Below are 65,235 nucleotides of genomic sequence, written 5' to 3'. Positions count from 1 at the left end.
GAAAAATGTTTATTATAAAAGATGCATTATGAATTTAGAGTCATGGTTGTGTAATACTTTCACTAAACCCGAAAATATGAGGTGAAATAGATTTGAGATTAAGAATAAATAAACTATTTTAATTTGTTACTTGAAGTTATTTTTAACTTAAAATTATGATATTAAATTATATTGCCAAATATATTTAATTTATTTAATGACTTAAATTAAGTTATTAAGTCATTTTTTAGTATTTTCTAATATTTGTATAACAATATGGTTAAGAGAAATTAGAAATAATGAAGTCATACAAGAAAAAATTTATATAGTGGACATTTGTTAATATTTAATTAAATAATTTTCATATACTCTATTAATTCTATTTTTATTTATAAATTTTTAATATTAAAATTAAAATATAAAATAAAATTCATGATATTTATGTCCATTCATATTTTATATAACAACATAATGATATTTTATTTTTAGAATTTATACATCTAATCCTAATTTTATAGAATTTTTATTTTTATTTTTAAAAAACCTAATACTTTCCATTAAAACCAATCATATAATTTTACAACCCTCTTACATTTTCAACATAAAAGAAATTGCAGTATAATCTTAAATGTTACTTTCCTAATTATTATTCAATATTTCCACGTATTAAAAAAACAATAATTTAGGCCATATATATATATATATATATATATATATAATTTTTATTAATACTCAATTTCAATTATTATTAAAATTTCCCCCTAATTTCAATCGTCAAACCTTTATTCTAGCATTCTCCAAAAAGGAAATTAAAGGTAATTTTTTTTTTTTTTGCTCCAAAATGTAGCTTTTTGGAATAGAAAGTCCCATAAAAATTGGAGATTTTATGGGATCACATGCTCAAATGTTTTTCAAGATTTCAGAATATCATGTCTCAAATCTTAAATCAATACTAAAATTTCTATAGAGAACGTGGATTTCTAGTGCCTAATTAGACCAAATTTTTATGATTTTATGCACCCCACTTTAATATCAACAATACCCAAAAAAAAAAAAAAAAAAACGAAATTATTGAAAAAAATTAATAAAATTTAAGCATTAGGCAACATATTTCTTTTCTATTATTGCCCCAAAACACTTTAAAATCCTAATCAACCTTCAATAAAATACCATAATATAATTTTCCCTCTCCTATTTGCTTGCTCAAACCCCTTGTTAATTATTAACCCTCCGTTTGTTTCTTGAGAAAATGGAGGGAAAAAAATATTTGAAAATCCATGAGAGAGTGGATTGTGATACGATGACTTGGCCCCCCAAAGTCAAACCTTACACCCACAAAAAGTAATGCTGAATTAAGGGTGGGGTAGGAATATATTTGTCAAATATTTAGAAAGTGAATATTCGATTTGATTTTCCTTCCATACAATTATATTCTGATTTCTTTTTAGCCATTAGCCTCTATAAAGAAGAAAGAGTTCTCATAAAGCAAATTATAAAGCAAATTACAGAAATTCTCCATTAACGGCCAAGGTACTTTCCTCTCTATCTCTCTCTCTCTCTCCCCCAAATTCCTTGCCTCTTCTTTTTCCTTATTGCATTACTTCATGTTCAAACAAGTATTACTTCTTTTTTACTTTTATAATTCTTTTACATATATATAATCTTGAATCGACTTCTCAATTTCTTGTCTGCATTTGTTAAAGTTAAATCATATATCCATTTCAAAATTCTTTCTTTTATCGTTCTTGAAAGGAAGAGAAAAATGATGGTTTCGAAAATATAATATCATTCCGGCAACAGAAAACTCTGCGGCAAATGCTGCATTGACATGACCACCCATGGCAACAAGACCAAGTGCCCTTAAACCCCCCTTCCCCCCCTCCCTACGTCTCTTCCAACTGGTCGCCTTTCTTCTCTTGTCTTCCTTCAACTCTGTCTAAATGCTTTCTCGTGTGTTTTCACCAGTGTTTTTCATGGTATATATGTTTGAGCTTCAGTATATATATAAAACCGAAATTATATTTTTGATATCCATATTGCATGATGAAAAAAAGTTGAGTATACCCTATAATGCTGCATTCATTAAAGAAAGGCAGAGGCGTTGTGGTTATTTATTGCACTGCAGTGTAGCAGTGTAGTGGTTAAAGCTTCTAAGTTTGTGGAGGTATTATTTTATGGGGTTGGTTGAGTCAGAAGAAATATTAAAAAAAAAAAAAGATTGCTAAAGTTTTGAAGAGAAGAAAATCTAAGGAAAACGTTTTTTGTATTAAAAATGTTTGAATTTTTTTTTAAAAACATGTAAAACATAGAGTAAATCATGTTGGGAGGATACTTTAGTTTTGTTGTTTCATTCTAATTTTTTTTTTAACATATTTGTTTACAGGCTTCGGTGGGAAATTTGAGAAGAATTCTTCCTTGGCAGGACACAGGATGGGTCGGTCGAGGTTGCCATTGGAGCTCATTCCTAAGGAAAAGTCTCGAAAAATTACCTTCCAAAAGAGAACGATGGGATTGAAGAAGAAAACATATGAAATATCAACTCTTTGTGGGGTTGATGCATGTGTAATCATCTATAATTGGACGTCAGATGATCGCCCTATGGAACCGATATTTTGGCCTTCAAATCCTGAGGAGGTGAAATCCATTATCAATAGGTACAAAGAACATAGCAAGGAGGAAAGAGGGTTGAAAACCCTAGATTTATCAGGTTTTTTCGAGGAAAGGACTAAGAAGATCCAGAAAGAGATTTCAAAATTAGGCCACCAAGGTGCGGACCAGACTAAATACCCCACATGGGACGACCGACTAAATGATCTATCAGCAGATCAACTTAGGGAACTCGTGAATGCATTGGGCAACAAGCTTGAAGTCATCAAGTCTAGGGTTGAGTTATTGAAGATGAGTCAAGCTATGTTAGAAGGGCCTGCATTGGTAAACCCTAGTTATCCTAATAATGCAATGCCATCAACACAGAGCTTGCATGTTCCCTATCTGGGCGCGATTGACTCAATGCCGTTAGTACCAAACCCTATGACTCCTATGATGAACCCAAGAATGACTAAGGTGATGATGGCAATGATGACAAACAACAACACTAATAGTTCTCAATTCAGTGGCCCATCCAACTTCACTAACAACACTCAGTATACTCCGCCATTGCAACACCCATTTTACTATGATCCCACGTCAGGACTTTTGGAGAATATAGTGTACAGCAATCCTGGACCTTCATCGTGCTACTACCCGCCTGCCATGCTGCCACCAATACTTCCATACATCCAGAATCAAATGATGACAAATGTTCCTCAAATAGCCAGAGATTATGATATGAATGAATTGGATGTAAATGATAACAAGCAAGGTATTAGATATGGATGATGGTAGGATTGTCCATTTTTGCATATGTACCTAGGGTTTTGTTCTTGGTCGTGGGATTTATGTTATTTTTAACCTTTTGATATTGCCACGTTTCCTTTGTTTCCAATAAAAAAACATTAATGCTATGTTTGGTTTGGAAAAATGTTAAGAAAAGGAAAAAAAGTCATGTGAAAAATTATTTTTTTTAGTTTGGGTGATATAGAAAATATGAATGAAAAAAAATAAAAAGGAAAATATCATAATATTTTTTCTACTATTTTCCATAAAAAATAATGAGAAAAATAGAAGGGAAAAGTGGAAAATAAGTGAAAATTAGAAGGGAAAAGTTGGGGGGAATTTTATCGGACTCATAGATACCACCTCCTTTCCCCCCAAACTCCGGTCCCACACCACCAAATTTTGTGTTAATCCAAATTTTGTTTCTTTTTTCATATACGGGTATGAGGTCGCATAGGAGGTTGTTAAGGAGCATGATATATATAGTGAACACGTGAAGAATGTTAAAGAGCATAATATTCATATTAAACCCAAGTCCAATAAGCTAAGTTTAATTTTTAGGAAAATTGGCAATTTAACAACAACGAGAGAAGAGGAAAGATACATTTTTTTCTATGATAATAATTAGATTTGGACAATTGGGGTTGAATAATTTAATTTAGAACAAAATATGGTTTTAATTTGATTCACTAATCTTCACATTTTTTTTTTTTTTGAAACAAAAATTTCCGTTGACAACATAATATCAAATTAATTAGACTTTTAGAATTCATTTTGGTGTTCTTTTTTGGATAAAAAAATTATTCTATTTCTAAAAATATAAGTCTATATAATAACTTTAAAAAGTTTATTTAGATCATATTTCTTTTCAAAAAAAATATTATAATTTAATTAAAATAATAATATTCCATAACTAATCTATTTAATAAATTCTCCATGTATTTATATATAATGTTGTTATTATAGTTATATCAATTCTTTTTTTTTTTTTTTTTTTTTGCAATAGTTGAATGCATATTTATCTTAATAAATAATAAGTGCCATTTTTTTATAATTATTTTAAGTAAAAGTGGCTTATCACTCACTAATTTTAAAATATATGGAAAAAAAATTCAAATTTTATAAATCAATTTTATCTTCATCCATTTAAAAATATTTTAAAATACATACATTTTTTATAAGTTAGATAATTATTTTATTACTTAATGGTAATTAAAAAACTAATCTCCCTTTTAATTGAAACCTGATTTATGATTCTTTTTCTCTTTATGGAAACAAACATATTAGGAATATTAAACAAATAATAAATTTAAAAATAAAATACTTAAAAATTAAATACAATTAAAACAAAAAATCTTAATTTTTTTTTTCTGTAAAAAAATTTAAATATTGACTCCATTGTATTTTCACTCTTTTTCTATATCTATATTTTCAACTAGCATAAATTACGAGCCAAGTGAAAGTCAATATTTTATTTTTATATTTTTAAATTTTAAGTTTTTTTAGTTTTAATTTAATTTTATATTTCAAAATTTGCTTATTTTATTGTTGATATCAACAAAAAATTTTTTTATTCAATTTTATTAAAAAAGAAAAAAAAAGGATTCATTTAATATAAAGTATAAAATTATTATTCATTAGAAAATTATAAATGATTTTATTTATCAGTTGAGAATATTAAATAATTTTTTCATAATGATTTTTACCTCGGATTATAAAAATTTATAATACATTTATTTGTAAATTACTTTTCTTAATTTAAAATGATAAATTAATTTTTTAATAATTTTATTTAATATTATAAAGTAAAAAGTTCATTTTAGAAAATAATGATTTGACTTATAAAAAGTGTAAATGTATTTAAAAAAAATTAAATCAATGAAAATAAAACTATTATAAAATTTGGGATTTTTTTCATATATTTTAAAATTATTGCGGCAAAACCACTTTTACCGTTTATATTTGTATTTCATGTATTTTTTTCTATTTCATATTAAAAGAACCCTTCAAAAAAAATTATAAATATTTTGTCGTCCTTTTTTAAATCACAAATTTAATTTTTAATGAAAAATATTTTACAAAATAAGACATATAAAACAATAATAAAAATAAATAAATAAATAAATATATTATAGATATGTATCTTAATTTAAGATTAAGATATGTCATGTAGATGAAATATAAAATAGATGGTAGATAATATATTTGTCACTTATTATAACTTATATTTGATTGAACATAAAATGGTAAGTGATGAAATAATTTTTCCTATTTTATTGTCAATCAAGATCTTATAAAAAGTAATTTAGGCGTAAATTTAACATACGATAAGGTTGATTATAAGTTATAATAAGTAATAAGATAATTTATCCTATTTTATTAGCAACCAAACACGATCTTATGAAAGGTCGCTTACAAGGAAAATCGTGACACACGATAAAAGCATAGTGCACAAGATGAAAGATTGAGTTAATGAAATTTGATATAAGATCAAGAGGTGTTTTAAATTCACGATTGCTATATTTTTGTTTTGTAAAAAAATATTATAGAGGATACTATTTTAGTTCATATATCTCTATAATTAGATTTCTTATAAAATAAATAAAGTATTATAAATATAAATATAAATTATATATTGAAAAAGTTATGGGATGAAAGTGAACTCGTGATTTATAATGTAACTTGTAGATATTCCTGAAAAAATTATGCGCTTTGTGATTTTGATTCATTTTGATTATTTTTTTACCTAATTATCATAAATTGAATAAATAAAATTAATTGTATTTTATTTTTTAATATTTAATAATTAATTAATTAATTATTTTATAATAGATATATTAATTAAATTTATGTATTTTGCGAACACGTATTCAAAAGTCACTTCAGAATAACGTAGATACGCAACGTATACTGTCATGGACACGTGCATTGCACGTGTCCCTTCTCACGAAATATCCACCGGGAAATTCCAACCTCCAAAACGATCGTCATCTTCTTCACTCCTCAATGGCGACAGCTCTACTCCTCCACCACATTCCCTTCAATCCCCAAAGCCCTAACCCTAACCCTAACTCCCTTAAATCCCACTATCCTCGTTCCTCCACAATCACCTGCTCCACCACCACCTCCGAAGCTCTCTCCGCCAAGCGCCATCTCCTCAACCTCATTTCCGACCAAGAACGAGGCCTCAAAACCCTAAATTATCCGAGCAAGCGTTCTGAAATCGTGGAAGCCATTGACGCCATGGCCGTTCTGGGCCAGGATACGGTCACCACCGGTGATTCTCTCTCTGCCACGTGGCGGTTGCTCTGGACTACAGAGAAGGAGCAGCTATTCATTATCGAAAAGGCGCCCCTTTTCGGTACACAGGCGGGTGATGTTTTGCAGGTTATAGATGTTGAGAAACGCGTTCTTAACAATGTCATTACGTTTCCGCCTTCCGGGGTTTTCTTTGTTAGATCAACCATTGAGATTGCTTCGTCGAAGAGAGTGAATTTTAGGTATGTGTTTGTGTCTCATAGTTATGGCATCATATCTCGTTTGGTTACTGAGAAAATGGTGGAAAAGAAAGGAAGATAAAATCTTGGGTATATTGTATTCTCTTTGCTTGATGAAAAAAATTAGAAAAAGGGAAGGAGAAATTTTTTTTTGAGTCTCGTGCGATTTTCTTTGGTTGCTCAGAAAGTGGGAAAAAAAAAGGAAGAAAGAAACAAAGTCTCGAGTCTTCTTCTTCTTCTTCTTCTTCTTCTTCTTTTTTTTTTTTTTTTTTTTTGTGTGTGTTCGATGGGTGAGAAAATAGAGGGGGAAAAAAACTTGGGTCTTATGTTCTGTTTGGTCGATGGAAAAAAAAAAAGGGGAAAAAAGAGGAACAAGGCCAAATTTTTTTTGAGGCTTGGGTTTTCTCTTTTGTAGCCGCAGAGAATAGAGGGGAATAAAGACGACAAAATATATGTTCTGGTTGGTTGCCCAGAAAGTGGAGGGAGATGAAGAAAACAAAATTTTCATTCTTATATGTTCTCCTTTGTTTGATGGGTGAGAAAATGGATGAAGAAAAAGGAGATAAAGGAAAAAAAAGTTGAACATTCAAAATATTGAATTATTTTCTATTCCTTCAGCTTCTTGTTAACCAAACATATCCTTATTACATATATTTCTTTTCTCTTTTCTTCTTTTCCCCTTTTGGCTTTAGCTTGATTTTGATATTGTTTCGCATTAGATTTACAAGCGCGGTTCTACGTGGAAAGGATTGGGAATTTCCATTGCCGCCATTTGGCCAGGGTTGGTGAGTGTTCAATTTTGTGATTGATATAGTGGCATTGAATACTGTTGGTGTTTAGTAATTTATGAAGTAGGGTATGATTCTATTTATCCTTGTAGGCTACAAGCAACATGTCTAAGAATAACATAATTATGGTATATTGGTATTTTTGTCTGTTGAACCCTTCAGCCTCTCATTGTCCTATTTGAGCAATTTGATGTTCTAATGCTACTCATTTTATTTTCAGACTAAGGTGAAGTGTGTCCACTGTAACATTTAAGCAATTTGATGCTCTTTTGCCTTTGGTTTTAGAGACTGTATGTTGGACGATGGCTTCTCAATTGTCATTGATCAGGTTAAATTTGGACCCTGAGGCAGTATGTTGTAGACCAGTTATCTTTGGCTTTCTCTCATCTCACGTGGTTGTCTCATCTTCTGTCTATTTGGTGCTACCTCTGACTTCTTATGAATGGACTCACTTCTAGCTCTCTGTTATTGTCTTACCACTTATCAGCTAATGTGTTGTATGAACAGTGATGTCAAAAAACATAATGAATTGGAGATGGAGGATCACTACACAGCTAGCAAGCTGATTTAAGAAATTTTCTGATGTTATTTATTTAGTTGTTATTATTATTACAATAGCAAAGAAAATTTAATTTCAAAAAGTGCCAAGAAAAGAGGGTGCAGCCCAAGCAAGCTAGAAGTAGTATGCAAAGCACATAAAGAAAAGACAAAAGCAACACCCTTAGTAGGGAAAAGAATTCTTCAATCTAGATCTATAGAGCAATAGAAAGATTTAATATAAATGTCTCGTCTTTAGCACATCTCTGCACCAGACTATCCTCTTGTTCCCTTAATATTGCCACCTTGTTAAGTTGTTTTAGGAAAAATTTTGCACTTTCTATTTGCCAATCATGCAAATACCTTAAGAAACACCGGTTTCAATGCCCATTTTCAACAATCTCCTCTGAAACATCAAGAATCCAAGCATCCCTAGTAGCGGCTATAGATGCCAAAAAGGAAAGGACACACTCAATGTGGGGCTATCACACCATACATTATGCCAAAACTTTATCCTTCTAGCATTTTCCACTAAAAAGTTTGTTCTTGGGAAAAGGTTGAAACTCCAACTATCCTCTTCCTTATTGCTTTTCACAGCTCCAGCCTGAAACTCTCCTTTCTCTTGCTAGAGCATCAACCATTCACCCTCCTCAAATTTACCTAGGATAACAAATTTCCAAGGTCTATCATCATCTATCACATTTCCAAAGCCTAACATTGTCTATCACTAACCTCTTAGGCTCTAACACCATTTTCCTTGTAGGTCCATGGACCATCTGAGCAGAGAGAAATTTTATACTTAGTGTCCTTTCTTTTTATCAAAGCTAACAATCAATCACTCCATCCAATGAAGTTTCTTCTCCAGCATACCACCCTCCATAGAAAGTCATGTTAAACCTTGTTGAGCCTCAATTGCACCACTCTAGGAAAAACAAAGAGGAGCATGTAATAAATAGGCGAGCTAGATAGAATTTTCTTCAGTAGCATTCCCCTCCCCTCTATGTATATTGCTCTTTCTAAGAAACAAGTCTTTATAGTATCACTCCCTCCTCCACATCCCACATTATTTTAGATTTGAATGGAGTACCCAATTGGAGGCTTAGATAAGTAGAAGATGCCTTGCTTACTCTACACCTTAAAAGTGTGACCAATTCCTCAACATCTGAAACTTCACCTGTCAAAATTAAATCACTGTTTTCCAAATTAATGTTCAAACTCGAAACTCTCTCAAACTACAAAGAATCCACATGAAATACATAAACAGATAAAAGATAGCCTAGAAAAGAGCAAGCACCATCAACAAAAATTAGATAGAAAATCTCCATTGCTTCACCACCCAACCTCCCAATTTAAACCTGAAACGAACTGTTCCTCCACCATTTTGTCTATAGAACAATTTAGGGCCTTAACTAACCAACATGAATGGGGTTCCATTCATGAAGGGGGGTCTTATTGCCTTGAGCCCCTCGAGTGGTTAAGAAAAGCCAACAGGTGTTCCATTCACTGACATTGTGAATCACACTATTGAGATACAAAATTTTATCCATTAAATCCACTTTTTTCACAAAGCATATCCTACCCATCATTGAAAGAAGGAAATTTCAATTAATATGATTGTAGATTTTTTTATTTTGTAAATAGTTATACTTAATTAAATCCAAAAATGGAGTGTCGATATACATAGCCAGGTGTTTGGAATTATTCATTCATCAATATGTAGTTCTAAAGATGGTTTTTAGTTGTTGTCATCATTGTTGATTGGTTTTTTTCTCTTTCTTTTCAGCCTTTGTTCTATTTTATTTTATTTTTAATTTTCATTCTTAAATTTTTGAGGCAGTAAGTGGACATGCTGGCTTGTTTTGTTTTGTTTTTATTTTCGTTTTTCTATGATTGGATTTGAGGACATTTTGCTTCTATAGGTTTGAATCTGTGTACCTTGATGATGATATTCGAGTTGTGAAGGATATAAGGGGAGACTATTTGGTTGTTGATCGTGCTCCTTATGCTTGGAAGGAATGAAGAGCAGGAGCTTTTGCTATACTTCACGGTTTCTATAATTGGAATATATTGTGAGTGTACTTCGTTCAAAACCAATTATTTAATTGAACAACTTGAACAAACTTTATCTAGAGTTATGTTTTTTATGAGCTTTCTGTAAGATTTCACCTTGTGATCTAATTGCATCACCCTGATATGCGTCTTCCTCTTTGGTACTTGAAAGATGCTTACAGTCTCTTTGTCAAAAACCTTCTTTCTGTGAACAACAGACTGCCAACTCAAAATGGATATGTATGCACATGTCCATGATATCTGAGGATATAATGTGTGGGGTTTTCAATAATTATATCTTATGAGTGACAGTCCTTGATTCTAAATGTACCACTATCTTGTTTTGAGCAGTCCACTTTGTTGCATTCACTAGCACACCATGGGTGAGCCACTAACTATATATCCATTCTATGTAAAATTTTCAGCATCTTGGCTATTATGGGTGCTTAATCATATGAGTAACCATCATTATTGATATGTGACTACCGCAAAAGAAAAAGGAAAATTTGAAAGCATACCTTTACAGAAAAAAGTGAGGAAGATAGTTCCCATTATTTGCTTCCATTCTTCTATTCATGCTATAGTTTTGCATCCTTCTCTTTGGGTGATGTTCTGGTTGTTGCATACCTTCCCTCCCCATCCATTCTCTGTTTGGAGGCCTGCTCATTAATTCTGGATTCACCATTGGTGGGGAATCATGCCTCTAATTTTCTCTTCCGTAGCTTGTTCTGTTCTGCAATCTTTAACTTTAATTAACCAATGGGCTAATTTATTCCCTACCTTCTTTTTCCTAAAAAAATTAATTTTAGATGGAACCTCAATGGCAGGACATCTTTGACCTTTCTTTTTACACCTTAGCAAAGAATATTCTTCAACACTAACATCCCTGAGGGTATGGTCCTGTGCGGTGGAATTTCACTGGCAAACTTCTCTCTCTCTCCCTTTGGTTCTTTGTTTCTGTTCTCAAGAAACCTCTAGCTTTTCTTAGCACATGATTTTGAAGTCTAGAGCTGCTCCCAAATTTAAGGCCTTGGATTGTTGCTTGTTGCTCTTAAGAGAGCCAGCACCAGTGACTTCTTGCAGAAGAGAGGGAGCTATTAAATCTGTTTCTCTTGGCTTGTATATTAGCTAGCAGTTAGTTGTTGACTCTTATCCATGATTATTTGATTGCCTTATTTTACAGGATCAATCCTTAGGAAGGCCTGAATTTGCTGCAATCTGCCTCTAATTTTTCGAGTTGTGGGGTATCCTTTTTATGCTTTTGGGGTAGGATGGGAAAGGTGCTTTGAAGTATAGGTTGCACGACTTTTTTTGGTCCATTTAGGAGGAGAGTTGGTAATAGAACCTTTAATGGTGTTTTGGACTTGGAGTGGAGCATTTGGTATATGGTAAATTTCCTTGGGTTCCCTTTGGGCTTTGTTAACAACTAATTTGTAGAGGAATTTTTCTTTCTGATATCCTTATAAATTTGGTAGCAGTAGCTTCTTACCTCAGGAGTCAGACATCTTTCCTTATTTCTTGGTCATGGCCCCCTGTTTTGAAGGTGAATTAACTCTTCATGCTTGTTATTTGGGCAATCTTGACCCTAGGTTGTGATATTGGGCCCTCATGAATCATACAACATCCGACTTGTGTGTAGAAGGCAAATAGGTAAGGGCAATGCTGTTAGAGATGAAATCCGACTCTTCCTCAAGCCTTTTTAAGGAATGGATTCTAGAGATATGACCAACATTATTGAAGGAGGAAACTTGCAAATGTTATCAGTTCAATGGTTAAGAGAAGACTTATCCTTGGTGTTTTCATCATCTTTTCAAGGACTTATGGATCTTTCCTCATATATTGAGAACTCCTTCCTGTGGATTAATAGGGATCAAAATTCAGAGGTGGATATGCTTGCTAGAAGGTGGCCATTTCTTTAGAATACTTGTAGGCACTTCTATGCTGGAATGTAAGGTAGCTATATATGGTTTTGGTGTTTATAGTGGTGGCAATAGGAAGTTTGTGTCATGTCAAAGTAAGATTATCCTAAAGTATACTCAAACTAAATATGATCTGCATAATGACCATATCAAGGTCTTATAATATAAACACAACCTCTTTATTAGACAGATAACATGACATTAACTATCAAATTGTTCAATAAATAGATTTGTTTCGATCAAGTTGAAGTTGACAAGCATAACTTGCTAACTTGTGTGCTAAAAAAAAGGGGGGGATTCAAAATGGGTAAATGAGTCTATGACTGTAAGTCCCTATGTTGAACATGATTGGTTTGATAAACATGTTATGTGGGCTGGACGATGTAATTAGGTTCAACCTAAATCCACCATGTTTATGTTACTTTCAAGTTTGGTTGATCATGTTAATAATTTTCACCTCCAGTCACTATTTTGCATCTCTTCCTCTTTTTTTCATTGATTCCTCCCATTTTGTGGTTTTCCTTCTTCTTCTTCTTCCTATGCTGGCATTAATTTCTATAGAATTACTCCTTACTCATGAAGGCACTGGTTTTTGTAGCACATGGTTACACCATCTTAAAAATCCAAGATCGATATAGGCAGCACTGACATCCTCAGCTAACTCAACCCTATTGATGGAACAAATTGAATCTATTTATTATTGCTACTGTTGGACTGATTTGGTTGTTTATCCAAGTAATATGACCATCTAGAAGTGGAAGGCTAAAAGGAAGAGAAATTCCTCATCCTTGCTCTTGCCGTCCTCTTACTTGTTATCTGGTTCTTTAAACAAAGCATGTCAAAGTTTTTTTTTTTTTTTTTGATAAGTAAAAAGTATTGTATTAAAAAAGTATACACGATGTATACATATACAAAAAACCAATAGGGGCGAGAACGCACAGAAAACGACCTCACCCTATGTAGAGCCTAACCAATCCACAAAATCTAACAAAAAAGTGACACTATCCCCCCCCCATATACACTCTAACCCAATCCCAAAAGATGTACAAAAAAAAACTTTTGATTGTTTGTTTTGAACTTTCCCTATCCTCAAAGACTCCTATTCCTTTCTTTCCAAATAGACCAAAAAATGCAAAGCGGGGCAACTTTCCAAGTCTTTTTCCTCTTTTTGTCAGCCGAGTGACTATTCCAACTTAAGAGCACCCCTCTCACAGACGAATGCATCACCCATTGAACTTGAAAAAGAGCAAAGACCAGCTGCCACAGTAAGCTTGCTTTCATACAATGCAACAAAATATGATCTCTCATTTCCTCAGCTACTGTACACGTGTACCATTTGTTTGGCAACCTCCAACCCCTCCTTCTAAGTTAGTCCTGAGCCAATATTCTAGCCCAAGTTGCCTCCCAAACAAAAAAACTAGCTCTTATAGGGCCTAAGAGTTCCACACTGTATTGTGTGGGAAAGACTTAGAGCTCCTACTTGCCAAAGAGAAGTAATAAGATTGAATAGAAAAAATTCCATTCTTAGTCCCTATCCATACCATGTCGTCAATAGTACCTGAAACAATAGAGTAGTTATGTAACCTCCCAAACATAGAATCAACATCCTCCAACTCCCAATCATTGAAATGTCTAATAAACCTTGGACTCCAACTACCCCCATCCCAAACATCTTCTACCTAAGCATCCTTAGAGATAGCGATAGAATAAAGGCCCAAAAACGCGTCCCTTAGAGGTGTTTCCTCACACCGCTTATCACCTTAGAACTTCATCCTGATCCCCGAACCAACCTTAAGCCTTGTATTAGCTTTGAAAACATTCCATTAATTTCTAATCGCCTTCCAAACTCCTAAACCAAACCTTCCTTTCACCTCCTCTGTGCAACACGCCCCCTCTTGCACCCCATACTTACCAATTATTACCTGTTTCCAAAGAGTATCCCTTTCCTTCACAAATCTCCAAGACCATTTCCCCAACAGGGCCTTATTAAAGAGAGGAAGACTTCTAAAACCCAAACCCCCTTTTTGTTTCTCCATACAAAAAATCGACCGCTTCACCAAATGAGGCTTATTTACCAAACCCCCTCCTCCCCAAAGGAAGTCTCTTTGAATTTTTTCCAATCTAGCCGCCACTCTAATAGGGATAACAAAGAGGGATATCAAATAAATAGGCAAGCTAGAAGTGCTCTTAATCAATGTCTGCCTTCCACATTTCAAGATATATTGTCTCTTCCACAAAGCAATTTTTTTTTTTTAACCTTTCCTCTACCCCTTCCCAAATCCTACTGGTCTTGTAAGGAACACCTAAGGGGAGGCCCAGGTAATTGGCTGGAAGAGTGCCCACCTTGCAACCTGAGACCTCGTCATACTCCACATTTTGGACATCTCCAACATAAATCAACTCACTTTTCTCCATATTTATCTTGAGACCGGAACATGCCTCAAACCACAAAAACACCCAACTCAAGTACTCTAGACTTTCCTTGCCTGCATCACAAAAAACGAGGGTATCATCTGCAAAGAACAAATAGGAGACCTCTACTCCCATCTCATACATTTCCTTAACTTAGAACCCCTAAAAAAAGCCATCCTCTTTTGCTCTATAAATCAAACCAGAAAGAATCTCCATCACTATAATAAACAAATAAGGAGACAAAGGGTCTTCTTGTCTCAACCCTTAAGAATTGCTTAAAAAACCAGAAGGAGTGTCATTGGTCAATATAGAGAAGCGAACCTTTGAGATACACCATCTAATCCAATCCAATCACTTGGAGCCAAAGCCCATTTTCTCCATAATTGCAATTACACAGTTCCAATTTACATGGTCATACGCCTTTTCTATGTCCAACTTGCAAAGAAATCCACTCAAATTATCTTTAAGTCTAGAATCAATGACCTCATTGGCTATCAAAACTGCATTCAGGATTTGCCTCCCCCACACAAAAGCATGTTGAAAATCCGAGACCAAAGAGCCCACCAACTTTTTGAGTCTATTTGTTAGGACTTTGGCCAACAATTTGTACAAGCCCCCAACCAAGCTAATAGGCCCGAAATCCTTGAACTCTTCAGTTCCCCCTTTTTAGGCACCAAGACTACAAAAGTAGCATTTAAGCTTCTCTTAAAGCATCCCATCTTGTAGAAGTCTCTAAAGAAACTCATGACCTCACTTTTAACAACATCCCAATAGTCTTGCCAAAAAGCCAAAGTAAAACCATTCGAACCTGGGGCTTTATCACCACATAAACTAGACAAAGTTGAAAAAACCTCTCATTTAGAAAAAGGAAGCTCCAAATCTACTGAAACCGCCGGCGACAAAGAATTAGACACCAGTCCCTCTATACTCGGCCACCATTCCCCTGTCTAAGATAGTAACGGATGAAAACCATTTGCCCTCCCTCTTTAATGTTGTTCTCCCCCTCTAGTAAAGCACATTTTATCCTTAACTTCTCCAGGAAATTCCTCCGTCTACGAGAGTCAGCCATTTTGTGAAAAAATCTAGTATTTTTATCCCCTTCTTTCAGCCACAACTTTCTTGATTTCTGCCTCCATAAAATTTCCTCCAATAATGCCCAATTTTAAACTCATCTGTCACCATCCTTTTAAGCTCTAATTCCTCCACTGTGAGGGTTTTAACTTTTTCCATTGCATCCCACTGTCCTAACTGCAACAAAGCCTCCAGTTTTTTGGTAGACACAATCCAAAAAATCTCCCTTTTCTGCACTTTAAGATCTTGCTTCAATCTTTTGAGCTTAACCACCAAGATATGGTTGTGAGTCCCTTGGACTCTATAGCCCTCCCACCAATTCCTCAAGAGATCTTTAAACCCGTCCACCTTTAACCACATATTTTCAAATTTGAATGGAATCTCTCCATTTCTTATCCCTTCACCATCCAACATTATTGGTGAATGATCAGAGGTTGGATTAGGCAAGATTTTTTGAACCAAACCACTGAACTAGTATTCTCAATCATAAGAAACTAGAAAACGATCCAGCTTAGAGGCAAAACTGTTGTTTAGACCACCGCACCATGTATACTTGCCACCAGATAGGGGAAGGTCCTTAAGGCATAACTCGTCAATAACCTCTGAGAAACGTCTTGTGGTAGCTGAGAGTCTCATACAACCCCTAATTTTCTTTGGAAATCTCACCACATTGAAATCTCCCCCAATACATGATTACTACTCAAAAAGTGCTATTTTGTAGCTTGTAATTAACTCTTTTAAACACTTTTGAGTAGTAGTTATTGTCTTTTAACCCAATTAACATGTTAAGGTCCCTTTGCAATCAATTCTAATCAAATTGTGTTAAGTTTTGGTGTTTTGATAGCTTTTTGATCACCAAAGCAATCCAAGATTGAGGAGAGTTATTTGGAATCCATGGCAAAGCAATGGAAAGCTCAGAAACATGAAGAATCGAATCTTTGAAGTCCTTTGCCATAAGCAAATCCGGAATGCAAGGAGAGAAGCAAAGAGGAGAAAACAGAGTGAAGAAAATAGAGGACAGCAGCTGCATTTTTCTTTCGCACTTTTGGAGCACTTCCCGAAGTCCATTTTCTACATGATATATACCATTTCAAAGCTCAGGAAGTCAAGAATCCAATGCTTCAAACCGTGTGCAATTTGGAGTCAAAATGAGGAAGTTACAGCCGTTGGAAGCCGATCACTCCAAGCTGAAGGAAGGATTCAGCAAAGTGTTGCGAAATCACCCTTTTGTTGTGGAATGATTTCGCAGCCTTTTTGCACAGTGCTGAAGAATTCCTGTTGAAGCTTCACGACGCGATGGAAGCCAAACACCACAAGATGAAAGCCAACTTTGCAGCAGTGCGAAATCAGCTGGTTGCTATGAAGAAATTTCGCAGCCCTTGTGGTTCATCTGCGAAATTTCGCAGACCTCATTTTTCACCTGCGAAATGGTCCTTAGTGTTTCCTGATATTTGTGACCGACAATGTGAGATATTTTTCATTAGATTTTTGTTGTTTAAATCCCCAAACTCTTCTTGTAACCCACCTATCATAGGATTCCTTAGCTTTTAAGTTAGGAATTTGGCTAAATATCCATGTAATAGCAATCAATGTAATTTTGATATAAATAGAGCCCGAGGAGCCTGTTCTGAGGGTGATGAACCTTTTGTAAAAGTTTCAAAGGAAGTAAAATACAGAGCACTTGCTCTGTTTTTCCTATATATTCTTGTTTTCTCTTTAGTTTTCATTTCTAGCCAACCAAACTCTGAGGATTTTTCCTCAGAGGATGAGTGGCTAGGTTCTTTGTCTCTTGGAGTGAAGAAAGCTAGGTAAGTTTCCACATGCATAAATTGGAAGTTTTGTTGTTTTAGTTTTTAATGAAAAGAAAGTGTGACCCGTTAATGGTTTTTATCTTTTTAGTTAACTTAAAATGCCTTTAAATCACCTGGGCCAACACTTGGTAAGACAAGTGATTTCCGTCCATAGAGATGCACTAGTTTACCCCTTGCGAGCCTCTGGGAGGTGACTTGAAGGTAGGATTTTCTAGAATAGCCAACACTTAGTAAGCTTTTGGACTCCAAGGAGACATCCATTAGTTATCTCTTGCGAGCTTTTGACGGGTAATCCAAGGTTAAGGATCACCTTGAATGGCAAGTGTTAGGTGAGAGGCACGAGCCATTGCAAGTTGCATCAGTGAGAGGGATTTAGTGTTTGAACCCATTAATGGGAAGCATCTGTACAACACTGGTTGGAGAAGGAACTATATGTTAATTCTCTAATGCGAGGAAAAGAAACAAGTGACCGGAACTCTCCTTTTTGTATGATGAATCTGAGCCTAGTGATCTAAACTCCAAGAAACACTTTTCTTTGTAAGTAAAATCAGTTACTATTTTTGGTTAGTTTAAAACCGAACCTTTTTCATTCAAACATCTTTTTGTTTTCTTTTAAAGCTAACCTTGAAATGAAAAGGCATCAATTCAGCTTTGAATTAATATCATTTGTGAAGTGAAAACCCATCCCAGTGAACGATCCTAGAGCCACTATGCTATAGTAGCTTTGTCTTTGCTACCCTAGTATATGGTGTAATAGGTTATAAATTTTGTTGATTAATCCCTCAATCAAGGAGCACCAGTTGGACACGAATCAGCTGAGACACCAATTAGGCATGAATCAATACACCAAGGATCCCTTCAGAGACCTCTTATAGCACTAAGCTCAACCCAAAAATCTTCCCTTTCCTCAGCTAGCACAGGACCATAAACCGTGGAAAACATCCACTCAAATACACCTTCACAATTTCTAAAACGACATGACATTGAAAAAGCACCTATCTCCATCTTCAAAAGCTCTAACACCCGCTTATCCCAAAAAACCACAATTCCCCCTACTTGGCCCTTAGCATCCACTACCCCCCATTCCAAAAATCTATCCACAACCAAGCTCCTCACCATTCTAACTATTATCTGTTGCACCTTCATTTCTTGAAGACAAACAAAAGATCGGCCAAGTACATATGAATCAAGGATTTGATCACACTACGCTTATTCCCCTCATTTATCCCTCTAACATTCCATGAAATAATCCAAAGCTTCATTGGCACACCCTAACCAAATCCCCATAGATTATTCCTCCCCTTTTCCCACCACTCGAAACAGTCTTATGGTTAACAGATTCCAACTTTTAAAGGTTCCTCTCCAACTTAGATCCACTTGCTTTGGCCTTTTTGGTCCCTTGCCTTGTTGTCTTCCCTTTAATTCTCAATTCCAATTTTTCCAAAAGGCCTAAAATTTCATCTTCAAATCCGTCCACTAGAAGTCCTAATACTTTGCTAAAAGCCACTAATTTTCTGAAACTTCCTTAGGAACATGGAGAATCCCACCGCATCTCCACTGGGACTCTACTCTTTCCCATAACATCAACCTCTTCCTCCTCCCCCATCGACAACCTCGACTCCGTACCCACCCAAGTTGGCTGAAGATGTACCCATGACCCATCTTTCAAAATCAAGGATAGGGAATCATTCCCAACCTTTTCCTCCAACATCTGATCCACTCTATCCGTTGTCGCCAAATCTCCCCAATAGATCAATCTTAGATCATGATGATCCTCCTCGAAAGCCCCATGAAGAGGAGTACAAGAAAGAGTCCCTCCCCCCGAGTCGGGAAAAGAAATAGACAACATACCTTGGAAATGCACCATCTCCGGCAATAGAGTTTCATCCGTAGGAAATAGATCCTCCCCCAACTACCTCCTTCCATGCTCTTTGACTAGAGACCCCTCCCACCTAGGACAAAAAAGATCTCCATTGAGAGAAAGAGAAAAGGGTTGGGTCTTAATCCCTCCCTTCTCCACTACATCAGAAGGCGTTGGGCCTGGAAGGCTCTAGTGGGCCAAATTAGAAGACTACACATGGGCTCTTTTAACTCCAAGGCCCTATTAACAGCAGGAAGGCCTAGCCATTCTTCTTTGGGTCGGGCCTCCTCACCAATGGGTTAGACCACTTCTCCATTGCGCTCCAAAGTCCAAGAAGGGTTAAAATTTACTCCCGCACGCCTTTGTAAAGCTGCTCCAGCTACTGACGATTGACCTTTCTCCCACACAAGACCTACCATCACGTGCTCCTATACTTCTCACTGCAACCTTCCCACCAAAGGAGCTAGAGAGGCTGCTCCTTCTACAGGCCTTGTCCTACTAGAAGGCGACAACTCCTAAGTTGGGTTTGGTCCTGCGATCCCGATGCGATTAGTCGTGCATGAAACATAACCCTTCTTCTCCCAAACCTCCTGTCTCTGAGCACAGGGGACCATCGGAACTACCCAAGGAGGAGTCTCCCACCATAGATTAATTGAAAAACAAAGATCTCCTACCACCACCTATAACTTCCCTAGTACCTTTTTTCCATTGTCTTGATTAGCACTCTTGCCCACTGTAAATTTCTGCCCCCCATTGTCTCCTCGTCCACCCACAGATAGCCTCCGCAAGCATCACCCACTTGTCTAAAGAAATCCCTATGCCACAAGCAAAGCGGAAGCCCCACAATCCTCACCAATGGGAACTTGGTTGAGAACTCTTACTAAGACATCCTACAGTAGGACTCCATCTTTCCAGCTTTAGAGGTCTCTACTTGAAACCATCCAAACCTTCTTGCAACTCCCTTTCCGCCTCCCTTGCTAACTCGAATTCAAACAAAATCCAGGACCCACCCAAAGGGAATAACGACAGACTCCCTTTCAACCTCTGATGATATCTAGTCCAATCCTTTAGAGAGGACAGCAACGGGCCCTCCTCTAAGACATCCCCCCACTTTCCCACCAAACATCGATTAAGAAACTGCAATTTGTTGAAAGAGTTTACTCCCCCATACTGCAACCACACCTCTTCACTCACACTCCCTTGTTTAAACGAGGTAATGGCCTCCAAAGACCCTTGCCCCTGCCCATGTTCCCCCTTAAAGGCATCAATCCTACCCTCCTTGGGCTTTATTTATTCCAGTCTCTCAACTTTTGAGCAAGAACAAACCATCCCCCCGGCAACCGTTTCCCCTCTGGGAAAATCAACACAAACCTATTCGCCTCTGCTGAAAACGCCAAACACAGCAGATACCTTCCTGCCTCATTGCTGTGCAGCTGAAGCTTATAGGTCCTTCCTTCCTCCACCCAAGAATTTTTGAACTCCTTCAAGTTCTCCTTTTGGCAGCATTCTTCCACACCTTCTAGGAGTAAGGATAAACCCCTCTCTCCAAATCTAATCCAAGAAGAGAATTTCCGACCCCTCTCTGTAATTACCCCAGTCCACTTCCCTTTAGACAGCTCCACCGAAATCTCAAAGGACTTGGACTCAATCCCAAACCAAGCCCTTCCTCTGACCTTCATGGAGAGAGCTTCCTTAATAATATTCTTTCAAAGTGGACTTGTCAAAGTTTTCTGAAAATGGCCAATTTATTATCTTAGTTTAATTGTAGACAATGAGGGATACATAGGGAAATAGGTTTCTATAGAATTCCTTCATGGTTTATGTTACTGGAATATATAGATCAAATTAAAAGGATCTTTTAATATGAATATGAGCATGTGAGAAAAAATCCAGGAGTGTATGGATTTGCCATGGTTTGTGGAGCCAACTTTTAGCCATCAACAGTATATTGAAAGTTTTGAGTGTAGGTGAGATGATGATTTAAGGTTAATGAATGGCAAAACAAGGGTAAAATTGAATATGAGCATATGAAAGAAAAACCATGAGTCTATCCCTTTTAGATGATAAAATAAACATCTTATGATGCTTCCCTTATGTCCATAAAATAAATAAGAGTTCATCTTTTAGACTGTTATAAGGTTCTACAAAAAGGGGACTGAGAAAGAACACAAGGAAATCTTGATCGGATTTGAACATTCATGGAGAGTAGGGTATAAGCAAAGTGTTTTGGCTGACAAAGCCTACTCTTGAACAGTTAATTAGAGTAGATGTTTGCTTATGTTTTAATGCTTGAATTGAAAAGTTACTTTGTTCTGTCAAATGTCTCCATAAAGGTTCAATAACATATGTGCACACATGCGCACCTGGAACATTTTCTTTTATGGGGTTCATCAACATTTTGTTATTATGGTGTCAGATTGTTTTTTTTCTTTATTGTATCAGGTTGGCTAATATGAAGGATTTTCTCTCTGAGTGGAGAAATAATCAAAATTATTCCCCTTCTCTGCAGGTTTGAATCTGTATACCTAGATAGTGGTTTTCGAGTAGCAAAGGACATCTGGGAAGATTTTTTAGTTGTTGAACGGGCACCTTATGAATGGGAAGAGTGAGCTGCATTAACGAAGTAAAATGGACCTCTTTTGCATAGTGCTTCTATTTTTTCCATTATTACTTTTTATGTTTCAGAAACTTGGTCAGTGGTACTGTTTCCCTTGTTGATCAATTAACACCACTCTTGTGTGTTTCTTCCCTGGATTGCTTTGTTAGCTAAAGACCCCACTTTCCCTTTTCTTGGGTTTCAGGTTTTCTTTTGGATTGCAGAGCTCCTGGACATTAACTCTAGAAGCATGAGGTTGGAACTTATTCCTCAGCCATAAATTGTTTTTCTTCTCTGTACAGTTCCTTTGAATTGTTTTATCAACTAATACATATTGTACATTACAACATATGTAATTAATACAATGTTATCACATTGTTTATTTTTGGTCCAATGGATGCATTTGCTATCAAGGAAAGTATCATTACAGGCATCTACAAAGAACAAGATGCTGGGAACAAGATGCATATACAAAGAACATTGATATAGCAACTCTTCCTGGATTTCCGTGTTGAAACAATGCATCTAGGATTCTCTCTCTCTCTCGCTGTTCCCCACAAACAACACACCAATGCACGTTGTCAGCCTCCCCCACACCCCACCAAACCCCTATACACCACAAAACCACCACCACCACAATCAAAAGAAAAAAAGTCACCCCCAAAAAGGAAGTTACTCATTAACCAGTGCGTTTGTGTGTTGTTTCATATGGTGACTTTCATGATAGAATCACACTATGAACAAGTTGGAAGAGTTGGAAAGTCAATTAAACGGAAGCACAATGTCATTTGGCTCTTTGCCAAATTTCATTGATTGTTTGTTGTCTAATTATATAAGGCTAAGAGTACTTGGCAATTTGCTAGCTGCTCAACTCGGTTTTGTATAGATATCTTCATATCTCATCTCACAGAGTTTTTCCTAATCCTATTCTTGCAGTTCTGGCTTATGTTTATATGTTCCATGGAATTAGTTCCTGCTATGGACTGGATGGATGACCACCAAAGAATCTGAATGAGAAGATGGAATTGCATTCCTTTGGTCCAGAGTAGATCATCTCAGCATATTGTGTTTTCTGAAATAAGAACAGTATATGACCTTCCAAAGGTATTTACACATCATGGTATTTTTCACATGCATTTAGTTGTCATGTCTTATCCATATTTAACTTCAGTGCTATCTTGTACCTATTCATCTCTGCTACAAATTTTGGTTCTTCAGCTTGGGGACCACTACGTGTCCATCACGGGTTTGCAGTTTTTCTGTTCATCAGATAGATGCCTATTGTGTTAATTTATACCTCTGTTTCAGTAGTGTCCTTTAGCCTTCTTAGTTCGTTTATCTCTGTGTCATTTGCATGCCAAAAGGGGATAAAAACCCCAATGTTCTCTGAGATGTTCATTTACTCTACAGACCATAATCAGTTATTCTAGTTCCTCATATGTTTAGGTGAAAACTTAAATGGAATCCCATTGTTGTTGAGTTCTGGAGCTCCTTACAGCCCCATATGTCTACTGCATCTGTACCACAGATGTATCCATAGTATCATAGTAAAAAGGACTATAGTCCCTGAGATTGGGAATGGCCCTGAGGTTGGGAATAGCCCTGAAGTTGGGCAATGTCCCTGGAAATAGTCTTGGAAGAATAGAGAGAGAAGATGAATACTGTCTTTGAAAAGTTTTCCAAAAAGAAATAATAGCTATTCACTTATTCTTTCAATAAGTGAACTCTTAAAAGAGGTAGGGTGAAAATCCAGTGGAGATATCTCACCCGGATCAATCTGGGAAAACACAGTTGGTTAGATTCTGGTAAAAAGACCAAATGAGGATAGGTCTGGAAATAGTACAGGAAAGTGTAGGGGGTGGAATGCCCCAGCTTTCAGTCTGAAGAAAGAGCCCCCACACAGTTGGTAAGAATCACGTGTCATGACCCCATATTTGGATATTGATGGAATTGCATGGAAACAATGCAGGAAGTCACTGAAACCCCACTTTCACATCCATCCAATACACTTGTATATTAGATTTCCGCACTTTCTGGGTCCTACTCCTACGCAATACCCACCATTTTCTCTTATGTGATAAATCGGTGCTTGCTGTATACAACAGGCAATTTCTGTACGGAACCCACATGCACTGAAACGTGTAGGCAAAATAAAAGGAAATGGATACAAGAATAAAGTAGTTTTCTGTGGTCTCTGTGCTGCCGTATCATGGAGTGTGTGTCTGTGATGAAGAAAGTTGACAAATAGTGAAAATCACTTCCTCTTGGCCTGGGTGGTGGGGGCCCCTTTGGGACCTTTTGGGATTTTGTATGGGACTTTTTTTCTTGTCTTTTTCTTTTTTCTTTTTTCTTTTTTCCATTGTTTTCCTTTAATTTTCCGAGCTGCCAAATTTGAAACTGAAGGATGAATTGCGAATTTTGAGCCCAAATGACTATTTTTTTTTCTTTCTTTTTCTTACTTTAAACTCATTTTATGAATCAAACAATTTGAATCTATTTGTGATGACCCAAAATCTGAAAACAAGCCTGTTTGAAGAAGTAGTCTTGTTTTTGCCCATTCTCTCTATGTTGGTAGGGTGGCCCAAGAATCCTGATACCCTTTAAAGTGAATTCTTTAGTAATAATAATGGGAACATCTTTTTATATTTTTATCATAGGGGATTATTTAAATTCATAAAAAATAAATAAAATCTTCCTAGGAATAACTTTCCATATTCTTGTCTGCAGCTACAGAATATTCTTGCTTCAATTTTCTTTGATAGACACCTTCATGTGTTAAAAAAAGAAAAGCAACTCTTCTGATAGGCCTTAAACAGCATCAATATATTCTCATTAAAATATTTTTCACATCATTCTTTAGTATATAAGATTAGGAAAACATCACGTCCTAAAAAGATGATAATGATTTTGGTCCCCTTTGGAAGAGGAAATCTTAGGAATAATCTGGAATATATGTGTGGGGTGTCATCTTAAGAGTTAAATATTCAAGTGAGAACTGGGAAAAACAGAACAAAAAAGAAAAAAGAAAAGAAAAAAGAAAAAAGAAAAAGAAAAAAAGGGTAAGGGTAGAGAGAGAATGGGAAAATGGTAAAGTGGAAGAGATCTTGGGTGGTCCCAACGATCCAGGGTTTGGGGGTCAATAAATTTTTTCGATAAAAGAAAAGTATGAAGTGGGAAAAGGGGATGTTGATCTTTTGGGAAACACTTGCGTGTGTTTGACCTACACAAAAGTTGCGGTCTCCTCTACCTATCCGGAATTTGGAATTTTTTTTTTTTTTTTAAAAATTTATTTGAGATGTGAAATATGAAGTTGTATTTTGAATAGTGAATTTCAGTCTAAGTGTTGATAATTTTAAATTTAAAAATTTACAGTAAAATTATTTTTTGAAAATATAATTCCTTATTAATCTTTCAAAAAATGTTTATAAATAGGTTTTTAATTCTCTAATTAAAAAAAAAAAGAAGGTATTTTTCCTTACCTCCAGCCTCCTTATATTTTCTGTCTGGATGAATTCTTATGCCATATTCGGTTTAAGGAAATATTAAAAAATATATATTTATATTTAATTTTACTATAAAAAATAATTAATTAGAAACTTATGTATTATTAAATTATATATTTTTTATATAAAAGAATTAAATTAAATAAAATGAGTTTGAAGTGGTATATAAAAATAATTTTTTATTTTATTTATTTATATATATATATATATATTTTTCTATTTTTTTATTTTTACATTTTCCTTCAATTTTTTCCAAACTAAACACAATATTTAAGTTTCAATAACCTTGTTTTCTTAGGCCTAATAAATTAATTTTGGTAACAACCCACTTAAATTTAATTTGATTTATGTTGGTATATTTATTGAAACCTTCTTACATAAAAGTTATTATTATTTTTTATTTTAAAAATAGAAAATAGAAAGTTTGTTTAAATGAATATTAAATTAAGGTTACATATTATATATATATATATATATATATATATATATATATATAATAATAATTTCACAATAATTAGAAAAGAATTTTCAATTTTCAAATTTCCACTGGGCATGGCTATTTTTGCATCTTAAAAATTATTTATGATATAGTTTTGAGAAATTTTGTTAGAATTTGAATGATGAGGTAATGGGACAATTAATTTCAATTATGTGAGAGAGTATTAAATGGTCCCAACATTTAAAGTGAAAAGAAATGAAATCAAGATTGGAACTATTTTTGGAAAAAAAGTTATTTTAGATTTTAGTGGTAGAAAATAGTAAAAAAAGTGAAGGGCAGGGGCCCAGCCCCCTGTGTCACATTCAAATTAGTTGTCCTATGGTTTGGAAAATCAAAATTGACGGCTTCTGGTCCTACAATATCTTTGAATTAAATCTTTACAATTAATTCAATTCGGTGACATTATTTATTTATTTATTTTTAGGGAGAAATTGTTAGAATTATGAGTATTTTCAATTTTTTTTTCCATGATTTATGCTTCTGACAATGATTGAAGCATTTCATGATTTGATACTAATTTATGAGAGGCTGACATATACTTGGGCCCTCACTTTTAAGTTTTTTCTTTCTCTTTTTTTCTTTTTTGCCTTTTTTTTTTCCTGATTTTTGTCATGTGGAAGAAAAAGAAAATGGGTGAAGTGTTTTTTTTTTTTAAAATAAAAAAAATAAAAAATAGATATATGATGTGGGTTTAGAAAGTTTAAAAGTATTTAGAGTACGGTGATTTTAGAAAGCGTTTTTAATATTTTTAATACTTGAAAAAAATTATTATTCAAGTGTTAGAAAAACTAGAAATATTTTATAAAATCATTATTAAATACATTCTTAATATTTTGAATTTTTTAAATGAAAGGGTAAGAAAAGTAAAATAGAAAGGAGAAATAAAAATAAAAATAGATTTAAATTTTATTTAATTTTAATTATATTTAATTTAATTTTCATATTTTTTGTATTAAAATCAAATATGAAATATTATTTTTTTATTACTTTTTTTTTCTTTCTTAATACTTTTGTTGAAACAAAACTAATATAAGTGTTAGTTTTTTTAATAAAAAAATAAAAAATGGTGATAACTTTAATGCAAGAAATATAGACTTAAATATTACTTTTAAAATTTTATAATTTAATATTGAAACCTTATTATTTTAAATAATTAAAAAAATCATTATCATTCAATTATAATCCTCTAAAACTTCTTATATCTTGTATAAAAATTATTATTATTTTATATTTTAAAGTATAAAAAATAGAAAGTGTACTTCAATGAACTTTGATGTCCCACATCGAATAGAGAAAAAAGTTTCTAACACTATATAAATATGAATTTCTTTCAATCTTATAAATGTATTTTTAAGTTGTAAAGACTTTTTTGAACTTAAAATGAATAATATTTACGTGGTATCAAAACTAACCTCGTGTAGGGATTTGATTAATATTTTCCATAAAAATGTTACATGCACTAAAAATATTCTTATCATAACCACCTCTATTTTTAGTTATTTATAGATATTTGGAATAATTAGATGAATTATTATTAATCTTACGTATAAATTGTAAATTATATTTCTCTTTTTAATCTTTTAAGGGAATATCTTATAAAGATTTCCTTGCCGGTGGGAATTGATTGGCAAAATTCTAGTTTGGTGGGTTTCTAATTCCGCGGGTAAATACCAATGGGCCAATATTATTTATAAATGATAAAAAAAGGGATAAAATCGTCTTAACATCAACGGTAAATTCTATGTAATATTAAAAATTATAAAATTGTATAATGCATCATTATTATTATTATTAATTTCGCAAAAGCAGTTCTAATAAATTATACAATAAATTGCAAAACCCTCCATTTTCACTCTCATTGCCTTTATAATTTTTACTCATTTTTTTTTAAATTTTAATCAATTGTACAATATTACGATCCGAGATAGAATAAATTATTTATTGTTGTTTTTACATAATAGTGAAGCCTGTTATTTAATCAAAATGTCAAGAAAAATGATTTTTTATAATAAGTTTATTATAAAGAAAAAATCAAAAGAAAATAAATAAATTTGAAATAACATATAAAAATTAATTTTTTTTCTTTTTTTTTAGAAAAAAAAATAGAAATATAATAATTTATGATTTCTTTTTTAAAGTAATTACGGGGAACTTGGTGGTACTACTCATTTTTCAATTCTATAATGGGCTAGGTCTTATAGATGACTAAAATATCTAACTAAAAGGGAGGGACAACTTCCAGACAAGGGCATCTACTATGTGACGTATCTCCTAAACCTACACTTCTAGCCCTCCTCAAAAACATGCCCGATGTCTTTATATTTTATGATGACTATTATGGTTAGTTTTGACTATTTATGACTTTTGCCTCCAAGGCTCCAACTATATAACTATTGGATTGAAGCTTTGATGCTTTCTACCACCTTCCCTACCATAAAGGTTGATTTCTAGAAGGAGATAAGAGCAAGTAACTCTAAGGAGACCTTTCCACCCATTAACTAAAATTAGTGTAGGAATAAGTTGAATTTGTCAAAATCCAGACTCCATATCAAATTTTGAGAAAATTAAGTTTTATGAGTTTATTCTAATTGACACAGATTTTATAGAAATTTCTCACTTTCAGAATAAAAGTTTTACAAAAATTTGTTATTCAAAATGCAAAATTTTCAAAGTGCTTACTCACAAAATGTGGGGTCAGTCTCCTGCTTTGGATGCATCAACCAAGGGTGTGTCATATTTCTCCTTTCATTTCCTTCTAAATTTTAAATCCACTATGCCCATTTGAAGTCTAAGGAGTGAAGTATCTTTGCATGAAGTAAATTTAAATCACCCATATGATTCTACGACCTCGTTTCCCTCCTTCTTTGCTCGAGTTGAGGCTCGTCGAGATAAGAAATGATTTTGAACTTGTTGTCATTGCGGTTTCTCATTGCTTAAAACGTCATGGAATATGTTACAAAATGTGGCTTCCCATGACTCGATCTTGGTCTACTAAAAAAGTAAGACTTTGAAGGTTGTATTAAGTACATAACGACTCACGTAGGTACTCTAAATTCAATACCTATTTAATGCTTTCATTTGCTTTTGGTCAATGACTAAATTTTCAAGGCATCAATACTTGCCAACCATTTGATGCATTATACCATAAACCTCATGAAAAACATGTAGAATTTATACTCTCGCCATATGCTACAATGGTAGTCTGCCTGGTTGGGGACCCGATGCCTTTCGAACACAAACATTCATTGCACACACGTTGATGTAAAACATGGGAGAAGAAGTAAAAGAACCTAGCATGTAGTAATTGTTTTTTAAAACAAATTTTTATTTTTAGAAAATAAAAAAAGCAATTCAAAAACAAGTTTGATATAGTTTAAATAGGAAATGGTATTTTCAAAACTTGTTCTATAAAAGTTGTTGAAATTTTTTTTCTTAATTGAAAATTCAGCAACGATCGTAAATACTAATCAAAGTTGTTCAATTGAAACTGCAAAACGTAATTCACATTCATATGAATATTCACTAGAAGAAAAAAATAATTAATTAAAATTTAAAAGATTGTTTTGAGATTTTAATTTTGTAACAAAATTTTATTATGGAAAATAATTAAAAAGGATTTTTTAGGATGTGGATTTGAATTTCTCTTGAGGATATGATCAATGATTCACCTTCATTCCAATTTGTGGTAGGGTGTATTAATTGTACTTTTATAGAAATACTAATGAGTTTAACAATTACTATAAAAAGCTCACCAATAAATGATTATTAGAATCCTCTTTAAGATGGTTCATTCCAACCCCATCCCCATCCCCAAGTCACTTCACTTCAAAGATGAAGAATCAAATTATTCTCATTAGAAAAAATTCCCTACCAAACACAAAATGTAATTAGAAAAAAAAAAAAATTAAAAAATGTATTCTTTTTTGCCCCATTCATGGAACAAGCGAAAGATATGGTTATGAGTTAAAGGAGGCCCAAACAGATCCTCTCTCTCTCTCATGTGGAGGTGGGAATTCTTAAACATAAAGCTGATTATTTAAAGTGCCATGACCCCACATCATGCTTATCAGCTTCATTCCCTACTGTCCTTCCCATTCACACACTATCTCCCACCTCCCAACCAATCCTCAACCTCTGATTAGAGGACCGCCTTCCAATCATGGGGTAATCAAATCCTTCCAAATTTTGATGGGCTTGATTTGTCGAGGTCTGATGACTCGATTGACTTGCTTTTCTGATGGACGGTGCAGATCTTTAGTTTGCACGCATGGATAGCACTGTATCATATTCCCCAAACCCCCCTCTAATCTTAATTATAGTGCAGCAGACATTGATTAAAGGTAAACTAAATTGTACAGTACCTTCCATGGGTAAAATCCCCGGAATGCCCTCATATAACGCTTTAATTACAAGTGCGGCCTACCACGAAACGACAAAAATGGTACGAAGTTGACCGATTTTTCCCTTTTAAAGACTCCATTACTTTCACCTTTTTTAACACTTTACTCTCCCCTAGGCGCCCAACCCCCCTCTCATCGTCAGCGAGTGCAGTCACGCCCCACCTCCCATTCCCACACGGAGTACACGCTCCTCGGGGCGCGTGGGAAGGCAACCTCGACCTTCCAAAATTTATCCGGATGAAAAAACCGGAGGAGGACAAGGGGAGGGGGAAATTAGGCAAGGGAGGGGTAGGGGTAAAATGGTCATATCACAATTAAAAAAATTCAACCGAGTTCCAAAATTTTAAGGTTCACATCTCTTTTTCCCTAACTGAAAACGACTGCAAGCAACCTGTGGTCTACCTGTAGTGTATATCTCTTATTATTAATAATATTTATTTATAAATAAATAAATAAATATTTATAAATATAAATATGAGTTATGAAATTTATACACACCGACTCAAACCACACATCTTATTTAATTGATAGCGCTTGGAGTCTCACTCCTCTCCTTGTCCGTTTGAGTTGTTTGGAGGTTTCAGCCATGGTGGATTTTCAAACTGCTACTGTATGTTGCATGTGCGGCGACGTCGGATTCTCCGATAAGCTTTTCCGGTGTCACAAATGCCGGAACCGCTTCCAACATTCGTATGGATTGATAATTCCTTCATCCTCTTATCATCATATGCATTTTCGCATACATCATGATCATGTAATGGGCTCGTATGTAGCTGGTGGTGGATGGATGAATTGTATTCATGGGTGATCACAGGTGGGATTGGTATTTCATATATATTGAAAGAAACACCAACCCAACAACACAACAACCACCGCCATCATCATCATCATGGGTGCCATAATGATATTTTACAAGGAACATCATCCCGACATCCTGGGATGTCTGCTACATACAGGCTACAGGCTAGAGCAGTCCATGATCGTCTTTTATTGTTAGGGGGTATTATTTTATGGGAATTGAATTATGGTTGAATTTGTGTTGATTTTGGCAGGTATTGCAGCAACTACTACAGCGAATCATCGGAGCGGATGGAAGTGTGTGATTGGTGCCAAACGGAAGAAAGAAGCGCAACAAGGCACGGGAGCTCATCGAAGAAATCGGTTGGGGGGCTGGAGGCAGGAGTGACGAGCAGATCCGAGTACTCCGGGGACAAAATCAAGCAGCATGATCGGGAGGAGAGCGGGGAGAAGGGGAAGAACCCTAGCGGGGCGCCGTCGCCCAGGCCCACCACTCGAAGGTACAAGCTTCTCAAGGATGTAATGTGTTAATAGACCATGTCACAAAGAGGGTTGTGTTCATACTAGTAATGTTAACAGTAAGTTGTCTTGTGTTTCGTTTTTATCGATCAAAGCTCTGGGTTTTTAAGCAAGTTGTTGAATAATAATATTAATAATAAAACTTTTCTCAATCTCAAGTTTTTAATTTCTTTTGTCTTATTTCCATGTTGGGTCTTCTAACATACAATTGATTTGAACATATAGACTAATACTCTAGAGTTTAGAGATAGAGATTTGCATGAAATAGTGAGAAAGTACAATAATATTAATAATATAATTTATAGGTAGGATTGTAGGAAAAGGGCGGGGTAGATAATTTAAGGTAGAGTTGGTGGTTGTAATTTGTGAAAAAGGAAAATTTTTAAAACTAAAAGAATAACAAAGGTACAGATTTTGGTGGGGGTAGTTTCAGGGGTTGAGGGAAGAAGTTTGCTTGATATGGTAGGTTTTAGTGTAGGGTTTGTCTCTGTCACAGCAGGGTTCCATGGGTGTGGGTGGGGGTGGGGGTGGGGGTGGAGGGGGAGTTGCACACTTGCACCCTCGTCGCTGTGAATTGAGTCTCTTCTCTTAAGGAGAATTGAATGCAGCTGGGGGGTGGCTTTTGGCCAAAGGGTTCATGGTACCTAAAGCTGCTCACTTTTTCAGATTCATTGAAGGTATTTATTGAGACTATCACTACCCCCGCCCCCTTCAGCCCCTCTCTCTTGTTATTTTCGAGTAAAATGACAGTGAAAATTCACTAAAAACTTAAGTTCTTTTTTCTTTTCTTTTCTTTTTCAGAGAAATTAAATTTATCTCTCAAGTGTGTCTCTTTGATCAAGTGCATTGAACAAGAGATGAGTGCTGAAGTGGCTCCTTCTAGGCCATTCATTTAAGTCATGAGCTCTTCATTTTCTATTTTGTTTTTATTTTATTTATTTTATTATTATTATTATTATTTTGGTTTTTATTTCTCCTACATGCCTGTACTATTGACCTCTAGTTTGTGAAATATCTTAAAAGTACACCAGCTGAGAAGGTCTCCTCCACTGTATCTGCTTGGGCCATTTATGAGAAACCAACAAAAAACCTTTCTCATGAGGAGATTTTCTCGAATTGACAATCTATCCATCATTCTTATCTTTTAATATCCAATTTTTTTCTTTCTTCTCCCTTTCTTGAAACTAGGAGTACGCAATGAGTAATACATCGGATTATAATACAGTAGTATGCTATGTAATTTTTATAAAATTAAAAACCGGTATTATATTTATAAGCCTGATCTAAAATTAATGGTTGAATATTCTTGTTTTCTCTTTCTTCTTCTTCTCTTCATGTGAAGCTGATTTGATGATGAAGGCAAGTGAACATGTATAAATAAAAACATTATGACCCCATATATAGGAGTGTCCATGTGTCTACCCTTTTCTTTGTTTCCAAACCATCATCAAGAGACACTCACATGGTTGCTTGGCTTGACACCCTCCCACCTTTCATTATCTAACTTACAAGCAACTTAGAAACGTAGGATCTAGCACTGATTAACATGCAATAATGCCATTTTCATGTGATCTTCATCTTTCTTTTTTCTTTTTTTCTTTCTAATTTACTTATATTTTTCTTCTTGATCCTCATCATTTGTACTTGTAAGCAAGTTAATTGTACTTTCACACTGAACAACGCAATACTACCTCCACATAGTTTTTTCCTTCATTCATGACTAGGTTGAATGTCAACTTTCACGACACTAAAAGAGATGATGTTATTGAAAAGTGGATGATCCACAATAACTCAATTGCTTAGATGCATTTCCCATTTTTTATTTTTAAAATAGAAAATTATATAAAAAATAAAAATTAAACATTTTATACCAAAAATATAAATTTACAATATATCTTTAGAAATTTTTATACTTTAATTGTTTTAAATGCTCCTTAAAATTATTACTTTTTTGATAAAAGTCAATTTTTTGTAATCTGTGCCTTAAGATATAATTATATTTTTATTTGTATCGTATACCAAGAATTTTAGGGATTGGATCATTTTTCATAAGTAGTATATTTATAAGTATGATTAAGTCTTATAGAAAACATATATTGATGTATAGAATAGGGACTTTGAAGTTTGAATCGGCAAAATTCAAGGAGAATAATTAGTACTTTCATTAATTTTTTAATTAATTACTTAAATTTAGGTGATGTTTATTTTTTGGTTGAATAAAAAAAATCAAAATATTTAATTTTGTTTATTCAGTTAAAAGTAACTTGTGAATGTTAATCCACATCATTAAAGTCAATTCGTTATCAATTGGTTTATTTTAATTATATTGGTTGACATCAATAGATTATCTTTACTTGAATAGAAAAGTCAAATATTTTATTCAGTCAAAAAATAAATATCAGATTGAAATAAGATGTGTCAAATAAGCATATTTTCTATATTTTTATATGGTTTAACTAAATAAAGGGTGCATTAGAGCCAACCTTACATCCCCAATTGCTTTTTTTTTTTTTTTCTTAATTTCTTCTTTTTTTAGTCTATCTCTTTCTTAATTTTCTTTCAATAAATTTATTTCACCGTTAATTTTGGGAAAAGTAACGTGGAAATAGGCCACTGAAATCGTTGCAGCAGCCACCAAATAGCTAGGATTTCAATTGTAGGAAGGCCTCCATAATTGAACAAAAGTTTGTTAAGTTACAAGGAATTTCCACAGAGACATCATAGAATGTGGGGGCACTTTGATTAATTAAAGGATTAAATGGCTCCTATTTTGTAGGTTGCACTCCTTAACTTGTGGTCTTAATATGTGACACGTGTGTCTCTTCTTCTTCCGACACTTGGATATTGCCATGAAATTTTAATCAACCTAAGCTCTTAAGTAAATTGGTAATGTAACATAATTAATATAAGGTTGATATAAGATAGGGTATAACACCTAAACTATAAGACTATCGTGAAAGTGTTTATTTCGTTATGATGAAAAATTAATCTCATAATATGTACATGAGTTGGTGTATGCACGAATTTTGTGAAAGTCCTGCAAAATCAATAACATTATTAAAAAATATATATAAACAAAAAAGAAATATTAAAATTAATAATCGTAAAGTACAATCTCTAGATTACTATTCTTTAAAAATAATATTTTTTTCTCTAAATTTTTCTTTAAAAGATGATGACAAAAACATTTTCTTGATTTTAAAGATCAATCAAAGGTTTGGAGTGACTTCTTTATGAATAAATTCATTGAATGGTAAAGAGCATATATGTAGTACTTTTGAGATTTTTTGGACTTAGTAAGGAAATTTTGTAAAACTTTTTCTTTTTTCTATGAAACGTTTTTTCTCATGTGAAGTTGTTTTGCCGATCCATTCCAATTTCCCTTCATCCAAGGAAGTTGTCATTATTAATAAGTGAAGTTAGATAATTAAATTTGGAGCCTCCTACGATTTAATTGTTTAATCCCAAAAATTTTCAATAAAAGAATACTTATTTTTAATTATCTCTAGACTTTAACTAGAATATCTAATTTTATTTGAAAATTTGTCAACAAGATAATATCTATTTTTTTAATCATATTTTAACTTCAATTGAAAGATTTGATTTTATTTATAACACTAAATTTGGTAACTTTTCACCTTTTAAATACATAACACGCGTGTGTAACCTATGTCTGACCTATCACTTGTCTAACCTAAATTTTATTGAATCGAAAAGTCACAATTTGAAGGCTAGTTTAATGATAATTTAATTTTGATGTCTTGGTACATAATCTTTTTAATGTCATTTATGTACGACAATAATGAAATGGTTGTTATATATATATATATATATATATATATATATATATGTAAAACTAATGTCTAGTTTCCAATTGGTACGTAGTCTTGATTTTATTGTAATGGTCCCAACCCCACGGTTCCCAAAATGAGAGGTAAGGGGTTGAGGTCCTGGAAAAAGCCTACTACCAAATAAAAGAAGGTATCTTTATCTGTGGGGTAAACCCTCAAAAAAAAAAAAAAAAAAAAAAAAAAAAAAAAGTAGTCGCAAAAAAGTTTTGGGATCCCATGAAAATATATGAAATGTGGACAAATATATATATTTTCTCACGTGAGACTGACATGAGATGAAACCTATAATGAGACGTAAAATTGACAGGTAAAGCTTCTTAGAAAATGAAGTCATGTGAAACCTCTTGGTGTGGGGGTGACTAGTAAATTATTGGGTCCCACTCTTAGACAAGTCATATTTCAAGCTTGAAAAAATGTGTCACAATTTACAACAACGTACTTATTCTGATTTTGAATATTTGGTCATGTTCGGCCTCTTCTATACATACCACATGAAGCTTAATCAAATGCTAGATTTCGAGAAAAAAAAAATTGCTAAAAATCTCCACATGGGCTATGTTATTCACAAGTAAATAAAAAAATTCTCCAAATAATTTATAATTCGAGTTTTAAAATATAACTAATCATATATATTGTTTGACTTGAATCATTAATGGATCTTTCGTTTTTAAAATATGTCTATATATATCCAATGAAATGCCTTATATAAGAGTTAGAGAATCTGATACCTGATATATATCCAATGAAATGTCTTATATAAGGGTCAGAGAATCTGATACCTGATGTAGATACCATATTGGTCGAATTTTACATATTTTTAATTAAAAATTTTGTTATGATCCCATTAAGAATCCATATAAATATTATCTATTTTGAACAAATCAACCCTCACAACATTTGAAGCATGTTTACATATATCATTTTCGAGTACTATTACCTTTTATTTTTCTCATAAATGTACATATATGGCTAGAAAACAGGTTAAAAATCAAAAGATAGGCACAAAATGTCTCAAGCTCATCATCACCATAGAATTGATTTTAGGGCACTGATAATTTTAAGAAAATTCTTTGCTAGCTCTACCACATTTTTCCTCAGGATTGCTGGTGAAACATGATAGAGAGAAGATAAATATCAAAATATAAATAAATAAATAAAAGTGCACAGCCATTAATGAAGCTTGGAGGTTGACTGCCTCGTGCCAACATTGTCTATTCAGCTTCACATGCAACCTTCCAGGATACCAATGTTGGATTAGAATCTGCAGACCATGTGCCTTACAGTAGCTTGGTCCAAGGACAAGTATTAATGGAGAAGATGTTCTTGCAGCATTATTGTATATGATCCAGGACGGCCCTACTTATTCAAAGTTGATTAATTAAACCCTACTTCCCAGTATTGCTTGTTTCACTTGCTAATTACTATTGACAAACAACTTAATGAACAAATTTCAATGTAATCATTAATGTCTAGTTGCTATTTGTTTGATTCCATGACCATCAATGTGGTTGTTGTAAGTTACTTGTTGCTTATCAATTGGTCACTGCTCCTCATTTTCATGACACAAAAATTACATTAAAATTAAAAAAATTAATGATAATGAAGTATTTTTTTATAAGTGATTTTTTTAAATTTTAAAAGTTTTTTTAAAATTTTATTAAGAATCCATTTTATAGTGATTTTAAAAGATATTTATAACTTTTCTAATATTTGAAAGATAAAAATTTTAATGTGTTAAAAATACTAAAAACACGACATATAATCACTACCAAACACACTTTAAATTTATTTTTTTTTAAACCATTTTTTAAATTAAAATATTGTAAAAACGTTATAGAGAGACTCTTAAATTATGTTTAACAATATTTCTTAGTTAAAATATTTTTAATTGAAGTATTTTCCTTCAAAATATTTTTAAGAAAATCATCTATTAAAAATTCGTTTTATAGTGATAATAAGAAACATTTCCAAATTTTCTAGTATTTGAAATTATTTTTATTAAAAAATTTGTTTTCAAGTATTATAAAGGTTAAAAAAATATTTTATAAAATCATAATCAAATAAGTTATGAGTGTTTTTTCATACAACGCTATAAATGATTTTTAAAATTTTTTCTAAATTTATTTAGCTCAAAAGCACTTTTATGTTAAAAATACTTTTTAAAAATCTGTCAAAGGGAAGAGCGATTTTAATTTAACCTTAAATAAGATCTTTTTTCTCCATTTTTAACAATGAACTTTTTAGTCATATTTTTCTCATGTTGGACTCAAAAAAAAATCTTGAATATATATGAGATTGAATGTCAAACTCTTATTTGAAATTTACTACATATACCTTTGAAATGGTCAATCACATTAATGATTGATGTTCAAATAGGGATCTTTTGTGAGACTAATTTCCCTACCAAATTCTCAAAATAAATCTTTTTAAGAACAAAAAAATTGTCAATAACTTTAGTTGTATTGAAAAGCACACATCAACAATTTTTTTGGATCTTAATCAAATAGTTTTCCCATATATAATTTTCAACTTAGCAGTTGATCTAAAACTAACATAACTTACATCAGCTTAACTTTATTAAATTAAAAAAAAAAAAAAGGAAAAAAGGGTGGGAGAGTAATGATGATGGGAATGCAGTGGCCATCTCATTCCCCCACCAGGGTTTATGGAGGAACCAAGGAAAGGGATGTGAATGGACTCACCATCTACTTCACACACCCACCCACTCCTAACTGTCTTCTTAATTTTCTCCTCTTACCCTTCTTTCCTTCTTACTTTTTTTTTAATATTTTTTTCCCCTTTTGGCTAGTCATTGCTGTTAAATTAGTCAAACCATCAAAATCATGGCCGCCCAGGTTGATCATATCGGTCACACTAATGACTGCTTTAGACTACTCATCTTTGACTTTACATTTGAGCCTCCTTTATGTATCATAAAAATATTCAAAGAAAAAGATTGCAGAAGAGGGGAATTCTACAGTATGGGTTGGGTGCACAACCACCATAGCAGGTGAATCACCCGCTTGATGTGGACCTGCCTTTTGTTTTCACATGATTCAGCTTCACCAGAATTGTCATTTTCATTCATCAGTACTTAAGTAATTTTAGCTAATCCTATATATAAGAAAATTCCAAAGCTATCACAGTAATTTGCAGAATTTAAAAATAATTAATTGGTCAAATATTTGTCCTCTTAATTTGGGTTTCATTGTTTTGATGTAAATATCAAGAATTTTCATGGCAACCAAACAGAAAATACTTTCTGATCAGATGCATACAAATAAAAGAATTAATTGTACATGGTATGTATTCTCTGTGTATTGTGGCTGTGGGTATCAGAACTATTACAAAATCTTTGAAAAAAAAAAGAATATAAGAAATCAAATGTCATGAAAAACCCTAATGTGGTTGAAAATTACTTCCTAATTACATGGATGAATATAGTACTAAAATGGGAAGCAAGATGCTCAATTTTCTGTATGACCTAACCCTAAAATCAATGGCTTGATTTGAAGAAATATCGGATTCCATTGATGATGCAAATTTGAAATTAGGGTTTGAACCATAGAGGGCTTGCACTGCCTCTATATCATCAAGCTTCAAATCAGCTTTCTTAGCTCTAGGTTTCAAACTAGGGTACATGACCGATTCTTTAACTGGACTGTGTGCTAACCCTAGAAGATGCCCAATCTCGTGGGTTGCCACTGATTCCAAATCAATGGCCACCGTCGACTTCTCCGATTCAAGATCAACTGCCCATGTTTCCGCCGCGTCAAGGTGGAACTTCCCACTCTCCGGTGAAAATGCATGGGCCAAAACCCCAAGAACCCCATCAAACGGCTCACCGTCGCCGTGATCACCCCTGTAAAACCCTATTTTGATGTCGGCAAAACTGTAAGTATCAGTCTCAGTGAAACTCACCGGAATAACAGATGCCCACCTTGCAAAAGCACGTTTAAATGCACCTCTAATGTCTTCCAAGCTCAAATACCCGACCAAATTCTCCGGCGAGAAGGCGTAGGTGAGTGTCATTGGTATTGGACGCGCCCACCTCGGCTTTCCAGGAAAATACACGTAATGCATGGCTGCATGCATGGGCTGCATGGCGTCACGCATCCCGCACCTTGGCGACATCATCTGCGAAAGAGTCTCGGAATCGAACCTACCGGTCACCGGAAGCCCTAGCTTCGCCTGATACGCGGCAACAGCAGATTCCAGTCTGGTGTCAAAAACATCAGTGACATTACCATCTTGAAACCCTAGATAACCGAAACGGTTAAAGTACTTCTTGAGTTCCGCCATGCCGCTTATTCGGCTACCTCTCCTGGCCCCAAGGAACCTCTGGAACCCATGCCACGAGTAACTACCGTTCTTGACAGTTACCACCGTTGCCGGAGATGGTGCAAGCCCTGGCGGCGGCCGACCGGGTTGGCATGGGTAGAAGAGGAGGAAGAAGAGAAGAGAGAAGAGAGTGAGAAGGGGAAACATGGCAGTTACGGGGTGGAAACTTAGGAAGTGGATATGGTGGGAAGCTTTATTATAAAGGAAATGGTAATGATAATGAATGAAATGTAAAGGGAAAGGAATGATTAAGGTTTTGAAAACATGATGAATAAATAATAAGGGAGGTTTTTACATTTGTTATGGTAAGGCTTATAATGACAAGTTTGGGTGAATCTTGATTATGCTGGTCTTTTTTATGGCAGATTCTCACTTTTGAGGATTCGATAGTGGTGGATATCTATGAGACCTTATCAATGAAGACAAGAATACATTAAAATAATTAATCAGCACTTAAAATTAATTTTTTCAATAAATTTAGGTAAGATGATGGGATTTGGGACCAAATTTTTTTTTTTGGTTGCATGATTAGTAAAGGGATGTTTAGTTTGGGAATTGGATGAGAGGGCAAAGGGATGGATATTGTTTGATGGGGCCAACCAACAAACTCAACTTTTATTTTAGTTCCTTTGAGGAAGAGGAAGAGGAAGAGGAAGAGGAGTGTTTGAAGCAAAGGAGGAAGGGGGGGAGGAGTGGTTGTTAGGAATGATGATTGTTGCAGAGAGACGTGTGGAATACTCGAAATGTTGTAAGACTCTGAGAAGGTGATGAAGTGCATGGAGTACTGAATCTTCTGATTTCTTAGCTTCGGAGGTGGAGAAGACTCGATGTTTTTAATCCAATAACTGTTACCATCATGTAATTATGATTTCTCATTTTATTTTACCAACTGGGCCAGCATCCTTTGGTTTCTTTATCAAGAAACCTTGGTAGTTCTACAATGCATGGTTTTGCATGGAAAAAATGGCATCTTAATGCTATAATTTCTTTCTTTTTCTTAGTCATGTTGTATCTTTAAGGATGGGTTGAATTCGAATAATACTTAAAAAAGATATTGTGAGGGCATTAGATATTTGTAGAAAATTTTATTCCTTTTCATTTTGGCGTAGGATTTTTTAGACAATGATTTACTTTCTATCAAGGATTTGAGGTTTTTGATTTAATCAATAGGAACATCATAGGTAAGTTTAAAAAGGTTTTGGAAAAGGTAAGGTTGGTCTTTGAAAAAAATAGGGTTAGATTGAAAGTTTTAAAATTGAGTTAAAATATTTCAGTTATTTTTTAAAAATAAAATAAAATTGCAGAAGCACTCAAGCGTTAGTTAAAGCCCTCGAGCATTGAAACAGTAATTAAGTTCACTTAAGCGCTTGTTTTGAAGGTAGCCAAATTCTGGTAGTTTTTTATTTGGAAAATTAAGATTTTATTTTATTTTTTTTTAAAATTATGTTCAGATCCGCTGGGCCCTTTTAGCTTATATAAATCCTACGTACCTAAACAATATTTTAGGGTTTGAAGCTATAATTATGAAAGAGCTTCCTTGAACAAACTTGAGTTATTGAAGGACATCCATTTTAGGAACAGAGGCAAATCCATTGAAGTAGTCAAGTTACTATGTATCATGAATCCATGATCTCTTAAACCTCTTGACTTTTTATCTGCACAATTAGTATGAAAGTTTTCTATGTAAAAACCTCTTATCGCATTTGTGTTGGATTGCTATTAATCATTTTTAATTTCTTACACGAGTCAATTAACATAAAAAGGATTAAATCTTTCTCCAAGAATTAATTGGATTAAAAATTCTTAGTCTTATATTAAAATCGTTGAAATACACTCATTTTGATTGTTACCCTACTAGAATATTAGTTTTTCGGATAAAGTAACACATTTAATGATTGTTCTTAAACACACTTTTCCATTTTTTTTAGAAAATGAAGTCATTTAATGATTATTCTTATGTATAATTTTTCTATGTAATAAAAAACTATTTTCTAAGATTGAGAATTTTTTTAATAGAAAATATTTTTCTTTTTAAATTTGTTTCGGGTTATTTTAAAAATAATTTTGATGAAGTGTTTAATTTTTTTTTTTCTAAAGTTTCCTATGTAAAAAATTTTTTAAAATTGAAAAATATTTTGAAAATTTTTGTACTGTAAAAGCTATTTTCATATTTGAGTTTTAAATAAAATTTTGTTCCTAAAAACAACTGAAAATTATTTTTTAAAATCATTCTAAAAAACTATTGATAAAAATAAAATGTGAATTTCACAAAATAATTTTTTTATCTAACGTAATGATCAATGCAAAATAGAATAAAATTTTCATTTTCAAATGTACAATTATTAAATATGTTTTTTTTTTTTTAATAAACACCAAGGATTCTTTTTCGTTTACGATTTGGAAAACCAAGATTTTATGCAAAATGCCCAAACAAGGCGAAATTCCCAACCAAAGTGAAATGCCCAAACAAGACGAAATGTTCCACCAAGGTGAAATGCCCAACCGAGGCGAAATGTCCAAACAAGCAAGTACTATGTTTTTAACAGCTTCCTAAAAAAAAAATTTAGGCCAACCCAAAAGTCATGGGCCCCAGCCCAACCCATCTTCAAATGGGCTAATTTAAAGACTAATGATTACGGCCCAACCCTAATAAGCCTTTTGGGTCAAGCCCGGTCAGAGTTGGAATATATGTTCATCTATAAGCCTACGTATAGTCCTTTTTTATTACTATGAGGAATACGAGGTAATAGACATTATAATAACATCTAAGATGGAAACTATTGCATTTTAGAGTGTGTTTGACACTACTTTTAAGTAGTGTTTTTAATCTTTTTAATATTTATAAAATTTTATTATTCAAGTATTAAAAAGATTAGAAACATTTTCTAAAACCACCGTCAAAGACACTCTTAGATTGCCCATATTTCTGATTTTAAAAACAAAATAAATCAATATATCTTCTCAAATTTTATTTTCTTTATATAATTCTTAGATTCAAATATGAACATATCATTTTGTAGAAAGTGAAAAGGAGAAATGCTGACATGTCAAAATTAAAATCTCAAGACATTGAAAACATGTTTTGAAAGCAACTCTTAACTACCAAGGTGAAAATATCATCCAAAATCTAACATAATTATGGTTGAAATGAGAAATATACACTTCACGTTAAAACCATGCCCCACTTCAATTTTAATGAGTAAACAACTTGAATAAAGATGATTAATTCCAATGGCATTATTAGGGGCCCTTTTAGGTTGAAATTGGCTCACTAATATTTGAATCACCTTTTTGACGCCAAGTAACAAGAAGACAAATTGAACTTCAATGTTCGAATAGTGAACATATTTAATTATTGTTACACGTCACCTTTATAAAAATTTAAGATAAAGTATGAATCAATCCATTGTTGTTTACAAGATGTGATAGATAAAAGCACTTAGACTTAAATCTACATGATATTGTAACTAAGAACATGTTTTGGAGTGATATTTGTGTTGGTGGTTTGTATTTATATTGTATCAAAGTCTAGTTATTTTACACTCGATAGGAAAAGTAAAAGTGTCAAAAACATAAACTCAAATAGTTAATACATCGTATAATTTGTTTAACCCATTTAATAATCTTATCATCCTCTAATCAAGTTGAAGTAAGTCTTTGTATAAGTTTTTGTAATGTTTCAATAAAAAATATCTATAACTCAATTGATATATTTATTTAAAAATAAATTTAATATGAGTCGATTAAAGAGTTTAAGGTTATATAGGTTAATCACCAAGATTATTAGCTTAATTATTAAGATTATTAAATGAGTCAATTCGAGTCAAATTTATGTTACAAATCTAAAAACTATTGATTTTTTAAATAGATCATACAAATTAATAACAAAACCCGCAAGAAGCGTGTTGGATTTAAATCATGTTGATGTATCATATCATTCCTTGTCACTCCTAAACATATCTATAATTAAAAGAATAATTATATAAGATATTAACACGATGTTTGAGTTAATACGGATAGTCATATAAAAATACTTAGGTTAGACACTCGAAGTGACTAAATTAAAATCTACTTGGTGTTACATATAAAAACACCCCCGATAAATAGTCATAACAAAGATATCGATAGGATCTTTGATTAGGTGAGCATATAAAGTACTTAGATTAAATTCTACATGATGTGTAATGTGGAAGTAATTGACCCCTACTTTGTTATCATCTAACTTGCCTCTTTTTCAATGTTATCCCTTGGACTTAATAAAAAAGGTGGGTAATCCTTGTCAATCCTTTTCTTTCCCCTTGTGGGATATGTAGATTTCAAATGGAGATGCTCGAAAGGCAATTTTAGAAAGTGGATTTGGGAGAAATAATCAAGAAGCCAAATTTAAAAAGGTTATAAAATGGAAACCATACTTCCAAGGGTGCCCTGACCACAACTCTCAAATCAATTGCCCTCATGGTTGAAATGGGAAAATGGTGAACACATCAAATGAAAGAATCCTGGCCATCCAATCTAAAAGCTTGACCATAAGTATAATAGGAGGGTGAGTAGGAATGGTGAATTATTGGGGTGGGGTGGGGGGTGCTAAGCAAATGGGCCCAAGATTAGGTTGAGAAAAGGCAGGAGAAGAGATGTAATGGGTCACAACTTCATTTATAAAGGTCAGTGACCCTGCTGTGAAAAGGGCCCATCATGACTCATCATGACTCATCATTGATGGAACTGCTTCCTTTTACAAATATCAAATATCAAATCCCCTTTTCCTCTCTCTCTCTCTCTCTCTCTCTCTTTTTATAATATCTTATTATTTGTTTATTTTATAGTATTGTTCCCCTTTATCTTCTAAGGCTTCCTCTGTGAAGACAACTCTTGAAGGGTGGGTTGCCTCTTGCCACTCGCCAGCTACCTTAGTTTGGAAGCCACCCAAGCTAAATAGCAAGTTTACCTGTCCCAAAATGGAAGGAAAAAAAAAAAACCTATTCTTCCAAGGTTGTATTTGGCATGTAACAATGAAGGAATAGGATTACATGCCAAATACAACCTTGGAAGAATCTATTCGAATTGGAATCTAATCCAACTTTTCAATGGGTTTGAAATATTACTTTTATTACTTATGGGATCCTTAAATTTAATTTGGTTTCGGTTACACCGAAAGTTCAAATAAAGCGAATATTTTATTCACCAAAAAATAAAATTAAGTTAGTCTTAAGCTAAGTATGTCAAATTAGAAGTTGGATTGAGTTACACTTAAATTAATTATTTTTTAATTCAAATTAAGTTCAAATTATCCACAAATCTGATCAAACTTAAGTGATGTTTGTTTTTTTATTTAATTATAAATATAATCTTAATACTTAATAGTGTTAAATATTAGATTATTTGCTTTTTTAGTATTTTATTTTTATTAAGTATTAAAAAAATAAAGAAAAATCAATATGTTATTTTTTTATTTAGAAAAAGCTAAATATTTTGATTTTTTTTTATTTAATAAAAAAATTATAATAAATTTAAAAAAAATAAAAAAACAAACAACCTAAATTCTAAAAACAAATTACTTTCAATAAAAAATCGAAAAAACAAACACCACGTTAATTGCACTATAATCTAATTAGGATCAAAGATGGGGAATTGGAATATAGTTCATATTTCCGTATCTTATTGTAATGTTATATACATGTCCCAAATATTTTATTTTGAATTCTTACTCAACCCTATTTATAAAAAAACGATAGGACAGAATAAAATGAAGCTTACAAAGCTGAAAGAGATGTCAAGTTTACCAAAAGAATCAAGTGTGAACATCATATGGTTAAAGTTCGTTGGAATACAAAATTGTTGTAGTAAAGAGAAAGCCAGGAAAAACTGAAAAAAGAGAAAAGAATAGAAAACGTGGAAGTTTTAGAGAGAGAGAGAGAGAGAGAGAGAGAGAGAGAGAGAGAGAGAGAGGGAGGGAGGGAGAGAGAGGGAGGAAGGAGGGGTTACTCCCACATGTGTGGATGCATTCAATGATGGAGTAATGCAGAAGATCGATAGAGAGAGAATAATTGTTAGAGAAAGTTGAAGCCATGGATCAAAGAGACAAAGCAGAAATGGTCCCCCCTTTCATCTTCTTCTTCCTCCTCCTCTGAGAAGAGAGAAGAAATGGGGAAATGGTCCCCCATGATGAAGGCTACGGAGAAGAAAGGAATTGGTTGGAGGAGGGAGATGGGAGATGGGTTTATTTAATTTTATTTTTGGATAAATTAGAACGGGGAAATGGGGTGTAGATATATCTCTCTCTCTCTCTCTGCTTTTATATGTTTCATTAAAAGGAACAATGTGGTATGTCTCACAGTTGCCCTCAACTCTGCCCCTGGTACGGGATTAGGGCCTTGAATTCCCATCGCCACGTGTCAACTACCCATTTCAGCTAGTACAATCTCCCACTCCCTTCTTCATCTTTCTCCCTGCTTTTTAGGAACTTACTTCTAATCTTTTTTTTATATTTTATTTTTTGGAGTTTGGGGGGTGGAAATGAGATTTTCACTAAATAAAGGTTTCCATACCTGCCATGTCTGTACTAAAGATACCAGCATCAAGGTGGTGGTGAACCTCTGCATTTTTCCTCAAACCCAAAAAAGCAAAAAAAAAAAAAAAAAAAAAAACGAAATTTTAAAATAAAAGGTGGACTATAACGGCCGTACACGTGGATGGACTGCAGTGCCAGACTTTCATTTATTAAAATGGGCTCCACAACTTGGGATACCACCCAATCCCCAACATACAATTTGAATGGAATCTTTTCACACGAACATGCTTCTCATTCTCTTTTTTGTTTTTTTCCCCTTTAATTAAAAATTATTTGTAAATGTACATTTTTTTTTCTAATAAGTGTAAGTGGTTTTGTTTGAAATTACTCGAGCGAAAGCACTTTTGAAAAGATCACCGATTAATGTCTTTTCAAAAAATATTATAAATACTTTTTTGTTTTATAAGGTTATATTTGGTTCCCGAAAAATTTGAGGGAAAATGCGAGGGAAAGAAAATACAAAGGAAAAATAGAAGGAAAGAAAAAGTGAAGGAAAATAAAAAAATAGATTAAAAGTTGATAATTTTTTTTTTTGTTACTTCAAATTCATTTTATTTATTTTAACTCATCAATATAAAGATTAAATAATTTAAAAATACATAAGTTTTTAATTAGTTTTAATTATATTTGATTTTCTTTGATATTTTTCATAGGACAACCAAACATGAGAAAATCATTTTCCTTAGCATTTTTTTTCTTTCCTTTGTACTTTCCGGGAACCAAACATAGCTAAATGATTTTTAAAATTTTTAAAAACATTTTTAAATTTTATTAAACACTTAATTTTTTTTTAAGGGTGTTTGAAAGTAATTTTAAAAATAATTTTAAAATATATTTGATAATGATTTTAAGAAATGTTTCGAATTTTTTTTAATGCTTATAAATTTTTATTTTTTAAATATTAAAAAAATAAAAATTTTAAAAATTAAAAATATTATAAACGTTTTCTAAAATAATTATCGAATACACTTTTAATCTTTTTAGAACTTAAATTCTTTTATTATTTGAGTGCTAGAAATATTATACTTCTAAATATATTATAAACTTATCAAACAAATTTTAAAAAATATTTTTAATACTTAAAAAATTTATATAAAATAAAAATATTTCTTAAAATGTTATCAAAATAGACTCTAAAAGTGTGTTTAATAAATACTATAAAAAACATTTTTAATAACAAGTATAAAAAACACTTTTAGTATTTTTTAATATTTAAATATATCCTTTTAAGTGTTAAAAACTTAGTAAATTTACTATAAAACAGATTTTACTCATTAGTAATGATTTGAGGGATTTGAGGGGATGTTTGTAATTTTTTTTACATTTACAAATATTTATTATTTAATTATTAAAAGTATTTTTAAATAAAATAAGAATTTTACTTTCATTTATTTTTTATTATAGAAAAAATGACCATAATGTCCCTAATATTGACAAGTGCCCATCAATGTCAGGGCAGCTAAGAAGTGCTTTTCTAACATACTGCAAAGAAGACTGCCAAAAGTCCTTATCTTCCATTTGTGGAATAAATACTCCCTAATCCCTCCCACACATCTACCGCGTGACCGTCACGACAAAATGGGCCTGCCCCATGCGTCCTGGCACTCCCCCTCATGGCGCGTGGTGGGGTGGGGTTCACGGCCTTTTATTCCATTATTTTTTTTACCATTTTACCGCAGGCAAAAGGGGTGCAAGTGAAGGTGGCCATTATTGGAGTGGGAAACGGGGTTGGAGTTGGGATGAAATTACAAAAACACCATTCGTAATGGGTGCAGGCACTATAGTAATAATAACGGGTGGGGAGTGGAATTATAAAAAATATTTTACAGGGCATTCAAAAAGAATACCGAGGAGTGGTCACGATCACGCCAATCTGGTCAATCTTTGCTGTATTGGGGAGATCTTTAAGATGGGACCCATTTGTGACACGTGTATGGCCGTCCCCTTTTCTGGACTGAGTGAACAAAGCTTTACAGTCTGTGTTGCATTAAATGAAGGGTGGAATTATTTTCCAAACCACCCCCTACTTTTTTTTTTTTTTTTTTCTTCTACTTTTTAAATAATATGAGATATTCATAGGAAATTATTGCAAAAATTTTAATATTACTGGGAGTTGAAGTGAAGGAAAAAAAAAAAGAAAAAAGAAAAAAGAAAAAAAAGGGAAATGCAAAAGGTTATTTGAAAGTGAAGGAAGCATGCATGCATGGAGAAAGAGGTTCCTCCTCCTCTACCCTGGTTTCTCGCTAAGCTGGCTCTACGTCTGAGGAGTAATAAGTGGATATTTTGAATTTTTGAACGAGCAGGTGTGAGCTGGTGAGGATATTCCAAAAATCTGAGGAATATTGCACTCACGCTCCGGTGGGAGCGTGTGGGGGCAACGCCGGCTACATGGGTTCCAAGTGGATAAAACTGAGGGGGTGTGGGAGACGGAGGAGGAGGCGCGTGTGGGGAAAGAATGAGAAACGATATGCTTCCCTAAATGGGCATTTTCTCACTCATCCTATTCCCCTCTCCAGTCTTATCAGCAAGAGGGAAGGGGAGGGCTGATTGTTTCTTTCTCTCTCTATCTATCTAACTTTATTGCAACCTCTCAAATAACGCAGGGCTGACTCTTCTCAGCAAATGAAGGGAGACCACGTGGCAGGCCCCACCATCGCTCCTCACACGTGTGCTTCCACACATACTATTCGTCTTCTCTCTCTCACGTGTCACCACCCACATCTTTTTTCTCTCTCTCTCTCTCTGGCAGCACTGCAGCTTTATCTCTTGAGCACTTAACCCCATTGGTAGAGAACACAGAAGCAGGGGAGACCCTTCACTGCAATCTGACTCTCTTGCTCTCTTTCTCTCTCTAAATCTTTTCTTCTTTTATAGAAGACAACACCCAAATCTCTTCACTGTTATGCAATATTTGCAGACCCCATTATCATACACAACCCCCTATCACCCTACTATTCTTATCATCATCCTCATCATCACCACCACACTCCTACGCTAACAAAGGTAAGGGAGTTATGGAAAATGGCGGGAACTCGTTTAACGGTAACAGAGGGCAGAATGGTAATAGTGGCAGCCACCTTGCATGGGATGTTCGAGACCTTGGGGCCTCCAGGTTTGACTGGAACTGCACCGGCAATTCTTTCAACGACGACGCCGCCACCGCCACTGCCACCGACGCTCCTACCCAGCCGGAGGCCGGCGTGGGTCACGCCCTGATGTTCCCTCACCAGGCCACTGCTGATGTGCACCACAACCAGTACTATCACCAACACAACCACCACCAGCAGTCGCTCTATGGCGGCGATGGGTCTCATCTCCACCCAGACCCACACTTGATGTGCTTGAAGCTCGGGAAGAGGCACTATTTCGAGGACTCCACGCCTGGGATCTCCACAGACAAGAGGGGTCGACCCTATTATGGTGGAGGATCGTCGCAGTCGTCGGCGACGGCTGTTTCGGTGGTGGGATCCCCGGCGACGGTGCCGAGATGCCAGGTGGAGGGTTGCCACGTGGCGCTGGTCAATGCCAAGGACTACCACCGGAGGCATAAGGTGTGTGAGATGCATTCAAAGGCACCTAAAGTGGTAGTTCTTGGTTTAGAGCAGCGGTTTTGTCAACAGTGTAGTAGGTAATATTCTCTCAATCCCCCTCAACAACTCCCCATTTTTGGCTTAGTAGGAATATAGCCTAAGTACGACGGAAATGGAGGATTCATAAGCCTACCGTTCCGGGGCTTTCTTATTTCTTTTACCCTAGCTCCATTTTTTTTTTCCTTGAAAAGAGAATTTTCTTTTCCACTCTTCTTTTCTGGTATTTTCTCAGCAAACAAGCTAATAATAAATCACCATCAAATCAAGTTAATTTTTATATTTCTTTTCATTGGCATGACAACTGAAGATTTATACTTTTTAAAATTTTTTTGTTCCTGATGATCGATTGAAAATATATGAATTTTTAATATTTATAGGTTGTTGGGTGGGTGATTGTAGGTTTCATGCAGTGTCAGAGTTCGACGACTCAAAGAGGAGCTGCAGGAGGAGATTAGCAGGGCACAATGAGCGAAGAAGAAAGAGCTCTCATGATTCTGTTGCCAGGAACCCTTCTCAAGGTATGGCACCGGTTTCATTAACAAGTGTTTTGCCTAGAAATTATCTCATCACCTTCATCATTATATATATATATATATATTTGTTCTGAGGCATAGCGCTTGCTTTTAAGCTATGATTCCAAACATGGGATTCCTCGAGAAATTTGAACTAGTCTCCTATTATTGATTTCTGCCCTAAAATAGAGTAAGCTGGAACATAGATAATAACATATGGTACCCACCCATCCAATTTTGGTGGGTTCAACTCCTTCTTCTCCAAAATTAAAATAGATTAAGGTGTTCATATTTTGGTAGGGATTCTGATCTTTTAATGAGAATAGGCCGTCTTTTATTTTCTGTAGGTGACTTTTGAGTTTGCTACTTTGATTTAGAGAGATTATTGATAATATATTGGTTGTAGAAGGGTTCAGCTGATGAGTTTTTCGGAATGCAGTTTCTTCGGTGTGGGTTATCTTAAAGGAAGGCCCAAAAATGAATATAGTTGGTGAATAAGAGGAGCTTGGGAAGACGCAATGACCTATGATTGGTCCAATAATGTAGCCCTAGATTGAGCAGAATGGCTAAATGGAATCTGTCATAGCTTCATAAGGCTTCTTCGGTGGGGTTGGATATATATTAACTTTGTCATTAGTATTCAATTGAGTCGAGGCTGCAGTTATAGTACTTGTTTCACCTAATACCTAGCTATGTCATATTCCTCTATTTATGGTTGGCTCTCTGTTGATTCGGTATTTTCTTTTTCCTTGAACTTTCTTCTTGTAGTGTAAAACTTGAACACGGTCTTAGCAGTTTTGTCATGAATGCATTTCATCCATCTGAGCATCCTGATGAAATCATGTTAACATGGATAAAAAGAAATGAGATCAAGAAATCATTCAAAGCTTCCGAGTTCCATTTTAGGTTTATAACTTTTAATTATTATCTACAGATTCACAATCTATGCTAGCTTTTTCTCTGGAATGTATTTGAAATCAAGACATAAATGCTGGAGAACTAACTTTACAAAATAGGAAAGAAAGGTTGAGAGTGCAATAACTGGACTCACGAGAAGAGTTGAAATGTTTTACTCTTCATAAAGGCTGGAACTGTATTACTGCATTTGATCATAATCTTTGCATTATGTATCAATAATGAACAATTGGGTTTGGACTAAGTTGATGAATTCCCCACTTCTTTGTATTTTTTTTTTTTGGTATTTGAGTTGGTAAAATTTCAGCTTATGTAGGCTAAGGATAGTAATACTAAAAAGCATGAATATCAGAACTTACTGAAAAACCCCCTTTATTGCTTTCTCATATTATCTTTTATTCAAAGCTTTAGTATTCATTTTCATGTGCACTGTTTGCATATTTACTAGTCAGCTTGGGGTTTCTTAGTCATCTGTGAGTTCAAAACCCTTGGACAAAAGCAAAGCCTGTTAAGTTCCATCACTTTTTCCATGCCTCATCCTGTTTTTTAGTTTTGCATCCAATAAGTTTACGAAAAACCCACCTCTCATTAAAGGAGTTGCCTTGAAATTTTTGGATTCTGTTCTCAAATCAGTTTCACCCGAGAATCATGTTTGTTCTTAGCAGGCAACTGATCCAGATTTATGGCCTGGCATGCCAACTGAAGTTGATTCCTGTATCAACTGAGGTTGATTCCTGTATCAAATCAAGTTTTGGTGACTACAATAGTAATATGACAGTGCAACCCTGACCTCTTAAGCTACCAAACTTCTTTCTTAGCATGAGCCTCTGTCAGTTTGTATTACACTCGCTGAATTTAGATGGTCAGAGAGTTTTGTAGTATGATTGTTTGCTGGTTCTTAAATGGTAATGATCACAATAGCAAAACAGTGAATTTTCATCTCACTTGCAATTGTGCACTACATTTGTGTTCATGGTAAGATGTTTCTTAAATACATTTCAGGAGGGCTTCTATTTTTTGTTTCGTTTTCAATTGTAAATTCTCTCTGGTGATCTTTAGATTTCAGTTTATGTATCTTTTGGTGCAGAAATATCTAGCTTATGTTTTGCTTGTTTAAATGATGTATAGCATGTATTTTGTTTGAGATTGTATAATTCATCTTAGAAACCGTTTTAGTTGATCAACACCGGGAAGCCCAGATTTTAAAGAATGAGTAAAATACAATGCAGAACAAGAAAATGTAGGCCAAAGATGGATGTGCATATGGAACAATTTCTTTCAGCAACGCCCATATTCAACATGCTCCAAGCATGGTTTATCCTCGTGTTTACTGGTAATACTAGAGGAAACTTAAAGAAGAACTATAATTACTCAAAGTTTATCATATATTTTCATGTGAAGGGATCATGCAGCCCCAATTTCTAAGTTGCTCATCTATTTACTATGATTTGGTTCAAATTTGTTCAATCTTTAGCATGCTGATAGAATGAACATTCATGGTTTCCTTCTCAGCAGCTAATAAATTGATGACTGGGAGATTCGCGTACTTATCATCGCCGACAGGACGTGCTCTCTCTCTTCTGTCATCGAAGTCGGATTCTTGGGTTTCCTCAGCAGAACTCTCCTTAAGATCCAGTGCAGCACTCCGTGAGCTGATCGCCGAAAATCGTGCAGCCATCCTAGCTAGACAGCTTATCCTAGACCGGGACTGGCATTGGCATCACCATGGGATGGAGGATTCAGGTGGGGAGCAACCAGGATCCGATTCCCTCATGCCCCACCAGCACCAAATGTTCCCTGGGTCACGCAGCTGGGAGCGGTTCCATGAAGCCAATGGACACGTAACACTCGACCTCATGCAGGCTCCTAGCTCAGCATTTGGGTTATTGTCTGTGAGGGAGAAGTCCAAGGAAGAAGAAGAAGAATGTTCAGAGTTGTGGAACTCCCTGGAAGGAACTCATGTTGTTTGATTGTATCATTGTAGGAATTGATTTAGTGTTGGCACTGTATAATTAATTTTGTTCACCAACAGATCTTTGATGACTCCCTCTTCCCCACTAGGTCTAGTCCATCTTCGGCACCATAAAATATTGCCTACTTTCTCATTCCATCATTTCAAGATGGTGTACTAATGAATAATTTGAGCTACCAAATACATTCATATGATGATCATATCACCATTCCATACCTTCTCTATAAACAATATATGCTTCAATGAATAATGCAGTCCCATGATTCCATCCTCAAATCCACCTCTTCATGATATTACTTTGTTGAGCTGCTATCTTTTACCCGGTTTAAGGCATGTGTTTGGAACCCATGGAAAATTTATTTCATTTTTTATTGATTTAAAGCATTTCGGATTATTTATTGCAGACGAGAACATGGAGAAAAGCAAGACTTCTGTCAGAAATTCGATCCCCATCTCTTTCAGAAGTGCGATTCTCCTTCATCTCATGCTTGAATTTGCAGCGGCTTTTTCTGCTTCTTTCTTTAATTCTGAGGCTGTCAAAAGCCTGGCCGAGTTGCAGTAAGGTCGCCTTGCATGCAAAGGAAGGTACGGTATGATGCACCACCATCAGGTGAAAAACGAATGAAAACCTGAATAATTGTTCATATTGGTATGTTTATGTATTTTCCGTTCTCATATACATGGGAGACGTGGCAACAGTAATAATACTTTGTTTTCTACTGTTTGCTTTTAATATTTTCTGATTAGCTTTGTCGAACTAGGGTTTCTTTGACCAAGTCTTGGAACAAAAATTTGGAATGCTTATTTTCTATATTTTCAAAAATTATTTTTATATGTATTATTTTATTTTTTGTCTTCCCTCATATTTATATAATTAATTTTTAAAAACGTACTATCAAAAAAATATCTTATTTCGAAAACAATTATCAAAAACTTATTTTGAAACAATGTGTTTTCATGTTTTTGTGTTCTCGAACTCATGCTTTAGTGTGGCGATTAATTTGCTAATAATCATTTGGCATGATTGTTAAATCAAATTCTAATTTTGAGATACTCAAGTAGATGAATTAAGTTGTTAAAAAAATCATAAGAAACTTAAGCTAGTTTGTTGTAATCAATAGAAGTTAAAAGGAGAAACTAGTGATGATTGCCATAAAAATGTTGTCCTTAGGACTTGTACAAGAAGGTTTTTGTCGATTCCTATCAACATGGTGCACTTCTCAGTAAAGGGGTATGAAAACGTTGTGAAGACTTTGATCGGAGATCAATTGATGGACATTTTGATTGCGGAAAAGAATCCATGATAAGGCATGCAATTGGTTCAATTTGTCTTTTATCTTCGCCTACATAAAAAATGTTGTTATGCTTTGACACTTTTTCTAAAATTATGACTTAAACTTTAATTTTATTTTTTAGCCTAAAATAAAAAGACTATCTCACAATGAGATTTTATTACAATTTAAAGCAATAAAAAATAGATAAATATTCCTAAAATAAAAGGCTTGGGTGTTTTGAAAAGGCTTTTCTCCCCCAACAATGATACACTCATTGTTAAGGTATCCTTCCAATTACTATATATATAATAATTAACGTTTAAGGGTAGGGCAGGGAGTCCCACCAAAGGGCACCACCTCATAAATGTAGCCCTCTTGGATCCAACTGCAGTGGAGGGAGGGGCATAAGGTCCCCAACTCCCACAAAGGCCACCAAGGACACTTTCAACTTTGCATGGGGTCACGTGGACATCACATGTAGGAATGAGTTAGAGGGTTTAGAGACCCAAAACAGATTAAAAAAACCTCCCACGTGGAGGGCTTTGAAATTGTCCTATGATGATGATGATGATGAGTAAGTTAGTAGTTTGCAATAGAGAGAGAAGGGTCCACCTTTCTTTAATCAAAGAGGTAGGATCGGGAAAAATGTTTCATTTCTTCAAACACCCCTTTTATTTATTGTTCCTCCTCGTCATACTCCCTTTCTCTTAATACTTTCCCCAAAATCAAATATAATAGTATATATATATATATATAATCTTCCAAAAAAATAAGATATCGAGTCGACCTCTAATGTACTTCAAATTTAGATAGTTGAAGAATAATATAAAAGAATTGGATCATAATACAAATAAATGAGATAAAGATATAAAATAATGCATCATCATATATGATACAAATGAATGACACATCGATATAAAGTTTACAGGTGGTGGTGGTACTAGTTTATTGATATTGTTTTTTCAATATCTTTATTTACTCGTGTCTTTCCTTTAATACTTTGCCCAAAATCAAATATGATATTTATATATATATATATATATATATATATATATATATATATATATATATATAAATCTTTTTAAAGAAAGATATCAAGTAATGTACTTTAAATTTAGACAATTGAAGAACGATACAAAACAATCATATCATAATACAAATAAATGAAATAAAGATGTAAAATAATGCAATGTCATAAATGGTACAAATGAATGACACTTCAGTAGTAAATTATGAGACCTAAGTATATAGGTGGTATTAGTACTAGTTTATTGATGGTGCTTTTTCAATACCAATGTAAAAAGTAGCCTTATTTACTCATACTTTATTATATCTACATGTGATGTAAAAGAATTTTTGCTATATATTTATTAAAAAACTCTAAATTTTGAAAAATCTAATCATTAAATTATCTAGACTTTGTATTTCAAATTTAGACAGTTGAAAAACGATACAAAAGAATCAGGTCATAATACAAATAAATGAGATGAAGATATAAAATAATGCAATGTCATATATGGTACAAATGAATGACATGTCAATATAAATTTTATAGGTGGTAGTGGTACTAGTTTATTGATAGTGTTTTTTCAATATGTTTATTTACTCATGTCTTTCCTTGAATATTTTGCCCAAAATCAAATATAAAATTGTATATATATATATATATATATATATATATATAATCTTTGAAAAAAGAAATAAGATATCAAGTAATGTACTTCAAATTAGATCATTGAAGAACGATACAAAAGAATCATGTCATAATACAAATAAATGAAATAAATATGTAAAATAATGCAATGTCATAAATGGTACAAATGAATGACACCTGGATAATAAATTATGAGACTTGAGTTATATAGGTGGTATTGGTACTGGTTTATTGATGATGTTTTTTCAATACCAATGTAAAAAGTTGTCTTATTTACTCGTACTTTATTATATCTACACCTTATGCAAAAGAATTTTTGTTATATATTTATTTAAAAAACTCAAAATTTTAAAAAATCTAATCATTAAATTATCTAGACTTTGTACTTCAAATTTAGACCGTTGAAAAACAATACAAAAGAATCAAGTCATAATACAAATAAACGAAATGAAAATATAAAATAATGCAATATCATATAAGGTATAAATGAATGACACATCAATATAAATTTTATAGGTGGTAGTGGTACTAGTTTATTGATAGTGTTTTTTCAATATGTTTATTTACTCATGTCTTTCCTTTAATACTTTGCCCAAAATCAAATATAAAATTATATATATAATCTTTGAAAAAAAAAAAAAGATATCAAGTAATGTACTTCAAATTTAGACAATTGAAGAACTATACAAAAAAAATCAAATCATAATACAAATAAATGAAATAAAGATGTAAAATAATGCAATCTTATAAATGGTACAAATGAATGACACTTCAATATTAAATTATGAGACTTGAGTTATATAGGTGGTACAGGTACTAGTTTATTGATGTTGCTTTTTCAATACCAATGTAAAAAAGTATCCTTATTTACTCCGACTTTATTATATCTACACGTGATTTAAAAGATTTTTCTTTATTTATTAAAAAAAACTCAAATTTTTGAAAAATCTAATCATTAAATTATCTAGACTTTGCACTCTTTAAGTTTATAGTAGAATTTTGGTGGATTCTCCATTTTATTATATTTTAATAAATGAAAAATAAAATAATAATTTTTTTTATAAAAAAAAACAAGAATAAGAAAAGGGGAACAAGTAAGCTTCCCTTGAGCTTCCTCCAACAAAGGGATAAAGATAAAAAAGCACAAATATTGAGGTGAAATAGACTTTTCTCTAAAGTCCAAACATTTTGTGATGATTGGGGAGACGTGATCCTTCCTAGCTAATATCATGTTCCAAACTCACTTTTACATTTTTTTTTAATTCTTTTTTTTTTTCCATTTAACCCACAAAAAGTATTGAAAAAAAAATTAAATTAAAGTTAAATTTTTATTTTTATTTTCTTCTTGTACTTTTGTTTAAATTTTCAAAATCAAAACGGACAAATAACGGACAAATTCTAACCTAGGGTTGCAGTCCATTTCTTTTGCTAGTACAAATTATTAAATATGAATACGAAGATGGCCATTAATGTGAGAAAAATACAAAAAAACATGGCCATTAATGAATTCAGAAAATTATTGTACTCATGTTCCAAAGCTAAAGTGCAAAACAACAGTAGTATAGATACCATGTACATCTTCAAATTCATGGTAATGGTAATGCTTATTTATTTATAAATTAATTTAAATCCAATAAAATGCACAATGGGAAGGTAATCACTAATTAATTATAAAAAATTTAATTTGGTAATTATATATTAATAATGGTTCAAATTAATTAAGATCCGTTTGGTAACAATTTTTAAAAATCGTTCTAAAAAACAGTTTAAAAATTGTTTTATGATATTTTATATAATAAAAGTTTGTTTAAAAACTTAAATTTATATAATCATTTTTTAAAACAATCATTGAAAAACAAGTTAATATAACATAAAACAACCCAAAAATGTTATTTGAAAACATTCTATTTTCTATTCTTAAGAACAAAAAATAAGAAATAATTTTTTGTTATTAAACATGTTTTCGTGTTTTTTTTTTTAAATAAAAACTATTTTAAAAAACAGTTATCAAACAAATCTTTAATAACTTCCTTCATATTCATAATTTAATTTAAATTTATATATAATTTTAATCTTGGTTGTTCCGAGCATTAGTCCAAAAATACTTTGTACCATCTTGGGTGAAAAGATTGATTTGTTGGGGAAATGGTCCCAATTACAAAGACGAGAAAAAAACAGTGGGAGTGAACAAGGGAAGTCATGAGTCATGAGATATGTTTGTTTTTCCTCCCATTTTTCTGAGAAACCAAACAAAGTTTCTTGACATTCCGAAAGGAAAAGGAAAAAGAAAATGGAAGAAAAAGGGGAGGTGGGGGGAAGGGACCACCACTGAATTTTCCAGGAAGGTGCAAGGAGGCTCCCAAAATGATTAAAAGGGAAGCTTCTTCATGAAAGACAACAATCAACAATATAGTAGCGATCGAAAACAAACATTAGCTTTCAACATCACCTTTATAATCATTAATATTCATATCATCCATACTCAAAAAGTACCCTAAGATCCCCCATCCCCATTCCAAAATAGAAAATTTAAATAAATAAATAAAATATATATTATATAAAAAAATAATTTTTGGTATGAATGAATATTGTTGGGCACAACATAAACTAATGAGGCTAATGTATTCATTTTGCATGCATGTGTTACATTTATTCTATATAGAATTGCATGGCTTCTTGGCCCTTCTACAATTTTTTATTATTATTATATTTATATATATTTCAATAACTAAAATATTTAAATTCTATTAGTTAATATTATATTATATATAGAGAGAGGGAGGAAAAGGGATATATAATATAATATAAGAAAATTTTGAAAAAAAAAATGGAAGATTCATTCATTGTATCATTAAATGTGCTTTATAAGGAAGATGAAAAAGACAGAAAATAATAAATCATCGAAACTTGTCACAATGTATATGTATATATATAAGAAAATTCTAAGGTATCAAGTTGATACTTATCGAAAATACAACCAAATTCATTGAAAGTATAAAATGAAATTTAGTAATATAACAAATATATATGAGAGCTATTGTACTAATTGATGGGATCGATTACAACTAAATGGGACCAAGGCATGTATAATACAATCAAATAATCCCATTTCTTGGTATATATATATGATTTGAAAGAAAGATTCATTTGATTAGAAGAATCCTAGGCTATGTTTGAAAACTATTTTCGAAATTTAATTTTGTCTTTAAAAAGATTTTTTTTTATAACTCATTTTCTTCGTATCTAGTTATTTTTTTGTTACATGTTTATATATCACATTTATATAAATGCATATTACTTTCATGAAACATGAATGAAGAAAATTATTTTTGACATTTGAATTTTCAAATAGGATTTTACTTGTGAAAATAATTGAGAGCTTCAAAATTATTTTTGAAAATGTTTTGAAAAAAAAAAACTTTAGGTTCTGTTTAAGAAGTGTTTTAAAAAATAGTTTACAAAATGGTTTTTTAAGAATAACTTTTAAAAAATGTTTTATAATATTTTTTAAAATAAAATGCTATTTGAGAGTCAAAATGTTTTTAATATGTTTTTTATATTTATATAATTGTTTTTGAAAACAATTATTAGCTTTATTTTTGGTAGTAAAACGTGTTTCCCCACCCACCTATGGTAAAATCAACATGAAGATATGTGCAGTGATCCTTGTTATGATGGAAATCTTGGAAAACAGCAACATGAAGAAGTGGAGATGACAAAGAAACCCATTGAAAAAAAAACAGAATCCATACAACTTTGTAGATTTTGATCACTTTCATCATTCATTTTCCCACTTTTGAAGTAGCCCTTTTCCATCATTTTTACTTGGTATCTTTGTCAATATGCATATGGGCTTTTAGGGGGTAGAAGAAGATAGGGGTATATATAGGCATAAAGAAAAATACCATTCATATTGAAAGAATTGCAGACAAGGAAATGGTAGACAAGTGAAGTCCCCACTCCCCAACTCCCAATTGTCAAACCCTCACCACCCATGTGTCCTTGAAATATCATAAACCCCCCCCTCACCCTTCACCCTTCATTGTCTTTATTGCTGCCCCCCTTAGTTTTATCAACACCCACGTTTTCATTTTCATTTTATTTTTATTAAAAAAAGAAAAAAAGAAAAAAGAAAAGAAAACATGGGAAGACAGTTGGATAATGAGAGAAAAAGTGGTGTGAATGGGATCCTAAATCCACCCAAATGATTCAGGGCTCTACCCCACGCCAGGGCCCGTTTGATATATCACCATCACCTTCCCACCACAATAATATGGCCACACACCTTCTGATCAGGCTGGTGCGTCTGATTTACAAAATTGATTGTGGACCGTTTGATTAACTTTTCTACTTCATCAAAACCTGCGGTAGTTGATGTGGGCCCTTGTTTCTAATCAATATTATATTAGCTTCCACGTATGAGACAATTTCCTCTACTTGTTTTTTTACTGCATGCATTTTCCCGGAAAATATCTAACACCGGTCCAAAAGAAAATAATAGACCCCGAGAATGGAAATCTTGCCCTACACCCGACCGATCACAGTGTATGGAGTTGGTTTTCCCGGAATCATATTTCTTGGATTGCTGAGAATTAGAGTTACACATAAATTCCCGGCCGTTCCCTTCTTTTTTTTTTTTTTTTCCCAGGAAAAGAAAAATAAATGTTCCAAACATTAAAATGAAAGAAAATAAAAGAGACTACACGTTAATGTGATGAAAGATACCTCTCCCTTCTTCACCATGTTATTTTACTAGGTCTTCCCTCAATACGGCGTCGTTTATGGATGGAAATTCACCCAGTAACGAAAAAGGTGAGAGCTTTGACGACGCCAACGCGAATGCGACGTCGTTCCGGGACCTGGAAATCACCCACTCGGGAAAAACAGTGAGCTTGACGATGCCGATGACGCCGTCGTTTGGTACGGCCTTTGCCGGAAGCAATCCAACGTCATCCGCGGCGGCGACACCGCCACCGTCACCGACGACGACGAGTGAGCTCCGGAATCTGGCGGCGACCCTACAACCCAGAAAAAAAAATGCAAAGCATTTTTCACGCTTTGTTTTGATTAAAAAAAAAAACACCTGTGAGACACATAGAAAGAGATTCACGGCTACCACGTACTAGTGATGTTGTCGGAAGATGAATTCCGGGCATTTTCGAGGTGGTGCTGGTGCAGCTTGTGGTTATCTTGAATGGGTTGCTGCGACTTTCGGCGGCGGCGGTTGTGATCGGCCAATCTTTTCCGGCAACTGCGCTTTCCGTTGTCGAATTCCGAGAGAAGATGGAATCTGTACGGAGGCGTTGGAAAGGAAAATTAAACCGCTGATTAGGTTGCCATAAGAGGCAAAGCACAAAACCAAAACAAACAGTACGTAAAACCTGAATTATACAAACATTTGGACACAAATGCCCTCGGGATTTCCCCACGTACGGCACTTACCCAATCATTAGCTCCATTCATTTAACTCCCACTCCTTCAAGGACATTTTCGTCATTTCAACATTTGATTTCAGATAAAGTGTTGTTGAAAACAAATTAAAACAATTAAATGTGTTTTTTTCCACTTGCTTTGAATTTTGGTTTGCGTTGATTTTATTTTTTATTAGATTAAATAGCTGGAAGTTTCGTTGTGAATAAGGGTGTTTTGGTAATTTGCGAGAACCTGCTACATTGTTGGCAGAAGCGCTGAGTCAACCCGGCGGCGAAGACTGTAGAGGCTTTGGAGTGGAACTCGCAGACCTTGTGGCGGCGGTGGTAATGCTTGGCGTGGGTGAGATCGGCATTACAGCCCTCGGCTTGACACCTCGGCGAGTTCGTCAAACCGGGTTCCGCCGGTCTCGACCGCCTCTGGTACAGCCGGTTCACGAAGTCGTCCTCGGAGGAGAAATACGTTCTGCCCCCCAAATTCAGCCCAATTCTCGCCGTGAAATCCGCCGCCGGCACCATCTCCTCGCTCTTCGGCACCACCATAAACCCGGTCCCCCCGCCGGCGGACGTCCCGGCCACCGGCTCAAGCGATAGCATCGCCGGCGGGGGGGCCTGGTACGTGTGGTAGGCGCGTGGGTCGTAGAGGGAGTGAATATGAGAGGGCTGAGGCTGGCTCTGGTGGTGGAAGAAGGCGGTCGCCGGAGCGACGAGTCCGTCGGTGAAGGTTTGGTGGTAGTGGTCGAATATCTGGCGGGTCTGGTCCGAATCCTGAGGGGGCTCGTCTCCGGAGAGCATGATCGGAGATGGGTTCCCCCATTCGTATTCCAGCATTTCCCACTGAAGCTCAGGTTTGACGACGCTGTTCCAAAGGCCCTCAACTCGATCTGAAGCACAACCAAGAGAGAGTAGAGAGTAGAGAGCTGAGAGTTGGAGAAAACCTAAGACAATAATGCAAAACGGTTTGGCCTTTATATATATATACATACACACATATATCTCTATCTCGGTGTTAAAAGGCTCTCCTTTTTCCACAGTGACGGAAGAGAAACTCACCTATGGCAGCATGAAACCGAGTGAAAAGACAAAGACGAACGAGGCGTACTTGTTGACTGCCGAGTAATTCAAAAACCTAATCTCCAAAACGCAGCGTTCCACTGTAGCTTCAACTGTGTCTGCAATGGCGTGTACAGTCACCCTGTCTCGCCTCACTTTCAGAGAGAGCGAAGGAGAGAAGGAGGAGTTATGAGGCGGCTAGCTCAGAGGTGATGGGAGGCTTTTACTGTTTTTGTGTAATACCAAATTTACCATTTTATCCCCCTCCCCGTTGTGGAAGTTTGTGAAAACTGAAAAAGTCTCTTTTCCCAGTCCAAGTAATTCGGACTTCCATCTCACGCCCCCCTTGTGTCCCAATTTTTCCATTAATAATAATAATAATAATAATAATAATAATTTTAAAAAATTAAATAAATAAAACAAATGTATAATACCCATCTCAATTCTCAATCTATCCCTAAAGGAATTAGGGAGCAAGGGATATTAATAATTAATATTAATAATAATAATTATTATTATTATTAGAATGAAGTGCTATTCTTAAACTCTAATGGACAAAATTAATTTAGAAAACAATAATTTGGATCTTGAGGGCCCATCCACAACAAACCCCCTCTTTTTGTTCTAATTTACTATTACCAACATTCATAATTAGCTCCTCTCTTTTTTCACAAATAATAATTCAATCATTAATTATTTATTATAATAAATCCTCTCTTAAATTATTAACTTGCGTTGCCACTAATGGAATTTCCCTTTTTGTGGATATGTTTATGAATAACACCGTGATTACATCCAATATTTGACTTTTACCAAAAAATTAAGTGTTGGTTTGAATACACGTGTTGTTTTTTATTTTTAAAATAAACAAATAATAATAACTTTTATATAGATTAAAAAACTTTTAAAATCTTACTTAAAAAAAAAGTAATAGTCATTTATTAGTGTGATTTAAAAATAATTTTTTTATATTATAAAATTTTAATATTGTTTGATCGTTGTTATCTAATAATAAAATAAAATAGAGATCAAATTTTAGAGAATAAATCAAAAGTTATTTTCACTGATTTTTAAAAACAAAATAAAAACATGGACTTGTTTTGTTGTGTTTTTTTAAACTTATTTTTAAAAATTGTTTTTAAGTTAAAAATTAAAATACATATATATATATATATAGTTTTGAAAACAAATTTTAGAAAATATGGTCAAATGAATCTTAATATTTTTAAAATTTATTTAAAATTTTGAGGAATAAAAAAATAATGTGGCAAGGAATTATGATAATTATTAAATAATGTCGAACAAGGTAAAAGTCTTTATGTAAAATGGCTCAAATTTGACAAGAGTAATTATAATACCCTCCAAAAAATTTATATCATCACCTCTCGATTTTATTTTTTAAATGAAGAAATGATTTTCTCTTTATGGTATATAATAAGAATCATAAGGTATTTTGGAATCTATTTTTGAAAACATTTTTCCTTTTTTTTTTAAAAAAAAAAACACATGTTTGATGATAAAAATCATAAAAACATAAAATATTAGCATTTTTATAACATAATTTATTTAAAAAAAAAACTGAATTAAAAATAAAGTTTATAATTATTTTTTAATAGTAAATATTATAGATAAAATATTTTCGTAATACTAAACTTTAAGTTGTCATCCGGGTGGTGTTTGTTTTTTTATTTAATTTTAAATTAAATTTAAAGATTATTCGTTTTTATTAGTGTTAAATATTAAATTATTTATTTTTAAATATTTTATTTTTATTAAGTATCAAGAAATAAAAAAAATCAATCGAATATTTTTACCATTTAAAAAAAGTTGAATATTTTAAATTTTTTATTTAATAAAAAAATTTAAAAATAAATAATAAGTCAATTAAAATAAACTATCTGAAATTTGAGAGTAACTTTAAAAAAAAAAAAAAAAAAAAACATACTAGTAATTGGGTGAGAATGCTTAATGGAAGCCCGTATGATCAATTATTTCAAATATATTATCTATTAAAACAATGATACCTTTATTTCTCAAATATTTACTTATATATATATATATATATATTTGGTAAAAAAACAAAGAAGACTAATAATAATAAAGGAAAAATCTTATATTGATTTTGTTGGTGGCCCTAATCCCTCCCGAGGCTAACCACTTGAAAACCATGCCCCCAGTCACACGTCCTTGAGCAGAACTCATGCCACGCGTCTTCTCACACCCGTCGAGAGTACGTGCCAATGACAGTCTTTTATTACCCGTCTGGCAACTCATTTTAATCCATTATTATTACTAGGTCGTGTCTACACGCGAAGCAATTCGTACGTGGTTATATGTTTTTAATTTTTTCACTTTTTGCTAAATTAAGCTGCTTTGACGGGAACAAGTGCATTAAATGGAGGTGCCCTAAGAGGCATAGCTACCGACCGACCAAATTTACATATTGACCAAAATATCCCTCA

The 65,235-nt window shown here is 33.5% G+C and overlaps 6 protein-coding genes across 12 annotated transcripts; 4 read left to right on the top strand and 2 right to left on the bottom strand.

Moving 5' to 3' along the window:
* Positions 1-2,484: 2,484 nt before the first annotated feature.
* On the top strand, positions 2,485-3,357 carry LOC117931924 (agamous-like MADS-box protein AGL103). The gene has a single exon (XM_034852995.1). It carries the CDS (start codon positions 2,485-2,487, stop codon positions 3,355-3,357), a length of 873 nt encoding a protein of 290 aa, XP_034708886.1.
* A 2,990-nt stretch (positions 3,358-6,347) lies between these two features.
* LOC117932420 (probable plastid-lipid-associated protein 11, chloroplastic) lies at positions 6,348-24,401 on the top strand. 5 transcript variants are annotated; one of them, XM_034853662.1, is made up of 7 exons: positions 6,348-6,854; positions 7,571-7,636; positions 10,096-10,245; positions 21,809-21,922; positions 22,101-22,150; positions 22,832-22,999; positions 24,001-24,401. In XM_034853662.1, the coding sequence occupies exons 1-3, from the start codon at positions 6,361-6,363 to the stop codon at positions 10,193-10,195; spliced, it is 660 nt and encodes a 219-aa protein (XP_034709553.1). In that variant the 5' UTR covers positions 6,348-6,360; the 3' UTR covers positions 10,196-10,245; positions 21,809-21,922; positions 22,101-22,150; positions 22,832-22,999; positions 24,001-24,401. The 5 variants fall into 5 exon arrangements, with proteins under 5 accessions (XP_034709553.1, XP_034709552.1, XP_034709554.1 ...); XM_034853661.1 differs by lacking the exon at positions 24,001-24,401 and having other exon boundaries at positions 22,832-23,202; XM_034853663.1 differs by lacking the exons at positions 10,096-10,245; positions 24,001-24,401 and having other exon boundaries at positions 22,832-23,202.
* Positions 24,402-30,811: 6,410 nt separating this feature from the next.
* On the top strand, positions 30,812-31,780 carry LOC117932397. Its single transcript, XM_034853641.1, has 2 exons — positions 30,812-30,987; positions 31,350-31,780. Exons 1-2 carry the CDS (start codon positions 30,884-30,886, stop codon positions 31,624-31,626), a joined length of 381 nt encoding a protein of 126 aa, XP_034709532.1. The 5' UTR covers positions 30,812-30,883; the 3' UTR covers positions 31,627-31,780.
* Positions 31,781-38,824: 7,044 nt separating this feature from the next.
* On the bottom strand, positions 38,825-39,953 carry LOC117931923 (metalloendoproteinase 4-MMP). Its single transcript, XM_034852994.1, has one exon. The coding sequence runs from the start codon at positions 39,951-39,953 to the stop codon at positions 38,892-38,894; it is 1,062 nt and encodes a 353-aa protein (XP_034708885.1). The 3' UTR covers positions 38,825-38,891.
* A 9,158-nt stretch (positions 39,954-49,111) lies between these two features.
* Positions 49,112-53,606, top strand: LOC117931562 (squamosa promoter-binding-like protein 7). 2 transcript variants are annotated; one of them, XM_034852539.1, is made up of 3 exons: positions 49,112-50,002; positions 50,364-50,482; positions 52,907-53,606. In XM_034852539.1, the coding sequence occupies exons 1-3, from the start codon at positions 49,389-49,391 to the stop codon at positions 53,359-53,361; spliced, it is 1,188 nt and encodes a 395-aa protein (XP_034708430.1). In that variant the 5' UTR covers positions 49,112-49,388; the 3' UTR covers positions 53,362-53,606. The 2 variants fall into 2 exon arrangements, with proteins under 2 accessions (XP_034708430.1, XP_034708428.1); XM_034852537.1 differs by having other exon boundaries at positions 52,904-53,606.
* Positions 53,607-60,781: 7,175 nt separating this feature from the next.
* On the bottom strand, positions 60,782-62,976 carry LOC117931574 (squamosa promoter-binding-like protein 8). 2 transcript variants are annotated; one of them, XM_034852554.1, is made up of 4 exons: positions 62,774-62,976; positions 61,956-62,658; positions 61,415-61,581; positions 60,782-61,309 (listed from the first exon to the last, which is right to left on the bottom strand). In XM_034852554.1, the coding sequence occupies exons 2-4, from the start codon at positions 62,549-62,551 to the stop codon at positions 61,158-61,160; spliced, it is 915 nt and encodes a 304-aa protein (XP_034708445.1). In that variant the 5' UTR covers positions 62,552-62,658; positions 62,774-62,976; the 3' UTR covers positions 60,782-61,157. The 2 variants fall into 2 exon arrangements, with proteins under 2 accessions (XP_034708445.1, XP_034708444.1); XM_034852553.1 differs by having other exon boundaries at positions 61,956-62,604.
* Positions 62,977-65,235: the final 2,259 nt, after the last annotated feature.

The sequence above is a fragment of the Vitis riparia genome, chromosome 15 (assembly GCF_004353265.1).
Source record: "Vitis riparia cultivar Riparia Gloire de Montpellier isolate 1030 chromosome 15, EGFV_Vit.rip_1.0, whole genome shotgun sequence".
Classification (NCBI taxonomy): domain Eukaryota; kingdom Viridiplantae; phylum Streptophyta; class Magnoliopsida; order Vitales; family Vitaceae; genus Vitis; species Vitis riparia.
Note: the sequence above shows the minus strand (reverse complement) of the source record. Positions and strands in the feature narration are given on the sequence as shown.

What these genes read in the sequence shown, in the direction of transcription:
- LOC117931924 (XM_034852995.1), top strand. Translation starts at nt 2,485, where the DNA reads ATGGGATTGAAGAAGAAAACATATGAAATATCAACTCTTTGTGGGGTT.
- LOC117932420 (XM_034853662.1), top strand. Translation starts at nt 6,361, where the DNA reads ATGGCGACAGCTCTACTCCTCCACCACATTCCCTTCAATCCCCAAAGC. An exon ending in TCGAAGAGAGTGAATTTTAG is followed by an intron (nt 6,855 to 7,570) that starts GTATGTGTTTGT and finishes GTTTCGCATTAG; the next exon opens with ATTTACAAGCGCGGTTCTAC. An exon ending in CCGCCATTTGGCCAGGGTTG is followed by an intron (nt 7,637 to 10,095) that starts GTGAGTGTTCAA and finishes TTGCTTCTATAG; the next exon opens with GTTTGAATCTGTGTACCTTG.
- LOC117932397 (XM_034853641.1), top strand. Translation starts at nt 30,884, where the DNA reads ATGGTGGATTTTCAAACTGCTACTGTATGTTGCATGTGCGGCGACGTC. An exon ending in CGGAACCGCTTCCAACATTC is followed by an intron (nt 30,988 to 31,349) that starts GTATGGATTGAT and finishes TGATTTTGGCAG; the next exon opens with GTATTGCAGCAACTACTACA.
- LOC117931923 (XM_034852994.1), bottom strand. Translation starts at nt 39,953, where the DNA reads ATGTTTCCCCTTCTCACTCTCTTCTCTCTTCTCTTCTTCCTCCTCTTC.
- LOC117931562 (XM_034852537.1), top strand. Translation starts at nt 49,389, where the DNA reads ATGGAAAATGGCGGGAACTCGTTTAACGGTAACAGAGGGCAGAATGGT. An exon ending in TTTTGTCAACAGTGTAGTAG is followed by an intron (nt 50,003 to 50,363) that starts GTAATATTCTCT and finishes GGGTGATTGTAG; the next exon opens with GTTTCATGCAGTGTCAGAGT. An exon ending in TGCCAGGAACCCTTCTCAAG is followed by an intron (nt 50,483 to 52,903) that starts GTATGGCACCGG and finishes TTTCCTTCTCAG; the next exon opens with CAGCTAATAAATTGATGACT.
- LOC117931574 (XM_034852554.1), bottom strand. Translation starts at nt 62,551, where the DNA reads ATGCTGGAATACGAATGGGGGAACCCATCTCCGATCATGCTCTCCGGA. An exon ending in TTCTGCCAACAATGTAGCAG is followed by an intron (nt 61,582 to 61,955) that starts GTTCTCGCAAAT and finishes GCCTCCGTACAG; the next exon opens with ATTCCATCTTCTCTCGGAAT. An exon ending in ATCTTCCGACAACATCACTA is followed by an intron (nt 61,310 to 61,414) that starts GTACGTGGTAGC and finishes TCTGGGTTGTAG; the next exon opens with GGTCGCCGCCAGATTCCGGA.